This window comes from Mirounga angustirostris, unplaced genomic scaffold (genome assembly GCF_029215605.1).
Source record: "Mirounga angustirostris isolate CCGP_5_RB_7025 unplaced genomic scaffold, mMirAng1.0.hap1 SCAF_3, whole genome shotgun sequence".
Taxonomy (NCBI): domain Eukaryota; kingdom Metazoa; phylum Chordata; class Mammalia; order Carnivora; family Phocidae; genus Mirounga; species Mirounga angustirostris.
The window spans coordinates 96,891,948-96,964,036 of record NW_026991711.1 but is presented as its reverse complement, the minus strand read 5'-3'; positions in this window follow the sequence as shown (position 1 = coordinate 96,964,036).

Sequence of the window (72,089 nt, the reverse complement as noted above, 5' to 3'; positions counted from 1 at the left end):
GATTCAGCACAATGCAGAGCAGCCCATTTTATCAACATAGAGTACAGTTTGTGTCAAAATGTGGTAACCCCTGGGTTTCTCTGCTTACTCATCTTTGATAGACTATCTGGAGATTTGTACTTACTCCTCTCACACCAAGAGAGAAAGGGAGGATTGGGTAAAAGGGAAAATAAGCAGCTGGTTCTGTTATGCCAATACTCCTAAAATAACATGCTCCTGGCCATGTGTATTTCCCACCCTTACCTAAAAACAAGGAAGAATAAAAGGATGCTTTAGGTCACGGAGCAAACCCCACAGGGTTTTGAAGACAAAACCTACAAGCCATTCCTTATATTCCCCGGCAGGGGCTAGGGATTCTCCACCCAGTTTCTTCTCCCATCAGAACTACCCACTATCTTCTCCCTTCCCACCTTTCTGCTTCCACAAAACCCTGTTGCGATGTAGCACCCAAGCTTGCCAGCTTCTGTGCTGACTGAAGACAAGTGCGCAGGTCATTTGGAATGAGAGCAACTAACACTGCGTCGGATGTGCTAGCCTATGCTAAGTGCTTTAAATGGGATAACTCGTTCGTTTCTCAGGGCAGTTCTAGGAAATAGGTATATTTTTGTCTTCTCCAAGTTACAAATGATTCAACTAGAGCAAGAGAGGTTTGAGAACTCTGTTCTATCCAGACTGTAAACAAGGTTGGTGCGGACCTAGAGCCTGCATTCTCTTACATCACTGGACATTTCCTCCAATGCTTCTCTGTTAACGAGGTTTGTGAGCATCACCCCGCCCCCCATAACCCCCCTCCAGTGCCTGCTCTCCATACTGGAAGGTCATCTTTTGTCCTTGACCTTGATTATAAAGTGTTTTCTCTTTTCCCTAGAGACTTACATTTACTCCCATATGTTTGTATGTATGATGGTGGCTGTCAGTTGGTGTGGGGCTAGGGCTGGTGGCTTCTTGAAAGCAAGACTTTGAGGCATTTTTCTGTTCTCTTCCCCTTACCCATCCCTTACCCAGCCCACCAGCTCCCCTTCTTCTCATGATAAGAGTGGCTGAGGTAATCACTACCAGCACCAACAGCAGCCAGGTCAGATCACAACTAGCTGTCAGCCTTCAGTAATATTTTCTCTTGATATCAGCAAAAATGATCTGTGTGCATAAATAATATAAAATTAAAGATTTAACTTCTTTCAGAATATGCATCTTTGGAGAAATGAACAAACTTTTGAGCTTAAAGATTGCCCAAGGCCTTTTGAATAATTTCTTCCACTCATTTAGGAAGGAAGAAACATTATGTTATTACTTCTATTTTTATTCATTTTTGCTTTGGTAGTATGATCAAGGGCCTAAGCTCCCCCTTGATGCCCTAATTTTTTTTTTAAAGATTTTATTTCTTTGACAGAGAGAGAGAGCACAAGCAGGGGGAGTGGCAGGCAGAGGCACAGAAAGAAGCAGGCTCCCCGCAGAGCAAGGGAAGCCCGATGTGGGACTCGATCCCAGGACCCCAGGATCATGACCTGAGCTGAAGGCAGTTGCTTAACCAACTGAACCACCCAGGTGCCCGATGCCCTAATGTTAATAGGACATATAAGCACTCTTCGAAGAGGTAGTGATGCTGCTCACCCCTGAACAATCTTGCAAGTGTGTATCTTCCCTACTTTTCCCTAAAGCCTAGCTGCACACACACACACACACACAGACACACACTTCTCTATATACACACATATATACACACATGTGTATGTGTGTGTATGTGTGTGTGTGTGCAGCGAAGCCAGTGACTAATACTGCCCTTTGATGGAGTCAAATCTCGCTCCAGAACTTACTCTATCATAAATCTTAAGAAATATCTGTTTCCTATATTTTAAAGGAAAGGAGAAAACATTCAAGAGTTAAAAAATAACTTTGGGCATCTGAAATCATGAACAGCAAAGGGGAAAATTAACTCTGGCTATGTTTTTTCACTTAAAAGATGAAATGCATCTAGAAATTCATATAAAATATAGAGTGAAATAAGTCAGAATAATACCAAGTATAGGTTAACTTATGAACAAAATATAAATATCAAATATATCATACCCATAACAAACATAAGTGATCCTGCGGAAATTAAATGAGGAAGTAGATAAAGCTTATCTATGGTATTATACAAGGAACATGACTAGACACTCATTTAAGAAGTTTCCATTATGTACTGGAGGCAGTACTAGAAACTGAGGTTTTAGAAATGAAAGATATGGCACTTTCACTGCAAGGGCTCATAAAGTTATAATGGAGACAGACAAGGATAATAAAAAAATACAATGGTGTATGATGTATGAGACACGGGTGTGTGTGTGTGTGTGTGTGTGTGTGTGTATGTGTATATATACTATACATAACAGTTCCTAAGTTAGTACGAAGGGAGAAGGAAAAAAAAAAAAGACATCCTTATCACCAGAGATAAGAACTTTAAAGCCAAGAAAGCTGGAGAAACAAACCTTGTTACTTTTTTACTAATCTACTACCTCAGCCCAAATTCCCCTTAGAATCCCTTACCAACTAAAGCTCCCAAACATCTGCTTTCTTTATCCTGTCAATTCCTCACAAATTTATTGTCTCTTTGTCTAAAATGTATAAAAACTGCCTGCTTTGGTCATTTGTCTGGGTCTCAATTTCATCACTGGACCTCCATTTGTATATAATAAAACTTAATATTTTTCTCCTGTTAACTCTGTAAATTTAGTTCTTAGTCCAACTAGAAGAACCTTGGACGGTGAGACAAAATCAGACAATTCCAAATTAAGGGACATTACACAAAATACCTGATAACTACTCCTCAAAACTGGCAAGCTCATTAAAAACAATGAAAGTCAGGAATGGTTACCATCTAGAGTAGGCTAAGGACATGACAACTAAATATAATGTGGTGTCCTAGATACGGTCCTGGGACATAAAAAAAGGACATTAAGAAAAAACTAGTGAACTCCAAATAAATGGTGGAGCTTGGTCAATAATAATGTACCAATGTTGGTTCCTTACTTGTGACAACTGTACTAAACCACATCTTACAGGATGTAACAATAGGGAGAATTGGTGAGGGTTATACAGGAACCCTGTATTTGATCTTTGCAACCTTTCTGCAAATCAGAAATTATTCCAAAATTAAAAGTTAAAGAAAATACTACCCCTGGGAAGAAAATGTGAAAGGTAGGAAGATGGAGAAGGTGGAAAACAGAGGTCCCTGTAGGTTCTTGAATGCCGTAAGGGTTTGAAATTATTGAGGATTGTGAAGGATTGGTATAAGGAAGATCCCCATAGTGGGACCTGGCAAGAGCCTCCTGTGGTAATCCAGATGAGAGAACTTTATCCAAATAAATATCAGGGCAGTCAGAAAAGCAGAAGTGACATAATTAGTGGCAAAATGATTACAGGAAGTGAGGAAAAGGATCTCAGAAGGATCCTGTTTCTGTTTGAGCAACTGAGGAGAGAGTGATGCCCTTACTGAGCCACGGGCCACAAAGAAACAAATATGTTTGGGAAGAAAGATTTTAAAGACGCTTTGTCCAAATTGGCCATGAGCAAGCTAGGGGGATGTTTTCAGTTTTGGGGAGGCAACAAGAGCTTTCCTACTTTCTGCCTATGCTCCCTCCATTCCACTGGACCTGGTATTCACGTCCACACACACTCTATCTTCTCTCTGTATTAACATTTTCTCTCAAGTAGATTATCAAGTTGGTAAAGACCTGATAACTTATTATGTCAGGCTCCATTTTAAGAAGTCTGGTAGATCAGGAAATCAGACAAATAAAGCTTTTTCTCTACAGAGTTTCCATTCTAGGAGAATAACAGAGATAATAATACAATAAAGAAAAATTACAGCTTCTGTTGTTGAAAGCACTATCGAGGAATAATTAGGGCTATATCTGAGCTGAAACTTAGTGGATAAGCCTGAGACACCCATTCAAATAAAGGGAGCAAAAGCACCCAAAGTCTGTTTAAAGCAGAGAGACATGAAATAATCTCATTGAGTCCTCACAACAGATATTAAAATCCTCAAAAAAGTAAGTGCTATGTTTACCACCATTTTATAGATTAGGAAACTGGGGGTTAGCCTTTAAATAACTTGCACTCTAGGGCACCTGGGTGGCTCAGTTGGTTAAGCGACTGCCTTCGGCTCAGGTCATGATCCTGGAGTCCCGGGATCGAGTCCCGCATCGGGCTCCCCGCTCAGCGGGGAGTCTGCTTCTCCCTCTGACCCTCCCCCCTCTCATGTACTTTCTCGTTCTCTCAAATAAATAAATAAATCAAAAAAAAAAATAATTAGGAGATACATGAAGCGTCCTCCACAAAAATTTATTCTTTTTTCTACTACAAAAAAATATATAACAAATTGTGTAGTTACTCTCTACCTTCTCAAACATTCCCTTCATAGGAGCTGGTGCTATTTCTTTTAGTTCTAGGCACTCCATTGATTTCTAGTCGTCCTAACCTGGAGTATTGCCATCCCTTTTTTTTTTTTTTTTGTATTTTAATTCATAGTAGTTGGCACTATGATTTAATTAGAGCACCCTGAGTATTAAAAGAATATGATAAATAAAAAAATAGATTTGTTTATATGGCATATAAGTAAGCATTCCCTACTGTTGCTTTACATATACATTTGTTATATAGGAGGGTAATTAGAAGCTGTGATGAGGGGGTGCCTGGGTGGCTCAGTCGGTTAAGCGACTGCCTTCGGCTCAGGTCATGATCCTGGAGTCCCAGGATCGAGTCCCGCATCGGGCTCCCTGCTCGGCAGGGAGTCTGCTTCTCCCTCTGACCCTCCTCCCTCTCATGCTCTCTGTCTCTCATTCTCTTTTTCTCAAATAAATAAATAAAAATCTTTAAAATAAATAAAATAAAAAATAAAGTTCATCCTTACCTTCAATAAAAGAAATGCAAAAAAAGTGAGGTCATTTATTTGCATGTCAAATTGGCAATTAAAAAGAATCCTTGGTGGGGGCGCCTGGGTGGCTCAGTTGGTTAAGCGACTGCCTTCGGCTCAGGTCATGATCCTGGAGTCCCGGGATCGAGTCCCACATCGGGCTCCCTGCTCGGCGGGGAGTCTGCTTCTCCCTCTGACCCTCCTCCCCTCATGCTCTCTGTCTCTGACTCTCTCTCTCTCAAATAAATAAATAAAATCTTTAAAATAAATAAATAAAAAATAAATAACTTGCATTCTACATGCTATGGACTATGCTGTGTGCTCTCCAAATCCGTATTTTGACGCCCGAATCCTAATCATTTCAGAATCTGACTCTATTTGGAGATTGGCCCTTTACAGAGGTGAGTAGGTTAAAATGAGGCTATTGGTGTGGGCCCTAATCCAATTTGACTGTTGTCTTTATAAGACATGTGCAAGCCAAGGAGATGAGCTTCAGAAGAAATCAACCCGGTGGATGGCTTTATCTTAGACTCTCAGGCTCCAGAACTGTGAGTAGAAACTTCTGTGGTTTAAGCCACCCAATCTGTGGTACCGTTATGGCAGCCCTAGAAATTTAACACGTTACTTAAGATGATGGCTCAGGGATTAAAATCAGGTGTATTTAGACCCACTTGCTGTGATTTTAATTACTATTTTATATAGACCTTCCCAGAAGATATTTCTGAATTTTTTTAGGAAGCCCAAAGAGAATGCATGTTCTTTCAAGATTATTTCAAAGGCAGATGCACAACAGACAAGGAGGAAAACACAGTCAGGAAATAAAGCTGTCTTGGTGGACCCTCAGGTACACCTGAATGACTCAATTTCCATAACAAGCTTGACTATTGCAGGTGGGGCACTCAGTTATGGTCAGGAAAAAGCATATTAATTAAATGCTAGGCTCTGGAGTAAAATCCAGGTTTCCCTACTTACTAGTTGTATTATAGTGGGCAATTTGTCTCTAAGTTTCCTTATTCTCTTATCTATAAAATGGGGATAATAGTATCAGCCCATGGGGTGGGGGTGAGATTTATGAAGAGGTGCAATGCAATCAGAATGATACCTAATTTACTATAAGCATTCAATAGATATTAGTTAATATTATTTATAAAGCAACAACCTGTACCTATTGAGAAAGCCAGGGATGGGGGTGATAGTTGCTGCCTTGTTTCTCTTGCTCTGTATTTGCAAAACCTAGTAGGCTATGAAGAAATAGTTGTTGTTGAATAAAATCTACCTACATCTGTGAGAAACCAACTGGAAAGCACATTGTCAAAATGAGACATACAAATCGTAAGAGACTGAGATAGAAGATGAGTTCAGTGGTTTTCCCTATCTTGTCACTACTGTGTCTCTTTTCCCTTTGTTCCGAATGTTCCACAGAGCTACCCTGCTTGTGGTGGCTGGTTTGGCCCTAGGCCAAATGGAGAGAGCAGCATGCACAGAATTATCTAAAAAGGTAGCCCCTCATTGTGTCTGGCAACAAATCTTCTCTTTTGATCTGCCTTCCTCGGGAAATGAGAAAGAAACAAATCAGCGTAGATGCAGTATAAGGCACAGGGAGGCTATCAACTTCTCCATATAATCAGTTCAGGCAAGGATCACCGTTCTTTCCAGCAAGGACAGTCTCTGCAAGTTCAAAAAGCTTTCAGAACAGAGACTGAGCACATATAACTCCTCGGGGGCACATATAACTCCACCTCTTTGGTGGTAGAACTATCTGGAAGGACAAAAAAAAAAATCCTTCAAACCAAGGAGATGCACCAGCTAATTGCTGGAAGCCTGAGAGCAGGCAAGCAGGTGAACCGTTTGAGGTCTGACAAGTGTTTCATAAGGTGAGTTGGCTCCATGTGTAAAGAAAACATGATCACCTTGAGAAAGTGTTACTGCCAGAAATGTTCTTGTTCTCTGATGATTAACATGGTTATTATTTATCCTTTTTGTGATTACCCTTGAATATGTGACATAGCTCCTTTGCCATCAAAAGAAACACTGTTTTTACATTCCAGTGAGAACCTAAGAAGGGTTTAATTACTATCCATGGCATCTGCTTATTTGAGTTGTCTTATGAATAATCATGTAGACCAACACATCCAGATGGCCAGGCTGTCTTCCTTTTTCTGTCTTTCTCTCCCTTTCTCATGATTAAAGTCATTTTATTTTATGTCCAGGAAAGTCACTTATGGAAAGGTGATTGGGGATGTGACTCCAAATGCCCAAGACAATATGGAAAAATAAATCATAGTAACAGGAGAGCACACAACATTCACGCTGATCAGTTAGTGGACATTTGCCTCACTGTAGTAGGGTATTACTGACTAATCAAATAGCCCTTTGCTTCTGGGCAGAATCATCCCTTTACCACAAATGGGAAACTTTGTTTACCCATGCCTTAGAGGTAGGAGAGGTTTGATTTAGAAGACGTAAAATCATATCTGATGAGAAGTAATTTGCAGATGGCTTACTCTGTGAAGACTCAAATAACTGCAAAAATTACAAAACTATCACTAATTCATATTGATATATATGTACCACAAGCTGTTTTCTAAATAACACACAGACCAGGACATGTTACTTGGTACCCTTCTCAAAAGAAAGTGGAGAGGGTTGTTCATGATTGAATATCTCAAATACATTTAGGAAACATTATCTATCATATATCTTTTAGAGATTCACAATAAGACCTAGAAGTTTTATAGTAATTGGTTTAAACCTATTCAGTATAGGTCCCTAAACTCTTTGACCTTGGAACATTTTTGTTTTTGTTGTTGTTGCTTTTACAAAAGTCCTACAAAATGCCAGCTCTGTGGATCTCATTTGGGAAAGATGGCCCTATATATGTAAGCTTACTTCTGTAGACTCCTAAGACATGCTTTTCTTTATAATGGTGCATTTTAAACTCCAGTCATTTAGAACTGTATTTGCCTCCTTTGGATGACCATGCTGCTTTCCAAACCAGTCACAGGGGCAGAGGGCATCCAGCCAAATGCATCTACCAAATAGTCTTAGAGAATTAGCCTCACTTCTAGATAGAGTGATATTTTATGGTGTCCAAAGTAATAAAGTGGTCTATTCTCAATGCAGCACCAATACAGTAGTTACTTCTCACATAGGCTAAAGATTAACAGCGGGACTTGGGTGGATTTATAGGGCAGGTTATTATGCCCTGAAAATAAGAGGGTGTTACTAATTCTCTTTCCCCTGCTTTAATAGACTGACAGCCTCCTGGGCTCCCAGGAGCTTCATGAGACAAATAACTCTCTAAATAAACCACCCAAGAGCAGGGGAACTTGGAGGGGACCCTGCTCTCTGTGACCTATCCCTGCTCAGTGCTGCGAAGGAAAGCAGCAAAAACAGGTTATCAAACAGTGCTTCTAAGAGTATGCAATAAACTTCCAGTATCTACCCCAGAGAAATTTGTGGTTGAGTGGGCAACTGGAAAGTCCACCCTTCAGCCACTGCCCTGTACTCATTAGACTCTCCTGGGACTATCTATAGTCATTGACAATCTGTTTCCATCTCAGGACCAGTCCATAGTGTCTGAATCAACTTGCAGCTCTTAATGTCTTCTTTTGCACCCTTAGGAGATACCCTGAGGGATACAAATCCCAGAGACACAGAAATAACCCTGAATTCTACAGTGCGAAGCTGAAGGGCTGACTTCACCATGTCTCCCTTTGTTGTATCAACTACTGGGGCCCCAGTTCAGATTATTGGGTTTCAAATTTCCATTGGTCTGGTCAGGGGTTTTTGAATCAATCATCAAATAGGAAACTGCCTGCATGGTATACTTTGAAGGATTTTGAAGATGGGCCTCCTGTTTAAATAACTATGGTATGCCCCTGAGCCACCTGAAATATCTGAATTCAATATTAATCCTAAAACATTTAAAGAAGGCTAAAATAGCAATAGATATTTAAAAATAATTTCAATAATATTATCTTATAGTAATTTGTGATCATCTGAATAATGATTTGTAATCCTTGTTACAACCTAGCATTTGATTTTGGGTGTTATAGAAGGTACAGGACATTACGATGATCTAGTTCAAGTTTTCAATCAGATTCTTGAGAGAAACATACATTGTGCTGTTTAAGCCAGCACATCCTCTGGAGATACCTATCACATCCCCTCCATCGCATTCCAATGCCCTGATCACGCAGTAACGTAGAAGTCAGGGCATTTCATTGGACCAGGTGTATGTGGGAGGCAGTGTGAGTTGTGTTTAGGGTCAGGACTCTGAGCACACTGCCTGCATTTAATCTTGGCTCTGCCACTAGCAAGAACTAAGTTGGACCTCTCTGAGTCTCAACTTTCTCATCTGTTAAATGGGTTAAATATTAAAAATTAGGGGTGCCTGGCTAGCTCAGTCGGTAGAGTGTGTAACTCTCTTGAACTTGAGGTTGTAAGTTCGAATCCCACATTGGATGTAGAGATTACTTAAAAAAATAGAATAAAATATTAAAAATTATTGTTAAGAAGAAGAATAACAAAATCTCCTATTTCATATGCTTGGTATGAGGACTTGATAAGTTAATAAGGGTAAAGGGCTTAGAACAGTGTCCAGCATATACCAATTTTTCAATAAATGCTAATTTCTTGGCATTTAGCCCTAATTTAATTTTTAAAGGCCCTACTGAAGTAGCTATCGTGATACCCAATTTATAGAGAAATGGAAACTCAAGCAGGTTGTCACTTCCCCAGGGTCACATAGTCAAATAATAGAGCTAAAATTCAAATCCATTTTCTCGAGCTCTGAAAACCCCTGCTTTTATCCACGACACTGAACTATATCAGTTTAAATCCTACTGCACTTAATGGCTGAAGTACTTCATATTTCTAATTCTACTCCAGGGACCTTAACAACAATTCCATAAATGAATATATGGTTGCACAGGATGCAGAAGCCACGCATACTTAATGATACTGTACTATCAACTAGAGGAGTTACTTAGGAGCCAAGGAGATTGACTATGTATATCCAAGTTGTTTTCATCATGACAAACACATACCTTTTACTCCTTGCTCCCCTCCCTGTGGCCACAGGAGAATGCCTTTTTCATATCCTCTGTTGTAGGGTGCCAGCTTCTGTGTTGTGAAGTCCTTCACTGCATTTGCACTGAGGCTCTTCTTCCCATTTTCCTGTTCCCAGGAGACATTGGGCTCCTTTGATGGTGGCTTTGGTTTAAGAACACTCCGGTTGCCTTGCCTAACTTTGCATAGAACTGCACATTGTCTAGGTTGCTTCTCTTCCACTGCTTCTCTTTCACTTTCCTTTCTTCCACTCAACCTGTTCCTTCCTTCCTTCCTTCCTTCCTTCCTTCCTTCCTTCCTTCCTTCCTTCCTTCCTTCCTTCCTTCCTTCCCTCCCTCCTTCCTTCCTTCCTTCCTTCCCTCCTCCCTCCCTCCCTCCTTCCTTCCCCCACCCCCTCCCTTCCTTCCTTCACTCCTTCCTTCTCTCCTTCAATAAGAATCAATCTGTATCACGATTTGTCAGTTCCCCCAAGCTCTCCCAGTATCCTGCCCATTTTTTTTCCACAAGTATTTTCTCTAATTCATTACCTGTGTATTTAATTCCATCTTGGCTTCTGCTTTCCAGAGGACCTGAATGGGTACATGGATGAGCCCCAGGATAAAATGCAAAATAGTTAGTTGCTATCTTTAATTCTACCTTTCATTCTCTTCTTAGCACATAGATATCCATAGTATTTTTTTAAAGTACATCTGTGCCAAAGGGCAATTATCACATTGTCTATACATTTTCAATGTCAATGATACCATTTACAGTTGAAGAGACTTTTTCCTAAACAAAGGAAGGAAGAAAATGAGGAAGGGAAGAGGGAAGAAAAGATACCATTTATTGAGTGTCTACAATGTGCCAGGTATACTGTTCTGATGGGCCATTTCATTTCAACCTCAAATCTTGTGATTTAGAGTTGTGTATGAATTGGAGAAGTTTAAGTATCATATGAAGAATCTAAGGATCAGAGACATGGATGAACTCAAATTTCAATCCTGTTTTAAGTCTTCTGCTCTTTTTGTACATCATAAAGACTCTGAAAGATAGTATTCTCTACTGCATTTTAGAGATACTTTCCAGATATATCTGAATATAATATTCTGAACATATACACATATGTGTATACCCACAAACATTGAGCTACACACACACACACATACACACACAAGAGAACACAGAGATAGTTGAGGGAAAATAGGATTATAAGCATACCCTTATATGTATATAAATACATGGGTGGGTATAAACATGGATGTATAGGCACATACATAAATTCTGCAAACAGGGGCGCCTGGGTGGCTCAGTTGGTTAAGCGACTGCCTACGGCTCAGGTCATGATCCTGGAGTCCCTGGATCGAGTCCAGCATCGGGCTCCCTGCTCCTCCCTCTGACCCTCCCCCCTCGCAGGTGCTCTCTCTCTCTCTCATTCTCTCTGTCTCAAATAAATAAATAAAATCTTTGAAAAAAAAATTCTGCAAACAGAGTTTTTGTGTGTGTGCCATACAGAGTTTGATTTATTCAAAGAAATTACACATATTACCATTAGGCTCTTTTCTTACATTGAAATAATTTGTTCTTTACTAAATAGAGATTTTAACACATAAGCAGCTAAAGATGTCGAAGAAGACAAAGCATCAGTAACACTCCTTGGAACACTCCTTGGGGTTTTGATCTATATTGGAGCTGCGTTCGGTTCAGCCAGTACTGTTAGATGTGAGATGTAAAAGGACTCAGGTATCTGTGAACAGCATGGGAAACCAAGATCTCTGCCTAGGAAACCAACATCCTCCTATTGAGTCCTAGAGAAACCTATTCCAGTCTCTGTTAATGCAATTAGGCTTATTAGTAAGTAGGTGAGATGATCCGATAATTCTAGAAAGGAAAACCAAAAGATATTTGCATTCATAAATGCCTCAATTGGTGAACTTGTCTATGCACAATTGAAAAGAAGGTAGACTTGGTCTGAATTAACAATAGTTCCCACTTAGTGGACTCAGGTGAGGCATTTATTGTGAAGGTAAATTATTTGTATTCTAATCCAAATGGGATAAAAATCCATTGGAAGATTTCAAAAATAAGAAGTGGCATGATCTCAGTTACATATATTGAAATACCTCACACTGTTATGGGGCTATTCTTTCTTTCCTTTATTTTTATTTTATTTATTTATTTATTTTTATTTTTATGCTGGGCAGAGGGTATTTTGAAGCTGCTGTCAACACCTTTATCTTACTGCAAATTTTTTTTTTAAAGATTTTATTTATTTATTTGAGACAGAGAGAATGAGAGAGAGCATGAGAGGGAGGAGGGTCAGAGGGAGAAGCAGACTCCCTGCCGAGCAGGGAGCCCGATGCGGGACTCGATCCAGGGACTCCAGGATCATGACCTGAGCCGAAGGCAGTCGCCCAACCAACTGAGCCACCCAGGCGCCCACAAAATATTTTTTTGTTACCATTTAATTCCTAATGCCTTTTAGAATGCATTGCCACCAAATTCTGCACACAACCAATCCCTCTCTGTTTTTATATTACTACCTTTATTGTGTGGCTTACAATTGGCAATGAAATTGGGAATGTAGCTCTGGTCATGTGAACAATCTGAAAAAAATGGATTTCGTGTCTTGGCTGTAGGGGAAAGCATTTTCAATCTTTTGAAAAGATTGTGTGTTAATGAAATGTAAATTTTTAAATAGGTAGCATACATGCTTATTATAACAGATTAGCTTGCAGTGCACCAGTCTTCTACCAAGAACAAGGATTAATATTGAATAGAATGCAAAGCACATTTGTTTGAACGCATCATAGAGCTACCAAGACAGCCAGAACTTAAGAGACCAATATCCCAGAAGGAAAGCACAAACATGTGATTCTAACAGTGAGAGTCAGTCTTTCTCTCAAGGCATTTGGAGAAGCAACCTCAGTCTTAAACTCACTTCTCTACAAAGACAAAAATAGGGAAACACTTTCCGAGTCATTTTGTCAGACAAAAAAAAATCTTAATATCAGAACCTCATGAGGTTATAACAAGGGAAAAAATTCAAGGTCAATCTCTCTCATGAACATAGATACAAAGGCACTAAACACAATATTAGAAAATTGCTCTCAGTAATGAATACAAAAATCTAATGTAATCCATATGAAGCTAAATCATATTAAAATGCATGTAACAAATGTATATATCAATAATGCAAGGTTGGTTTAATTGAAAGTTATCAAATTCTCTCCTTCATCTTAAATGAAGCAGGAAAATTATGTGATCATGTCAATAAAAAAGGAAAATCATACCCATGCCATTTATGAAATCAATTCCAGATGAAGTATACATCTAAATGTGATTGATAAAAAAAATAAAGGTTTTGAAAGATAGAATATGATAATATTCTAATGACCATTTGGAAGGTACAAATAAGCAATAACCACGAGAAAATGGTGATAAATTTAGACTACTTAAAATTAAGAATTTTTATTACTTGAAAAACTTCGTCAAGAGAGTAGAAAGGCAAGGTGAGCCAGAGCAGAGGAAGATATAGAAACTACATATCTTTGACAAAGCCCTTGACTCCATAATACATAAGGAAGTCCTATAGGTTCATTAAAAGAGACAACAAGGAAAATCCAAATAGAATAGGAACAACTCTTGAATAGACATGTCACAAAATGGGATACCCAAATAGTTTAAATAAACATATTAAATGTGCAAATGCAAAATAGGAGTAACTTCATTAATCATCAAGACATACAAGTACTATCCACAAGAAGATACCATCATTCAACCATCAAAATGTTAAAGTGACAGAAGATATTAAGGTCTATGCATTATAATAATTACTTTGAAAGGCTATTAATAGTATCTTTAAAGGGGACCTTAGACATAACATATGACTCAACATTTCCATTTGTAAGGAGATACACAGTACAAATGTGTACCTATGGGAATCAAAAGATATATACAAGCATGTTTACAGTAACATATATATGTTTTTTTATCTTTTATCTTTTATCTTTTTATATACATAACACTGATGTTAACTGTTTACAGTAACACTTTTTAATAACCTTAAATTGCTAACAACTCCAACATTCAACAAAATTAAAAGAGGTGAAAAACAATGCTCTGTTCATATACTGGAATATTAAACAGCAACAAGAATGAACCAACTACTGTTTCTCACAACAACATAGATAAATATCAAAAAAACCCAATATTGAATGAAGGAAGTTAGACCCAAATGAACACAGAGCAGAAAAATTAATCTGTGGAAATAGAAGTCAGAAAAGTGTTTATCTTTGAGGGGAAGTTGTGACCGGAAGGAGCCGGGAGGGCGTTTCTGGCATGTTGGGAATTCTGTTCTGGGATGTTGGTTGCCCTTACCTCACTGCATATGTGCATTTCCTTTGTAAAAACCCAGAACGCTGCTCACTAATGATTAGGGCTCCTGTTGCGTGTCTGCTGGGCTTTGGCTGCCCTGTTCTGGCAGGACACGTTCTTTTTATTACAGGACCAAGGCAGAAGGAGGATATGTCAGTCTCATAGTGGAGGGAAAAAGAGCAAGAGTTGTACAATCATGCGATGTATCCTCACGCTACTGCTCAGGGGAGGAATAGGCCATGCCCACTCACTTATCATGCCCCGAGCAAGTCATAAGGCCAAGTCTTATGTCAATGGGGCAGAAAGAACAATCATTGCACTGGGAGGAGGTCTGTACTGAAGGGGAGAAAATATTTTGACAAATACTACAATTTTCCCCCAATGATTTTCTTTTTGGCAGAGTAATTCCACACTTAAATAGCAAACCGTTTCTTTCTTGATGAATTTCAACTGGAACAAAGTTTTAAAAAATGGTTTTTAAGAATTCCCTAAAATTCCCAAAGAAATTATATGAAATTGATTCCAAATAAAACTGTTTGTAAATCTGTGCAGTAAGATTTTTCTTATAGCAAGATTTACAAATGCCCAATTAATGTCTCTCATCTATCTACTAAAGCTGAGTCACTAATCATGCTAAATTGCAACCTTAGAACTATTTTGGAATCTACTTTTATTCTGACCCTAGAGTGTTATTTGTAAAACCACTGTAGAAATTTTTATCTGGGTCATTAAACCATTCTTCTCCCTGATAAAAGTTTCAAATAGTACATACGCACGTGTTTATCGATTTCAATGCAAATGGTTCGGATTAGGTTATTTACAATGGGAATTCTTTAAATCATGGGTAATTTTAAAAAGCAAGTTTCATATTTCTGATAAATGAGTAAGATTAATCTTTCTGTCCAGTGGATATAACCAAGATGACTTTGCATTGTCATGAGATAGTTCTTTGAAATAGTGTATATGTGAAGAATGGTGTTTGTCAGTTGTGGGGGCTGGGAGATGCTAATGTTTATGGAAGACCTACTCTGTGTCAGGCATCCTGTTAAGCTCTTTTTGCACACTATCTCACGTTTCTCACAGTTAGTGGAACTATATTCTTTTTATATAGATAACACTGATGGTGGATCACTTTAATGTCCCCAACAGTCCTCCAAAATAGTTACCTAAATCTTACCCAGACCGAACAGCTATTAACCCAAAATCTACGTGCTCTCTGACAAATCTCTCACTCTTTCTTTCACCCACTCTTTATTAATATTTGGAAACTCCAAAGTATCCTATCGGTGCCAATAAATAATAATAATCCAACCAGACTGCAATAAGCCATGCATACTAATTGCCATTTCAGTTTTAGTTCCTTGTTTTATATATATATATTTCTCTCTGGACAGTAAAAGAAACTTGTAAGTAAACCATTATAGAAGTGGTTCATCACCTGGTGCCCAGTGAGTTACATATAATTTTTTGTAGCATCATATAAGACCTCTTCATTAACCATTGTCAAAGCTTAGAAAATGAAGGTGGTAAAAACAATGCCAGTGTGTGTGTGTGTATGTGTGTGTGTGTTATGTGGGCACAACCTCACAAATGGGTTTAGGATAAAGATCTTGAATGGACCGATAGGAGGACCCATCGATAACCAGGTAGCTTAGTAACACATGCCATATTAAGCAAACCAGCTGCTTGGCGTTACTATTTTAATTTAGAGCAGAGATAGGATACAAAGGCTGATGGGAATTAGAACAGCCCAGAAATTCATTTACTTGCACCTGAATTAGCGTTTCAACTAGAAAAGAATACCCCATGGACACTTGCTTCTGACTTCATGACTTGGGCTGTATTCCTTAATAAATGATGTATTAAAACTCAGCTTTAACATGTTTTCAAGTGATTTCAGGAAGGAGGAGAAAAAGGACAAAGAGGAGGAGGAGGAAAGAGAACTGATAACTGTTATCTGTAGGCAACGGTCCAAGCTGTCATCGGCTCATGACTGATTTGGGTCATTCATTCTGATCTATACCAATGCATATGCCATCATATGTCTATCTCTACACTGACTCATTACACATATCAATGCTCTTCCATTTCATTATTTCAAGGAATAGCACAGCATCTATGGCTATGGTCCCAGTCCTCCCATTCAATCTTAGAACAACATAAAAATTCAAAGGGATCAAAATAGACCTCTTATTAATTTATTTTTCCAATGAGAGGACACAAAACTTAGATGTCTGGATGGCACTTCAGAACATTCTGATGTTACACAGAAGAGTCAACCTTCACTTTTATATGTAAAAGTACTTCATTAGGACAACACGGCTGTTGCTGTGTCAGAAGAGTTCCATTTTCTAAATGAGTCTTTCAACTTGAATTCATGTCAGTATTATTCCTATTGTGGAGCGTTCCTACAATCTCATGGCTATGCCTGGTGCTTCTCAAATGTTTGCATCTCAGAAAGGTACAGGCGATTCTAGCTGAATTAGCACATCACTCTAAATTGTACCATTTCTTGACATATCTGTACCCTGAAACACTCTCCTTTTAAATAATTTTGTGTGGACCAGATATATAGATAAAAACATATAGACATATATTTATTGCTAGAAAGTAAAAGAGGGGCTGTAAAGTATCTTCCAGACTGATAAGGCATTTCAAGATTGAAAAATGAAGCAAGCCACTCTGTACTATTTACAGTTTCATTAAGGATAACTTACGGGGTGATCAGGCAGACCACAGTCCAGGTGCTATGCAGCTATTCTCCACAAAGTCTGAACCTTAACCCACAGCTTTCATAGAGCCAGGGGCATTGCGGTGAGGTCAAAGGGTAGTTACATAAGGTGGTGCTGTGTACCTGAGGGAAGATCGGAACAAGCCTTCCCACATTCTAGTCAGAGCATACATTAACCTGCAAGGGATTTGGAACATGTAGCCCAGAGGGAGGTCATTGTGTGGGCAGGAACAAGATGGAGGGCCAAAGATGGAGTCAGTATCGTCAACAGTCCTACAGTTATATAACGTTTAGGTAAGATGCTTTGATTTTTAACCTGTCAGCACCAATAAAACATGTTTTGTTTCGGAAAAGACAAAAAAATGTCAGGAAATATAAAGCTTCTTTTTGCTTTTGGATCTGTTATTTTAATTAATAGTAACCTGTCACCATTTATTTTCATTTGCTGAAAACCAGTTATAACGATAAGTGCTTTTATATAGATTACAGTATCTCATTTAATCTTCAAAGCTAATCTATTACAGGAAGAGCAATCATATTGCAGTAAGTGAAGTTCAAAAAAATTTAAAAATGACATAAAATGTGGTGGCATGTTATTAATAAGATAGTAGAATGACCAATGTAAGTTTGTGTGGTTAACCTGGTGAAAGTCTGGGGTGGTGATGGGGTTGAGAGAGGTCGTTCCAACTGCAACCTGAGTCTCTATGGGTTCAGCCTGGAGTTTGGCGCCACCTGCAGGTAGTTATTAGTTCCAGCTGTTGAGTATTAGGACCGTCGCCGTCAATCTAGAAATCAATCCCTCAGGGAGCTGGTGCCCATTTTATTAGCCCTATTCAGGGGCATTAGGACCACCCACTGTTCCTTTCCCAACCATCTTAGAATGTAAGAATTTTAACCTATCCCTACTGGAGAAGAGAATTGAAAGAGGACCTGATCTAATCTTCAGCGTGTGGTAGGCATGGTTGCTTGCTTGGGGCACGGTATCACAAAATTGTAATGTGTTTGCATCTTGAGGAGTGAGTAATTTTTAAAAATTCTTTGTGGCTATCAAGAGGTGGCTCTTCAGTGGGAACCCAGGCTGTAGATCATGCTGGTAAGGAAGGAAATTTGTCCAAGCCCACATAGCTATTAATGCCAAAGCCTAGATTAACCAAAATTTCTTTACCTACCACGTCTATACGAAATGATCCAGGAAGCGAAATGAGGAAGAAATAAAGAAATAACGTATATTTAAAAATTAGTAATTCATATGCCATACTTCATTTCGGAAATTCTTGGTGCAGAAAAAGTAACTATCATTTGTAGAGGGCCTACTATGGTTTAGGGCCTGTTATGAAAATTTGCAGAAGTAAAACACCCAAAGTCTGTAATCTAGTATAATACCTCATTTAGGAAATTGAACACATAGTAAACTCTCACCAAATGGACTTCCCTGTTAGCTCAAAAATTTTAAACTATTGTACTCAATAATTTTAAGGAGTTTTATCTCAGCACTGTTCCTCTTACAGCTGAATAATCAGGTCTGTGAGGAATTAAATAACCTTGCCAATTCACAGTGTGTTCCAGAGCAAGGGATGAATGTAAGTTTGTCCAGCTCTGAAGCCCATAAGCTTCCTCGAATATAATCCCACTTCTTCCCCTTATGCTGATAATTCAGAAACTCACTGTAGGATCTTGCCTTTATTGTCTTTATTTAAATCTTTAATATCCCCTTTCAAAAAGCAGGCCAGAAAATAGGTAAGCTGGCAATTTTTGTTCAGCAAAGGTAAAAGAAAAAAAAACACGCTGGTCCAATCACTCACATAAGAACATATCTCCATCCTTTCTGCCAATGAAGTGTTGCTAAGGCAGTCTCATTTTCTTTTCTGTTAGAACAAGCAATTTAGCCACAAGAGGATATACGTCTGCATATTGGGCTTTCAGGGCTGATAATCTCCTGCTTGGTCTAGGAGGAGTGTTCTTCAAGGACCACAGGGACAAATACTACATAGCGAAGCATCAAGAGGATATACCAGAAATACCCCAAAAGAAAAGCAGGAATAAAATGGGATTTGAATGCTTTTTTCTTTTCTTTTCTTTTCTTTTCTTTTCTTTTCTTTTCTTTTCTTGCTTAGTACTTAATATTATTTGGGACAAGTCAAAGATTAAAAACAGCATTAAGGGCGCCTGGGTGACTCAGTCGGTTAAGCGACTGCCTTCGGCTCAGGTCATGATCCTGGAGTCCCTGGATCGAGTCCCGCATCGGGCTCCCTGCTCAGCGGGGAGCCTGCTTCTCCCTCTGACCCTCCCCCTTCTCATGTGCTCTCTCTCTCTCTCAAATAAATAAATAAAATCTTTAAAAAATAAAATAAAATAAAATAAAAACAGCATTAAGCAAATGAAACAGAAATCCTCTATAAACAACCAAACTCTACAGAACGACCTTGTACCTCTACTATGTAACACAGGGAATGCCCTCTGGAAATGTTTACTGGGTGAATAATAAAATAATTAATTAATTTATATGCTGTATATTTTTTAATCAGTTTGAGGGTTATTTACAATGGAATCACATGCATTTATTGTAGGCTTCCTGCAGCTTATTCCGACCCGAACTGTGTGTCACCTTAAAGATAATGCCCCAAAACTCTCTTACCAAGAAGGAAAACAAACACATTTTAAAATCATTCCAAGGCAATTTTATAAAAGAGAGAGAGGGAGAAAGAGTATATATAATAATATAATATAATATATATAAAATAAAATTCTCACATGGCCTCCATAACAAATATCTTCAACTCTGATTTTCATGCATTCATACATGTTCATTCTTGGCTAAAGTCTCTCAACATTTGATAAGCATCCATTTTGTTCTAGACATCATCCTAAACATAGGGAAATACAACTTAGAAGAAACATGGTTCTATGGTTTGCAATTGAGCACAGGTTATTAGGGAAGATAGACAGGAAAACTAACAAGTTTGAGATAGTCAGGTAAGCTCTGTCTAGGATTACGGGTATGATGCTAGAGAAGTCCAGTGAAGAGGTATTTAAATCAAACATAGGTGTGTGTGTGTGTGTGTGTGTGTGTATCTAAGGAAGATTATCGAAGAATTAAATATTGAAGACGAGTAGGAGAGAACCATATGTGTTGATGTTAAAGGTTGAAAGAATTCATTGCAAGCAAAGACAATAGCTTGTTCAAAGGGAGGGAACAGTGTGGTGTTTGGAAAGCCGCAAATAACTTGTTCTGCTCCATCTGCCAAAAGGGTATTCAGATTCACATCTCTAGTTAAGTAAAATCATACAATTCATTAATTTTACAGCTTTTCTCCTGTCTTTGGATTTTTCATAGCTTGGTTCGGTTTTGTTTGTTTCTATTTGAGATGAAAGCTGATTGACCTTTGGAAGAGAGAAAGAAAGGGTATTTATATGCATTGGCAATCGACCTGTCTCAAAGTCAAAGGCGCACAGAGGTTATCTTACAGAGCTTTATAAATTTAGTTAGTGCATTGTTTACTGTAGTAACATTTGTACTTTGCCTGAAGCATTTTTACATCGCCTGACCTTTATATAACACTTAATATTCATATTTGGCTGCTGAACTATCACAGCTCTATAAAGTTTTAAAGCTGCTAATCTGATCATTTCTCTCTATTCTTCTCACCTTCCTCATTTTAGCCACTCCACTGACAGCAAAAGAAGAAACAGATTTAATTTGAATTTTGTACTATTCAGGACTGATGACCCAAGGGAATATTCAGGACATGCCTTCCTTTCAACATGAATATTGTGGGTAAAGAAATTCAAATGAATACAGTAATTCATAGTATAGACTCAGTTCCATCAATCAATAATTATCGCTTACTTTCAACCTTATGCAGGCAATGTACTAGGTGCTGAGGCCAATAAATGCATGTGATTCCATTGTGAATAACCCTCAATCTGATTAAAAATATACAACATATAAATTAATTAATTATTTTATTGATTCACCCAATAAACATTTCCAGAGTGCATTCCCTGTGTTACATAGTAGAGATCCAACAGTGAACAGGACACAGACATTACCTTCAAGGAGCTTGTATGTTTTTGTATGGAGGATGCTGACAAGTTAGAAGAAAATTGCAACACACTGTGACAATCATTAATATAAAAATAAGCACAGGGTCACCAAAAACAATCTTGGAAGCTCAAGAAAGGCCCTCTAAAGAATGTGACGCCTTAGCTGATATCTGAGGAATGAAGTTTCCTAGTGTATGAAGAAAGGAAAGAGGGTTCCAGCCCATTAGTTGTATCCCCTAAAATTAATTTTTTGAAGCTCTAATCTCAGAATATGACTATATTTAGAAATAGGGCATTTAAAGAGATGATTACATCAAAATGGGGTCATTATGGTAGGCCCTAATCCAATTTAAGTAAAGAAAACATGGGGGCACTTGGGTGGCTCAATTGGTTAAGTGTCTGCTTTCCACTCAAGTCGTGATCCCAGGGTTCTGGGATTGAACCCCACATCAGGCTCCTTGCTTGGTGGGGACCCTGCAGTTCCCCCTGCTTGTGCTCTCCCTCTCTCTGACAAATAAATCAATAAAATCTTGAAAGAAAGAAAGAAAGAAAGAAAGAAAGAAAGAAAGAAAGAAAGAAAGAAAGAAAGAAAGAAAGAAGAAAGAGAAAGAAAGAGAAAGAAAGAAAAGAAAGAAAGAGAAAGAAAGAAAAAAGAAAGAAAGAAAGAAAGAAAGAAAGAAAGAAAGAAAGAAAGAAAGAAGAAAGAAAGAAAGAAGAAAGAAAGAAAGAGAAAGAAAGAAAAGAAAGAAAGAAAGAGAAAGAAAGAAAGAAAAAAGAAAGAAAGAAAGAAAGAAGAAAGAAGAAAGAGAAAGAAAGAAAAGAAAGAAAGAAAGAAAGAAAGAAAGAAAGAAAGAAAGAAAGAAAGAAAGAAAGAAAGAAAGAAAGAAAGAAAGAAGAAAGAAAGAAAAGAAAACACAAGGATGCCGTGCTTAGAGCTTAGCTTGATGCAGGGCCCAATAGTAGGGATTAGAGCTACACATGCTCTAAAGTCCTAAGGGGTGTGTGTGTGTGTGTGTGTGTGTGTGTGAAATCATGAGGCCCAATCGACAAAGAACTCTGGTTGAAAGATTGGAGATGGAATCAATCAGACAAAGAGAATGATGGCAAGCAAGGGCTCGCAGTGTCGGCTGTAGCAGAAATAGGAGCATATTGACTCTGGAATCGGTGACATAAATGACCAGGTGCCAGGAAGCAGAGAAGTGACCAAACCTAAAACAAAGAGGTGCCATGAAGTAAAGATGCAAGATGCATTCCCTGGTCTGGATGAGTTCTCAGGGTCATGGTGACGGCCCCGTGCACTAAGGAAGAGCAGGAAGATAAAAAACCAAAACCCAATTACTTGAGCGCCTGGAGCTCTATGAAAGTGTCCAGGAAATGGCAGTGCTTCAGACCCCCCAGTGACCCTTCCCCCGATTCTCCATCCCTTCTTCACAGGAGCATCCCCCAAGGTTCCATTCTTGGTTCTCCTATCTTCACTTTTCAGATTCATTCCCTTGAGATCTTCAAATGTCACACATACACTCATGACTCCCAAATAAATAATTCGAGCCTAGACATTTCTCTGTAACTCCAGACCCACCTATCCAACTGCATATCTGATACTTTCCCATAGATTTCTAATAGGCATCTCCTTAATGTGTGACTTCCACCCCATCCCCCAAATCTTGCTGCAAGCCCAGTCACTCACTACCACTGGTGTCACTTTGTTACTTACAGAAGCTCAAACCAGAAACCTCACATCGTCCTTGAGTTTCACCTGTTGTTCACACCCTAAATCTAAACCATCAGTGAATTCGGGGGACTTTACCTGCAAAACATATCTGGAATCTTCCCATCTCCCAGTAGCTCCACCCCTATGCCCCTAATCTAAACCAATAGCATCCCTTACTGGATTATTGCAACTTGCTCCTCACTGGTCTCCTGTTTTTATCCTTGTCTTCCCTGTGGTTATTCTCATGACAGCAGCCTGAATCATCCTTATGAAAGTTAAATCAAGTTTCTAAACCCTAACACTATTGACACTTTGAACCAGAGGACACTTCATTGTGCATATGTTGGGGAGCAGGGACATTCTGTCTGGTACAGAATATTAATTCAGCAGCATTCCTGGCCTCCACCGTCTAGGTACTAGTAGTGTCTCTCTTCACAGTTGTGACAATAAAAAAAATGTCTCCAGATATTACCAAATGTCCCCTGGTGGGCAAAATTGTCCTTGATTGTAAACTACTGAGATAAATCAAATCGTAAGATTAAAAAAAAATCAGGATAAAAGCCTTAGTCCTCATAAGGGATTATATAGTCCTGCATCCTCTCTGCATCCCCAGCCCTTTACCTTTCTTTGTTCATCTCTCAGATTTTGCTCCAAACCCGCTGGGCCCATTATTGTTCTGTTCCATGGAGTCTAGGCCTGTTCCTGCCATTTGCCAGGTACAGCTCACTCCTCACCTCTTTCAAGTCTTGGCTCAATTGTCACATTATAAATGAGGCTTACCTGATCACCCAATTTGAAATCACAATCTAGTGCTATGGCCTCTATGACACTAACATCTCCTGCTCTCTCCTAATTTTGCTCTTCTGTATCTCTTTCTAACATCTATAACTTACTGATTCAATCATTAGCTATTTACAGAAGACTTGCTTTCTAGTAGACATAGGTCTACGCTCCTGGGATTTAGGAGTAAATAAAACACAGATCCTAGATTCTAGCTGGGGGAAACAGACATTAAACAAATCAAGCAATAAAAGATGTAATATGTCAGATGGTGCTAAATGCTTTTGAAAAACAGAAGGGAGGCAAGGGGGTGACTAGTCCTGGCACGGCATTGCAATTTTAAGTAGGATAGTGAGGGAGGCCTCACTGAGCCTTTGAGATCTGAAAGATAATCAGACTTTATATTTCTTTTCTAAAGTGTTGCCTATCCTTCTCCATAAACTCCATGAGGTCAGTATTTTTTTTTCCTGATTTTGATCCCCAAGACAACGCTACCAACTTGAATAGAGCCTGGCATCCAGTAGGTGCTCAATAGCTATTTCTTGAACTTTTCTTGAATCAAAATGATTTGTGTTATGAAATGTTCACAATTTTGTTTGAATGGTGTGGAGGGAAAGAGGTTCAACCTGGAAACACGTCTTTCATTTCTTGCATGAGTATGTTATGGATGTATCACAAACAGTTGTCCTTGGGATTAGCTATAATGTCTGCATGGAAAGAGAACAGCAACATAAAATAATGTGGTAACCATTTTATAAATGGTGCATGCAGTGTTTTCAAGATAGAGATAAGACACATTTCAGGTGGCCAGAGAAGGGATTTTCTTTTCTTTTTTTTTTTAAGATTTTATTTATTTATTTGACAGAGAGAGAGATAGCAAGAGCAGGAACAGAAGCAGGGGGAGTGGGAGAGGGAGAAGCAGGCTCCCCGCAGAGCAGGGAGCCCGATGTGGGACTCGATCCCAGGACCCTGGGACCATGACCTGAGCCGAAGGCAGACGCTTAACGACTGAGCCACCCAGGCGCCCGGCCAGAGAAGGGATTTAAAGTGTGCATTGAAGGAAAGGTCGGTTTCCATTCCAAAGATAAGGAACATAGTGAACCAGATTTTACCAGAACCCTGCTCTGAAATTGTGCCCGTAGCATTCACCAGCCTCTTGCCTCCTTGGCTTATGACTAATGGGACTAGTGTTACTACTGCCCAGTCCAGGTTACTTGTGCAATTAAAAGGACCATATTAATAATTGTACCAGGACAATGAATACAATTTGAGACTGTTACAGGCAAACCTTATTTATATTATTATAAACCTTACTGCTACCCCTTCTCATCATTGTTTCTTCTTTGGTATGTTCTCCACCATGTATGTGTCCCCATGTTTGTTTCTAGCTCAGTGACAGAGGGATGAGGTCCTGCCTCTGCCCAGTCCTCACTCCCCATCATTCCATTAATGGGGAACAGCAGAGAGATCCTCTGTGTTAATTATTAGCTCAAAAGAATGCCAAGGTGACATAGTTTGGGGTGGCATATTCTGATCCCCCTTTACAAGAACAGATGAAATACTTTCTGAACAAGTAGTGAGAGTCCGATGCAGTAGATCTAGTTCCCACAGGGAGGCAGAGAAGTGAGAGGAAAGAATGTGTGATTTGAGCCAAACTAAGTACTGACACGTGAGCAAAGCTTTGTTAAGACTAAATTAAAATGTGAATCTGTAGGAGCCTCAGCCTGTGACTCCTAGCAGATCAGCACTTACTCCAGCTCCAATGGCAGCAGGAGGAAAGACCCAGTGCCAGGGATTCCAGGGTTAATTCCAAGCAGAACTTTCCAGATACCACAAGTCTACCTTCCCTGCTCTTTCAGAAAAGGGAAAAGGGCTCCCACTGTCTCCCCGATACATTGTTCACTGTTTTATGCCTCAGTTTTTGGTGTTTGGGGGCTTGAAACACCCTTATCAACTTCTCATAACATAAACTTGAAGATGAAGTTGAAAGGTTATTTACTCAGTGGAGGCCTTTTTAGCTTCCTCCTGTGAGTCTTCCCATTCATCAACATCAACACCCAATTAATAGAGCAGTGGTGTGGTCTTGGACCTTGCATACACCTCCATGAAATGCCTCAGCATTTATAGAAATTACCCCTCTTTCTTTCTCTCCCTGTCACCCTCCTATGCCCATCTCCACTCTGAAGGACAATTTCAACTGCACTTTTATGATTTTGATCCAAAGTATTAAAAAAAAAAGGCAATAGTGATTTGTTGACCTACTTTGTCCAACCTTTGCCTTCTGATGTCCGTCCACCTCTCCATCTTCTCCTCCAACATTTACTAAGCACAAAGCTCTGGCACCACTCCACATAACACAGCATGCCAGCTCCATTTCTTCTCCGTGGTTCTTTATGCTAAAAAAGCAAAAACAGAATCCTAGCTAGATGGTGGCAACAATCGAGACCTAGAAAAGGAATGTTTTCCAAAGGGAAGGAAAATTAGGGAGCAGAAACATTTTATTTTCTAACTTTCAAAATAAAGCTCCAAAACTGTGGGAGTTATGAAAATGAGATAAAAAAGTACTTGACTAAAGCCTCCCCAAATGGCTTTTGAGGAGATTCAGTGTATTTGGATAAAAGCTTTTAGGCTTTAACGGCCTTTCAAAGCGTGGGCCTGGTGCAGATGGCGCCATCGGTGTGTGATTAGGTGAGCTGATTTAAAGTACACACAGCCCATTAGAGCACACTGAATACATTCACTGGCTAAAAGAGTCATTTTCTTCAAACAATGTTTGTATTTGTTTCACCTCCATTGTAGGTTTTGCCAGTAAATTGTCCCAGGCCATAACAGAGATTGGTATTGTGTGATTTTTAGTGATCATCACTTGTATGTTGTGAATTTCTTCAAATTATATTTCTTAATGTGTTCATGAAGTTAACATGCACAAATTTTAGTGCGTGCGCAGGCTTTGTAATGGAGTCACCATAACTTTTTTGTAAATAACACAAAATAAAATTCTCTGGATCTTGTTCACCCTTCCCCTTTCCAAAGGAGAAACGACTTTAGTGCTGGTGATGACAATAATGTTACATGGAATAATCCTTCATGAAAAGCACTCAACTATTTATAGGAGCATATTTGGAACATTTTTCAGTGCTAAATCATGACTGAGCCAACAGATTCATGGCTTTAGAATTTACAGAGCTTTGTGTTAAAATTCCTAATACCTCCACTTGCAAATAGTGCCCTTAACTTTTCTATGACTCTCTTTTGCTTGTTAAATTCTACGTAATCTGAGGACTAGGGGGATTATCTATCTGAAGTTCCTCTTTCGCGAAGCAGAGTGCCATGTACAGAGCTTCACCTGAAAAGACTTCATTACTGAAAAACCAGTAAATAATTGTTACACAGGTTGAGAAGTCCTGTACTGATAGGTACACATAATGGAAGGAATGTAGGAAAAGGCATGACTGGGTGGAGGAGAAGGGATGAGTATGGACAGGGAATAAAAAAATAATTTTTGCCAGAATATTTAAGGGGAGAACAGGATCCTCCAAGATACAAAAAAGAAAGAAGAGTTTTCTTCGGTATCCAAATAGCACCAACAGGCCTTGGAGGTGTAAAAGGATTTGGTAAGTTGAGAATTCAAAATTAATGGGTCAACAGGAGGGCAATGAGACATGTGTAGAGAGATATCATATGCTTGGACCAAGTTGTGAGACCTATCTGAATAAGTCAAGAAGTTTGTTGTTTTTTGCAGATAAGAGTCCAGAGAAGAATTCTAATCAGCAGAAGGTTCATAGTATCTGGTTTGTCTTAAATGGTAATGATATCCCACTTTACAACAAATCCCATGGTGGACAAAATGTTTATTCTAATGATAGAATAGGAAGTAAAAGCCAAAATCACTGGAACTTCATTGCTGCAGTCTTTTTTTGCATATCTTCAAATAGATAGTTTTTGTCGTTGTTCTTTCTAATTTATCAATGTTTCCTGAAAGATGCATTCTACTTGTGAATCAGCCATCATGTGTTGGATTCAGGTGAGAAAAGGCAATTAGTAACTAAATTGACACAACAAACAAAACCACCTTGAGATATTATATGCTGGAAACTAATTTAATGTTACATATTAACTATATCTCAATTAAAAAGTGCCAAAAATAATATGGAGATACTTTATTGAGGATAACAAACAACTGTGGTATGGGATGGCAGAGTAAAGCATATAGATATATAAAGCCTGTGATTTAGAGACACGTGATTTAAAATAAAATATACATTCTTCATGGACTTAAGAAAAAATACCTGGTGGTCCTAGGGGCATTTGAGAATTTAACACCTGTGGAGTGGTTCCCACTCTTTTTCTTTCTTTCTTTTTTATATTGTGGCAGTTGGACATCAGATCAAATGCTGCCCAGTAATATCACAAATTTTATATCCAAATAGGAAATCTAGATCAGTCCTTAAAAATTGTCCAGTTGTGCCATATGGGGGTGGGGAGCACAACCCTGTCAAAGTTCCATCTCTTTGCCCCCATTCAGCCACACATAGCCTAGACATACAAATGGTGGAGCCCAGATGTTCGATGGGAATGGGACCGGTGGTCAGTCCTACAGTGCTGAGATTCCATTTGCATGCTTTTTGTACCATGTTTTTATTAGGTACAATATTCACCATCATTCATTAGCCTGAATTTTGTTTCACGTAACCCACATAGACCTTTGATGTTTGTAACTCTCTTGGCTTTCAGTTTTACAGTACTCCCTAAAGTCAATTCTGAAGCGATGTCATGTTGCTAGATGGTGTATTTCTTCCTAGGGATGTTAGTGCAGCTGAGATAGTCTAATGTCTTTGGGCAATGTTAGCTGTTCTCATTCCCTATGTTGTTCAGTGCAGGAGTTCCCATGAGCCCATACTTCTCACCTCAATTTGTTATTGCAATAGTTGTTTAGAGTCATTGCTAAAGATAATATATTGTAAGAACCTGAAAATAATATTTGACAAAAGCTTATACCGCAACATAAGTATTGAAAAGAGTTTGTCCACAGGTTCTAATCAATTTACTCAGAGACTTAAAGAGAAAGAGTAGAGTAAATTCAAAAGAGGAAAGCACTTACAAGCAGACTAATGCATCATTTTGTCTATCATCATCACCGTCCTCACCATCACCAGCATCATTATCATCACTATTAACATATTTCACCATACCAGTACTTAGAGATGTAAACTGAAATAAAAATAAGATATCACTGAGCAAAAGTTTAAAGAATAATACTGCTCAGTGTTCCATGAGTTCAGAAAATATGTACTTCTCCCATGCTGGAGAAAGGGTAAAATTGAAAATCCTATAGAAAAAAAGAAAGTGTATAATAAGAATGGTAAAATGTTCATACCTTTTGAGCCAATGATGTTATTTGTAGGAAATCTCAAAAAACAGTTATATTATAATAAAGATTACACTTAATAAATGCCACTATCAGTTCATGATGAAGTGAAAAAAATAAAAAATAAAACTAGTTCATCAGGATGCAGGGTTTAATGTGCCTAATTGTTACATATATAAAAGATTTGTTACATATATAAAAGATTTGTTACATATATAAAATGATCATTCCAGTATTACTGATATTATGGGGAAAAATGACATAATCCAAGTGTTTAACAATAAAGGATTGGTTAAATTATAGCAAACCCAATCATGAGTATTAACATGATAAAATTCTTGAGATGATGGCATATATAAAAAGATATAGTATTCTACATACATGATAATAATTTTAAAATATATATGTTTTTGTGCAAAAGTTTCTATCTGGAAAGTAATACACCACCATCTTAGCAATGGCTGTCTTTTGGGTAGTAGGATTATGGGTGATTTTTTTTTTCCTTCTTTAATTATTCTATATTGTCGAAATGTTTTACAATGACCATGGATTGCTTCAACTGGAAAAAAAGACAATGAGAAATTGTAAAGGACTCTTTTTTTTTAAAGATTTTATTTATTCATTTGAGACAAAGAGATACAGAGAGAGAGAGAGCATGAGCAGGGAGAGAGGCAGAGGGAGAGGGAGAAGCAGGCTCCCTGCTGAGCCAGGAGCCCGATGTGGGGCTCGATCCCAGGACCCTGGGATCATGACCTGGGCCAAAGGCAGATGCTTAACCATCTGAGCCACCCAGGTGCCCCTGTAAAGGACTCTTAAGGGTATTTGTGTAGTTATCTGAACCATTTACTAGCTGACTATTGTCTAAATACTAATGCCTGGCTTGGTCAACACAAAATAATTGGTTCACTCAAAAGTAATTCTCTAACAAGGCTTACAAGAGTCAGAACTGTACATTTGTTTGTCACATAAACCATGTGGTATGAAAAGGCAAGTATCTACTCATATAGGGACTGTAGAGAGTCTTTGAAGCCTTCTGTAAGTTTTTAGGCTTAAAGAATCTCACTGCTCTGGCATGCTGAAAATACCGAAGAAGCTCATGCTTCATTCCCAGAAAGCTAATGAGTTTGACATGGGGCTGAGGGTGGTATTTTTTTTTAATTTCTCAGATTTTTTTAAAAAGATTTTATTTATTTATTTGAGAGAGAGAAAGAGAGCATGAGCCGGGGGGCGGAGGGGGTAAGGGTAGAGGGAGAGGGAGAAGCAGACTCCCAGCTGAGCAGGGGGCCCAATGTGGGACTTGATCCCAGGACCCTGGGATTATGACCTGAGCCAAAGGCAGATGCTTAACCGACTGAGCCACCCAGGCGCCCTCCTCAGATGATTTTAATGTGCAGCCCCGAGTTGTTAATTTTGGGTAGAGACAAGGCTGCCCGAAGTGCAGTGTTGGCCCTAAACAGTTCCTTACAGTCCATAGCAAGATTCACTCATAAATTAAGAATGAGGTAAGTTCTGAAACTGAGAGTAAACATTTAGAAATGTTTACAGCAATATGACATTGCTGTAACATTCAAGTGAGCGATCAGTGAATACCATTCATTAAACAAGGTATAGACCAGTCTGGGTGCTTTCGAGGTCACTTGATGAATCACGTGACCAGCATATCTGTTATGTGCAAAAGTCACTATCAGTTCATGATGAAGTGAAAAAAATAAAAAATAAAAACTAATCCATCAGGATGCAGGGTTTAATGTGCCTAATTTCCCTGTTACCTTATAAGTTATTGACTATCTCACATAATTTAGCACAAACTATTACCTATAGCAGGCACCCCAAATGTTTCTTGAATTGTAATGAATGATGGTTTAATGTTTCTTCCATATAAGAAATTAATTGAATTTTAACTGGGGCCATTCATGTCATGACGTCTTTACAATGAAATAATTTACTTAGGATACTGGAGGTTTCCAATACTGCAGTTAGACTGGCTTGAGATACATTTTGCAGCAGAATAAGCTGTTTAGTGTCCTTTAGATGATCCTATGTCTCTTCTTTCACCCGGTTGACCTAGTTGTAACAGCCCTTACTGGCCCAGATCTACTGTCTCTCTTGCAGTGAGAAACTGTGTTAATTACATCAGTGGCACCCTTAAGACTACGGCTCACTTATCTCAACCTTGTAGAGATTATACATAGACCTACACTTGGCTCTGCCTAACCAACATTTTCCTCCCTTCTCTCATTTTTGGGGCATTTGAGGTTAGAAGATATTTACCAAGCACTAAAAACTAGATTGTTGAAATGGCACATTTTGCAGAAAAAAAAAATATCTTCTGTTCCAACCTGAGAAGCTTGTTTGGAGCTAAGATAACATTATCATCAAAATCCAAGACTTGGTCTTCATGAACTGATTTTGCAATTTACCCAGGCTAAAATTGCCCTCAATTATCAGCCGAAGTTGGACACAAAAATTGGCTCTATAACTGATGGATATAGGTAAGGATAGTTGTCATTGTCAGCAAAAACAACAAAGATTAGTTTTATGAAATACTTCAAAAAAGCTAAAGAAAGGTACAACTTGTTATAATGAAATTTCCTTGAAATCCTGCTAAGATAAAGGAGTTTCACATGGTTGAATGCTGTTAGCAAAGACAGAGAGGTGGGGAAATACAGATGGTTTAGTTAAGAAATTCTGGATAAATAAGTCTGGCTGAAACAGGGCTTCTAGGCTCCTTAAGGAATGTGTTGTGAGATAACTAAAAAAAAAAAAAAATAGGGTCTTCTGAGAATGTTAAAGAAGAAATTGTTCTGACACTTGTTGAAATGGTAAAGAAGACTTAATATTAAGACAGTTTTAATAGGTGTTAAGACTACTGCAGTCTGGGAGACAGATGGAGTTCAATTCCAAATACAACAAAGACGGGGGGGGATTTTCAGCCAAGGAGGAGAAGGAGGGAGTCAGTGGATAGAAACTTACTAAGAGAAGACATTGAGGGTAGAGACTTCTTGCTAGACCAACTTAATAGGAATCTTGCTGAAGACAGGCCAGGGTGATCACATATCAAAGGTAGGTAGAGGATGAGGAATACAATCACAGTCCCTAGAGTGATCAGATATTTCTAGAGTGATCATATATCAAGGCAAAGTTGCGGGGCTGGGGGGATGCTCACTAAACTGACTTAGCAGGATTTGTTCTAAAAGTGGCAGGCAGGTGAAGACAAGGCTTAAGGCAACACTTAGTCAAAATGAGGGCTCTGAGTAGCTCTCTAAAGTTTGGTCAAGGAGATAGTCTTTCCATGAGCCTCATTAAATATGCAAATATGTATATATATGTTTTACATATTTAAATAACCTCTTTAAAATAAACATGTTTTTTTATAGAAAATGTGGGAAATATAGGACACTTAGGAATGAAACACCCATTATCTCTGCACCCCAAAACATTTTTTACATTCATTGTATTTCCTTCTGGTATTTTAATGTGAATATAGTGTTAAAAGCATAATGATAATAAACCAATACAAACAACAGAAAGAGAACTTTTTTAAAAAGACCAAAAATGTGTGCAGGCATTATTCAAGAGTGAGTTAAAATTCTTAACTCTGTATACAGCACTGAGGACAGGATTCTTACCCTTCCCACCCCCAATAGTATCTTGCAGATGGAATTGTTGATTAGAGGGCAATTGTCTCCTATGAATTTTACCAATGTGTGGCAATTACCCAAGTTCCTGGGCTGAGAAGCAGCCCTGCTGTGAAAATTTATAGTACTCAATAGTCCTCAAAATTTCTCATTTGTTACTCAGGGTGAGGTGGAGAGGTAGCCATGGGGGGTGGGGGGGTGAGGGGATTGAGTACAGAAAGGAGAGCAGGAGGATTTTGCACTCCAATTTGAAGCTTGCAAAACAGAAGGGCATGGTTTAGGTTTTTGGCAAGGATGAGTCATCTTTCTGCTGTGCTTTTTGCCTGGCAGCTATACTGAGCCTCTTTAATTTGGGATCTATTACCACCGCTTCCTTGGCTGTCGTATGAAGATAATGATACCTACTTTCCTAATTCGTGGGGATTTTGCGGGGATAACATCATATCATTGATTTTCAAAGAGCTAGAAAAGTTTAAAGTATTAAACCTATGTGAGCTGTCATTTGTGTGATTTATAGAGAAGGTGGCAAATTTTTTTCAGTAAAGTGTCAGATAGTAAATATTTTAGGCTCTGCAATCACTTTGTGTCTTTCTAGGCTGCTCCACTCTCCATGGTGCTGAGAAAGCAGGCACAGACTGTAAGCAAGCAAATGCACATGGCTGGTCCAATACCACTTTATTTATGAATACTGAAATTTGAGTTTCATTTTCACATTTCTTCTACATGGCATTATTTGCTCACCATGTCTTATTTCCTTTGCCATGTTTTGAGCTGTGAGGGGGCAGGGCCCAGATCTTATGCTCCAGTTCTAGGCAGATGCTGAATAAATATTGAACAGATCAAAAGCACTAGTTCCATTTTGGATGAAAAACCATAGGAAAGAAAGGTATCAGGTAGAGAAGTCTTGCCTCCTTGTTAACATAAGAAATTCATGCTAAGTCATTAGTGAAGGACTTGGGATGCCAAGGTCTACCTCCACCTTTTTTTTTTTTAAACACAGAAACAATCTCTCTTAAGATCACAGTGATAACCAGTATGCGCTGGGGAACCAGAGTGGCCAGGAGAAATGACTTAGGTCTCCAGGAGAGCAAGCAATCAATTTCAAGAAAAATAGTTTTATTACAGGGACAGAGCTGCTAAGGAATTTCAATTTCCTGGTGCTCCAGGAGGCCAGCCACAGGGGCTTGGGGCTGGGCAAGTCCAGGTTGGCCTGCACAATGAAATGTTTCCTGGGATGAAAAGTAGCAAGGCTCCTTGGGGAATGAAGGAGGGCAGCAAATCCCTATTTTAGGGGAGTCTGGAAATAACCTCTTCTCTGAAGAGCTGGGAAATGTGTGACTTACTTGATGGGAAAATGGGAGCAAAAAAAAAAAAAGCAGTATGTGAGGGAGCAGTACTGTTCACTGCTTGGACTTCTGGTCAGTCAGCTACTAGATGGTGTTCCACTGGGCCAATAAACAGCATCTAACCTCTATACCTCATCACCTGTCTTGACAGGAACATAGCAGGCCAAGGGGTAGAACCTCAGGTCAGTGGAAGCCGCTGGAACTTTGACCACCCGAACCTCATTTCTTGGAGGAGGCATTACCCTATATGTGGAGGAAAGAAGATTCATTTCTGGTGACACTGTAAACTCTGACTCTCCCTCCAATCTGACAAGTAGTCTCTCCTTGAGCAAACTTCAGTCAGCTTCCTCTGATCTCTTCCTAATAAGGTTTCATCTTTCACACTTCCATGGTCTATCTTTGCATTGCCCAGTTTTTGTAAGACTCCTCTAGGTTGGTATAGCCAGAAATCTCCACCCTCCATATCATATCACCCTCCTTATCTGATTGGGTTTCTCATCCTCCACCATCCCCAGGTGATGTCTTGATCATCTTTGTCTGTCTTCAGCAAGTATCTGGCTAGGTCAGTTTAGCCGGAATCCCCTCTTACCCCTAATGTTCCTCTTAGTAATTTTCTATCCCCCAGTCCCCCTCCACCCTGCTCCTTGGCTCTGAATTCCCACCTTTCCTTGTTCTGTTCAGAATTGAACCTAATGTCTCTCCCCTACCGCAAATCCCCATGTCTGCCTTACCAATTTAACAAGTGTCATGAGTAATTTTTTCTTTAATGAATCCTCCTACTGAGGATGTTCATGGTTTAGGAACTGCCTTAGGGATGTTCAGGAAACAGTTCACTAATGTTGCAACTCTGTCTGGTGGAGGTGAAAAGGTAAACAGACTGCTCTTTCTCCCATAGAATTCTGGTCTGCCTTTTGAAGGATATTCTTGATATTCTGGTCCTAGCAAATACCAGTCTTTATTGAAGGGTGAAGACACACAGGGAATTAAGCCAAATATCTAAAATTGACCTGTTTGCAAGGTCTACTGCATTTCTTCCTCTTCTCTTCCTCCTCCTCCTTCTCCTCTTTCTCTGCCTCCTTCTTCTCATTGTTATATAACTCTATTACATTTCCATTACTCATTAATGACCTTCTGGTACATTGATCTTAACAATTAATAATAAAATGCTATTCTGGATCCAATTTAATAGAACTGAGGCTATACCTCTCTTCCACTAAAAACAAAACAAAACAAAAAACCAAAAAAAAACAGCCTCAAATCTTACTGCTTCTTTTCCAACTGTCTCGCATGTAGGCAGTTTACTTAAAGGTTTCCGTATCTCCACTACATTGCAATTTTCCTGAATATCAACTGTCTTATCTACATGAAGAGAGGTGTCAGTAGAAAGAATAATCCAAAACAGTGGGTCATTTTAGAACCTTGGTGTTTGGTTTTGGAATGCAGCGTCCTGTCCAGACACCGCCTCAGCTTCCTCCTGATACCGTGGTTTTCAGTCAAATGCACAACCACTGACAGTGTGTAGGGAGAGATTTCGATGGGAAATGAACTCTTATTGAAAAAAAAAAAAAATTCCCCAAAGTGGCTCATTTTCAGACAGAAAATAGAAAAGAAATCACTGGGAAGGATGAGTTTTGTCCCCTAAGTAGCTTATCTTTCAGATCTGAAGCTATAGAATTAACTGCTTAGCAATTTAATGAGCATTCTGACTGCTTTGACTGCAGAGAAACTCATTCACGTGGTATTTTGCTAAAAGAGGTTTTGTTGGAATTGGAAGCTTTTGTATGCTAAAGAAAAATCTATGAGAAAAAAAGTTTTTATGTGCCAATGAATTTGTTGAAAGCTCTGTGGGCTGGACAAAGGAATGCCCTTAGAGGGCAATATTAAATTGAACCCTGGATACTCTGAAGGTTTTCCATGTTTTATTGATACCAGCAAGACAGGGGTTATTGAGGTTGAGATGAGGTTCATATCATATTATCTTCTCCAACAACTCTCCAGAGGACCATGAAAGTCTTTGCCATGACATTTTTTCCCCTACTCTCTGGTATTAGTTCTTGGGAGTAGGGTGGTTGAGACCCTTCCAGAATTTCAAGAAAACATTTGCTGTCGGGGAACATTGCAGAACTGTGCCTGAAATATCTCAGTGAAGTGTTTAAAAAATTATTCTAAAAGGGTTTTGCTCTGGCAGAAATAAAATCTTTTTAGAATCAGTTATAAAAAAAAAAAAACAAAACCCTTCTTTAACCAGGAAATCTTGGTTAAGAACAGATTTAAAATGAAGGTTACTAGAGGGTACATCAAATTTTAAGGGCAGTGAGTTGTATTTAATTATGTAGATCAGCTAGCAGCCAATTAAGAGCAGAAGGTGTTCCATAATGTTCCTGGATTTTGAAAGGGCTAAAGTTCATTTCACAAAGGAAAATGATTCACATTGAAGTCACGGGTGTTTTTATTTCTAACAGGAATCCACGACCCTTACCTTAGCCCACCTCTGCCTCCACTACCAGTTTGTTCTCTTTTGTCTGCTCTTCAAAGGTATGTCACTCATTCTTGCTTCCCTTCTCATCTCATTATATGAACACCTTCTAAACTTAAATGTCCAGACTTTTTTCTAAGTGAAGTCACGGAGGACTTCACAATATAAGTCACACTGAGCCGCGGACATGCATAACGCCATGCCCACCATCATTTCTAGTCAGGGAACCACATGCTTGGTGCCTCACACCCTACGTGCCCACACTTGTGGATATTCACTACCCCAGCCTTCCCAGACTTTTTCCTGAATTCTTTTTCAACTAACAGCACCACAAAGCATCCATCTGTCCTTGCTTGACATCCCAGGTCATCACTGACTGTACTCCATGTATCCAATTATTTCTGTGTATGCTACATCCCCAACACCTGTCAAATCTATGCCTTGTTCCATGTCTACTGACATTTCCTGTACTCAGAGCACTGCCTTCGCTCACTCACACTAGTGTAATAACTTCCTAATAGATACTTCTGCTAACAGAATGGACCTCTCTCTTACAAACTAGCTGCCAAATTATCAATCATTTGACCTCTGTAAAGAAGAAATGAATCACCTCATTTCTAGGCTTCAAAACTGTCTCTGGCTTAGTGCAGCTAAAAGACTGAGTTCAAGGGACTCCTGGGTGGCTCAGTCGTTAAGCGTCTGCCTTCGGCTCAGGTCATGATCCCGGGGTCCTGGGATCGAGCCCCACATAGGGCTCCCTGCTCAGCGGGAAGCCTGCTTCTCCCTCTCCCACTCCCACTGCTTGTGTTCCCTCTCTCGCTGTGTCTCTCTCTGTCAAATAAATAAAATCTTTAAAAAAAAAAAAAAAGACTGAGTTCAAATGTCTCACCCCGGCATGTAGGACTGACCTGTAACTCTAACACTAGTATGCTTTATGTGTAATTGCAGCCCATCTGAGAAGTTTCACTTCAATTTGTGCCTCTGTTTTGTTATTTTTCTCTTGATGTCATGAATATTCATACTGGCCACACTTGATGTAGTATTTTTATATATGAAATTCCCACCGGAATGTAAGCTTCTCAAGGACAGGGAATGTCTTAGTCATCTTTGCATTCCCAGCATATGGCAGAATTGTGTACATAGTATCTATTTATTTAAATGAATGAATGTATGACATTCTGTGTGCATTCTACTATGTTCCACTAGGTTTTCTTGTTATATGACAAGGAATAAACATTCAAACAGTAGAGGCACAACTGTAAAAAATATATATATATTGGTAGTATTTTAACTCCCAGAGAAGAGGTTGAAAGGGAAGAAGAGGAGAGATCATTCTATCATCTATGTAATCAGTACTACGCCTTCTATCTTTTGTATATTATTATCATATTATCTTAGTATTGTTATATTATATCTTTACATATATGCCTTCTATCTTTATATATATTATTATATTACAAATTACAGCTTGTCAGGACAATGTTATTATACCTTTTGTATTCATTTATTTGTTTGTATTTTTGTTTATTTTTAAAGTTTTATTGCTTAATTTTAATTCAAACAAAAAAACAAAAATGGTCCAAAATTTTATCACTCAGATTATTTACATACACATACACACACACCCAGAGATTGTCTGGGTGATTAAATTTTATATATAATGCATATGTGTATATATATATATACACATATATATACACACATATACATATACACACACATATATATAAAGTTTTGTGTATATACAATTTTGTATAAACACAGACATACACAAACACACACATACACAAACACACACACAGTGCAATTACTCAATTCACTAAACTAGCTTATCTCCCTAAGGTAACTGCTGATAACAGTTTCTTTTTTTTTTTTTAAGATTTTATTTATTTATTTGACAAAGAGAGAGAGACTGCAAGGGGGGGTGGGAGGAGCAGAAGAGGGACAAGCAGACTCCATGCTCAGCATGGAGCCTGATGTGGGGCTTGATCCCAAAACACTGAGACCATGACCTGAGCTGAAACCAAGAATTGGACACTCAACTGAGGAACCCAGGAGCCTCATGGTAAGAGTTTCTTTTGATTCTTTCCTGAATTCCTTTCTGAAATTGCATTATGCTTATATAAGCATAAACATATTTATAATATTCCAAATTTTATGTATAAACTATTGATATATATATAATTTATAATTATAACATATAATTATATCTGTATCATATGTATAATTTATACGGTGAAGATGATTATCCTATACTCAACATTTTGCCCAGGGCTTTTGACATTTAATAACAGAACTTTCAAACCTTTATTTTCTATCTCGTTTTTTGAATGGCTACATATTATTTTTTTGTATACTTAAAATGCATTCTATATTTATTCATTCTTAAATTCAAAGAATGGTTCAAAAATGATGTAACTGATCCTCTTGTAATCACCTACAAAACATCATTTGTTTCCAATTTTTTGCTACTATCAAAAAATGCTATAATGAGCATTTTGGTAGAAAGACCTTTGTAAAGGGTTGTCAATACTGCTGTGGGGTCAATTTCTTGTAGTGGGATTACTAAATAAGAAGACCATGCCCTTTAAAATGCAATCTTTGTTGACAAATGGCATTCTAATTATGCACAAATGCACCCTTCCCAATGAGAGTGCCCCCGCCCTCGTCCTCATGACTAATATTTGGGACAGAGATTCTGAAAGAAGTAAATAATGAAGCTGACAGCTAATCTTAGTCTGTTGGATTTTCCAAACTGTGCTTGTTTCCATAGTGTCAGCATTATGATTAAAAGAAAGCCTCACTGATGCCTATATTTTACAGGCATGTCCAGCCTATTCAGCTCTATTGAATCTGTGACCCCATTGGATTTCTACAATAACCAATGAAACTTGAAATCAGTGATTAATCGAATTGCCTAAGGACATGTACCTGCCCTACCCTCCGCTACCATTACCCTACCCTTGACTGTTTCCCTATTCAGGACTCATCCTCTGACAATCCACATGATCCTAAGCACAAAACCTTCTTATCCAGTTTCTGATTTGTAAAATGAGGAGGGGAAAAAAAAGGAGATTGAGTTAGATGATGTCAATGGTAACTTGCAGTTTCATTTTTTGATTCTATTCACTTAGGGCAGGAATGAAGAAGTAGAATCTTATTTTTAAGTACTACCACCAGTGAGTATTATTGGGTTGTGAACTCTGTGTGTGTGTATGTGTGTGTGTGTGCTCATGCATTTGTGCACACTCATGCATGTGTAAAGACATAAAAGGGCAGGGGGAGAAAGGGAAGAGAATCCATGTCTTTAAAAGTCTTAAAAAGGGGGCGCCTGTGTGGCTCAGTCTGTTAAGCATCTTTCTTGGGCTCAGGTCACGATCCCGGGTTCTGGGATCGAGCCCCATGTCAGGGTCCCTGCCCAGCCAGGGGCCTGGTTCTACCTCTCTGTCTGCAGCTTCCCTTGCTTGTGCTCTCTCTTGTGTGTGCTCTCTCTCTCTCAAATACATTAATAAAATCTTTTTAAAAAGTGTTTTAAAAAGAAATGTAACTAGCCAGGTATTCTATTTGGTTGCAATACAAGAAGCTTAGAATTAAGGGACACTTCGTTATCATGAATTTTTATTAACTGCACTCCCCTTGTAGGATTTGGGTTTAATATCCAGCTACAAGTGTGAAGAGCTCTATTACAAACCTAGGGCTTCCTTCAGTGATGTAGAAGCAAACAGGATTCCCTGTTAAATCAACAACTGATTAGACAGAAAACATTTTTTAAAAATCTCAATAGCTAAAAATTAGTAAGAGTTAGAAATTTTGCCCCAGTGTTTTGACTTCTTTAAAGTTTGCTCTCTTTGTGTAGTCCTCATTGGTTTGACTATTGCTGAAATTAGATGTTTTCTTATTTTTCCGTCTTCTTTCATGTTTATAAAAAGAGAGACCATGCTGACTCTGAACCAGAGTCTCCACTGAATCACTACTGCACTGGGTGACCTTCGGATGGGCATTTGAATATTTCAGTTTCTTTAGGTGTAAACTGAGGATGAAGAAAACTATAAATACCACACCTATTGTACCCTCTGTGTAGACAAAAATGCAATGTGAGCAAAACATTTAATCCTAAACACATGGCTATTCACTGCTGTCCACCGTACTATCTAGCTCTTAGAGAGCTGGGAGGGGTTAATAATCAAGCATAAAGGACCTGGTTTTGGAATTGTATCTATTACCTTATGAAGTTCAAAGAAGATAAATAATGCTGTTTTTATTCATTCTTATTTTGCATTTTATTTCCAAGGGTCTAATAATATCCATCTTGATGTTGATTCTTATCTCTACTAAATAAGAGTGAAGTTGAGTGCCCGCGTTCTGTGAATTGTGCTTGGGTACTATGAGATCATTAGCCAAAACATTTTTATATGCTCAGTCTGGCTTCTACATTCTCTCCTTTCATTCTTGTTTCCTTTTCCTTCTTTGAATGGCTACTCTGAAAGCTGAAACTCATTCAGGACTTCATCAAGTTATCCACATCATAAACCATCTTCTTAAACCATCTTCTTCATTCCAACCAGTTAATTTTCAGATATCTGTGCATTCAGTCATGTCATTCTCCTACCAGTTTTTCTTCATTTTCTGCCCATACTCTTAATTGTGACTATCAAAATTCTTCATAATCTCACTCCAAATTCATTTTTACATCATTTTTCAAATTACCTCTTACAGTCAAAACCATCAGTAAATTCCTTGAATTTTTAAAAAAATTTTACCTATTTATTTGACAGAGAGAGAACACAAGCAGGGGGAGCTGCAGGCAGAGGGAGAGGGAGAAGCAGGCTCCCCACTGAGCAGAGAGCCCAACATGGGGCTCGATCCCAGGACCCTGGGATCACGACCTGAGCTGAAGGCGGAGCCTAACCGACTGAGCCACCCAGGCACCCCACCTTGATTTTTTATATAAACAGGAAGAAAATGAAAAATTACTAAAATTTAAACAAATGGACAAACAAAAACTTCATCAGCAAAAATTTAACTTCTTTCAAGCTAAGGTGTATGTCTAATGTTTTTCTTTGGGATGCTCTACACCTTCTTAAAATCTAATATGGGCCAGTAAGGGGTAAGAACTTGCATTTACTCAGTGAGTCCCTTCCAAACATTAGTTTTATCTGACCAAGATGGATTTGTTCTCTTTGCAAAATGGAACAACCACATTATGCCCATTCATTGAAAGGTTGACTTCTAATAGGCTTGGCCAGACGTGGGGGCCTACCTAGCCTAGGTAATAACACACTGTTCATTTCTTCAACTAGTAGTTATCATTTCAAAGGCAATTCATCATTTTAAATAATGAGGTAACTCTTGGTAGAATCACAAAAGCAATTCTTGGCAGCTGGCATTTGTCAGTGAGTAATATATCACCAAAGGGATTGGACGCTTTTGATGGGTGAAGCTAATACATCATCCAGATGAAATGCTATGATGATATATAGAAGATCAGGATGTCCAAGAAAAGGATGGGATCTTTTCCTTTTTCAGATGGAGAAAAAAAGAGAAAGAGCAGGAAAAGCTCTTAAATTTATAAAAGTAACAAAAAACCCCAAGGATCTTTAAATTATAGCTGTGTCATTCGTGAAGTGTAATAAGGGTGGTCAAAGGAAGGAGGCAATTTTTCTTCAAAAAGAATAAAAGAAGTATCTGTCCAATTATAAAGCATTATGAAGTGGATTTCCTTAATAAGCCAGCTGTATGTCAAGCCTAACTTCCTGCAAAGTTACCAAGCGGTATGGGGCCTTATCCTGATGTTATTAAGTAAATAAAACTGCATAGAGATGCAGCTCCTTTTTAGGAGGAGGAGTTCTTTAACCCCGGGTGGATGGATGGGGAGGGGTTGCTCTTATTGGACAAGAGTGTTTCTAACTTAATAGTAGATGAGGTCTCCAGTTGCCATGGCAATGTAAGAGTATAATTTTTCCCTGTATGAAATTTAATAAAGCTAACTTTTACCTGAAGAACAGCATTTCAGGATAACATGCAAATGTTATTTAAGAAAAAAAAAAGAATTTTGTTTGGCTTTTTAAAACTTCAGATTGTAGCAAAATGTGCACTCATGCTTGCATGTACAAGTGTGTGAAATGTCAGCCTTCTGAAAGAAAAAAGTAACTGATTCATCCAGCAAAACCAGTTCATTGGTCAATATATTACAGAGAGATTGCCGTTTGGGACAAAGCAAATTATGGGAAAGCATAGGCAAGTCTGGAGAACTGAAGAGAGCATCTTTTCTATAGGAAAGGAGGAGGTTGAGAGGAGGTGTTGCAAACAAAATTCATTGGAAGAAACAGAGTTCGAAGTGGTGGGGGCTTCTCATTGGCTGCAGGCAAGGACAACGTGCTGTTGCTGGGCTGAGAGAAATCTTCCTTCTTCCTGCTGGACTGTGTATGAGAACCCTCCCTTTATGGCTTCCCAACTTCAATTTTGAGTTGGGTTTTCTTTTTTTTTTTTTTTAAGATTTTATTTATTTATTTGATAGAGAGAGTGAGAGAGAGAAAGAGCACAAGCGGGGGGAGCGGGAGAGGGAGAAGCAGACTCCCTGCTGAGCAGGGAGCCCGATGTGGGACTCGATCCCAGGACTCCAGGATCATGACCTGAGCCAAAGGCAGTTGCTTAACCAACTGAGCCACCCAGGTGCCCTTGAGTCGGGTTTTCTTAACACATCTTCAAACTAAACACACACACAGACACACACACACACAGAGGCAACAACTCTGAACCACTTCAACTTGAAAGGTTCTTGGGTTCTTGAGAGTACCCCCCCTAGGGCCTCCTTCTTTGCTAATAGGTAACTTAGGTGTTAAGTACCCAGTGCAATCATGCTATTCTTGGAAATATGGGCTACAAATATCAATAACCTAAGACAGCAGCTAGCTTTTATGCAGAGGACTGATAAGACCTCAGGTAAAATAAGTCACATTTCCCATGGGTAGTTGGGGGTTTTCAGTGCTCTTCTGTTGTAAATATTATTTCTGATTACTAAAAAGTGTGAAGGTCGTGTTTGGTTGAACCAAAGACAACTCTTTGATGCAACAACAAGCTGGACACCATCTTGAGGGATCCGAATGCCAAAAAGGCCAGGAAACTAGCGTAAGAAACTGACCAAGCCCCAGAGAGAGACTCTGTAATGAAAGAGTGAGCTTCAAAAACAGGCACATTTATTGTGAGTATAGACTATGGCTCTTCAAGAGGTCAAAAGAAATTTAGTGTGAAGAAAAATGTAGAAGATAGTAAGATAATTTGTTTCCCTTTCCTCTGTATTTCATATCTGTCCATTTTCTTGAGGGTGCAGTAACCACCCCAATGAAAATATTTATTGAGCTGTGTCACTTGCCCGACACTTTATTGGTGCTACGAATAAAACATGGGTCTTTCCATCAAGGGGTTTACAGTTGAGTGGAAAGTGGGTACTGGGAGCAGAAAGGATAAAGGTATAAAAAACACAAGGCAGAATGAGATAAGGCAAAGAAAGGAGTTGGTAGTGCATACAGCACAAGTTTCCTAAAGGAGATTATTAGAATCCTGCTACTTGGGGGCACCTGGGTGGCTCAGTTGGTTAAGCGACTGCCTTCGGCTCAGGTCATGATCCTGGAGTCCCGGGATCGAGTCCCGCACCGGGCTCCCTGCTCGGCGGGGAGTCTGCTTCTCCCTCTGACCCTCCTCCCTCTCATTCTCTCTGTCTCAAATAAATAAATAAAATCTTAAAAAAAAAAAAAAAAGAATCCTGCTACTTGGAAGCTGGGTTATTGTCTTATACAGGTCTGTATTACTGGTGCATAGCAAAGTAACATGCATTAGATGACACTAAATGTTTAAATGAGATAGTAAATGAAAAAAGTCAATGAATATATAAAAGGACAAAGTAGAAATGACTTTTGTCTGAATGTTAAATTTTGTGCAATATATAAGTGTCTCATCTTACATCAAAAGTGGTTATTGGATGGGAAGGAAGGTTCTAGAAGACCTCATAGACTCTTGCCATTATGGGTCAAAGTGAATTTGGCCATTTTCCATAGGACATAGGTTTCCTTTATTTATAAACATGGAATTTTCAGTTTTAACTAGGGGAACACAGAAAAGGAAGACTTAGGCCATATGCTTTACACCACATTGTTTGTAAAACATGGCAAAAGAGAAAGATAATGAAACCTTCTAAGGTCTTTAAATTTCACGTTTTGTTATGAGAACATTTACACGATTATTTCTTCATAGAATCTCTGTAAGAGAATAGAGTAAGGCCACCTCTCAGTGAGCCAAATTAGAAGGAAAAGTTGTCACTGGATGTCATCACAGTTAATTATCTTGACTATGGAAGAGGGAGTTACAAGAGAGGCACAGTGACCAGGTGGTATCAATGGATCTTGACCATTGGATATATAGAAGCAGATATATTTATTTATTTCTGCTTAAACTTGAGGAAAGAGATCTCTAGAGTAACAAGACTGAGCAATCAGTGCTTGTAATATCAGATAATATCTGATTAATAAACTGGTTTTCAATAGATAATAAAGGGATTCTGTTGATAGCCATTTTGTATGGTGTCTTATCTTGGAATTCTAAAAAATTCATTCATTGCTTTATAAAAAGAACTTATCAAACACCTTGGAGCCTTAAAAGAGAAAGGGAGGTCCCCTTGATCTTAATGGAAAATTCCTCTACATAGTATGCTATGAAAGCAAAAAAGGAATTGGGGTGGTCGGAAGGAAGAGATTCCAGTCAAAGGGAAGAGTAAGAGCAGAGATATGGAGGCAGGGAATGTGCCTTGCGTTGAGAAAAAGAAATCAGAGTGCTGTCCACTTCATCTAATATCTGATCCTTAAATGTTACTTGATGTAACAAACACCAGGAATCTTACTGAAAATGAAAATTTCTAAGCGCCAGATAAGAGGTTCTTTATAGCGGATCTAGGTAGAGTCCAGGAAATTGCACTTTTAACAAGTATCTCTGGGATTTTTTTTTAACATTTTGAGAACAACAACTTTACTTGACAAGTTTAATGTAGAGTTCCCTCTGAATACCTATTTATGTTAAACACAGAGTGTTTGACAGCAACCACAACCTGCATGTGTGGGTCCCTCCGGTAATGCACACTGTGAAGCATGCTGGAATTGTGCCAGTGGGATGAATGGGAAGAACAGTGCAGTCGGAAGCTTCAGATTCTGCTTAGAGAAGCAACAGGCACATAATTCCAGCCAATTGTTGACATGGTTATGATCAAGTTCCTTATTTTAATGATTGTCTGTGAACCAAACTGACATGTCTATGGGCATGAGATGGTCCGTGGAAGGCTTGTTTTCAACCTCCATCTAGAGTTTAGGTTCAGGTGGATTTGAAGGAAAGGGAAGAGAGGAAGCCACAGAAATTGACTGGCTGCATGAAACTGCAGGACTCAATGTTAGTACCTGGATTTGTAGGCAGTGGGGAGGTGTTAAAGGCTTGTGAGCTGAGGAATGACATATACAGTATAGTTTCTAATGTGACAATTGGATCTCCAATTAAGGGGGCAATTTGTTGTAATGCACTGGGCACTGGGCTTAGTGACAAAACCTCCTGTTTGTGTCCCAGTTGGACTACTTATTTCTTGATTTAAGGAAGGAATGCTAGCTGATTTCTTTGAGCATTGTTTCCCTTTCCTGTAAAACAAGCAAAATAGATTTAGTGAGGATCGAATAACCCATGGCAATGGATTGATGGCTTGTTAGAAAGATATCAAATATAATTTTCTTCAGTTTTAGGTCAAAGGGAAGAGAGAACAGAATCTCAGAAATGCACTGGGAGCCTACTGGAATGGTCCAAAGAAGAAAGGGCGGAATTAACATTTGCATAATCATCAGCCTGATGAAATAATTTGGGAGGTTACAGAGGATGAGCAAACTCCTCCAGGAACCCTCCTGCCCTATTATATAGGGGTGACAGAAAAAAATACCCAGAAGACAAACTAGAACAGCAAATGAGCATTTGCTGTACCATCTGGGAGGTGCTGTAGTGGTTGGGAGTACAAAATCACGAATGCCCACCTTCAGGCTACCATGGATCTCTCCACTATCAAAGCTTCTAAGCTCAGAGGTTCAGAACTCGGTGCATGGATTTGGATAGACCTGGATGAGGATCTTGGCTCTACCAGGTATTAGCTTGGATAGGTTCCTGAAACTCCAAGACTCAGGGTGCCCATCTGTAAAGTAGGAAGAATCATAAAACCTGTTTTTCAGCAGCACTGTGAACATTAACAAAAATGATACACATAAAACATTGAGCAAAATCCCTGTGCTGAAAAGTACTGAAAGAAATAGTCATTGTTATTGATACTGGCGAATTTGTTCTCCCTGTTCTCGCCTGCATGATTTGAAAACAAAATCTGTACATGCTACACACACACACACACACCACTCTCTTACTCACACACATTCACACACACCAGCCATGTGAAGCCAGTTTGGATACTTTGGAGGAATCCAGAAACTGGGGCAGTTTAATTGTAAGTTTCGAGTGCACCACAGCCCTGGAGTTAAATAAAGAATATTAAACATACATTTTAAAACAGATCTTGGTTCTCATAGAAACCTCAAAATAAGCGTAGAGATATGTTTTTAAAAGCATAAACCTATGTGGATAGAGAAAACAAAACAAAAGGCAGCAAGCAGTAAAAAAATACTAAAATCCTGGGAGCCAAGAAGCAGATGGACAAGTAGTAACTGACTCAGCAAACAGAACAACAACAACAACACAAAACAGTGCAAATGATTCCAGCAATAGTGAGGTTGGGAAATTCCATACACAATCAAGGTGAATTTTCCAGACCTCAGAGATAGTAGCCCTAGGACTTCTGAATGTGAGAGAGCAAGAAGGGCCAGAGGGAGGAGGTGTGGTCGAAAGTCCCCACGAGAAGCAATTAGATGCTCAGATTCTCTTTCTCTGTCCAATGCTTCTGTATCATTGCTCTTTTCTCAACTAGACAAAAGACTGAAGGTTTGTCCTCTAGAGAGAATGATCAAGAACCTTTGGACTCCGGGGGGCCTGGGTGGCCCAGTCGGTTAAGTGGCTGACTCTTGATTTCAGTTCGGGTCATGATCTCAGGGTCCTGGGATCAAGCCCAGAGTAGGGCTCTGCACTCAGCAGGGAGTCTGCTTCAGGATTCTCTCTCCTCCTGCCTCTCCTGGAAAGAAAGAAAAGAAAGAAAAGAAAGAGGAAGAAAAGAAAGAGGAAGAAAAGAAAGAGGAAGAAAAGAAAGAAAGAAAGAAAGAAAGAAAGAAAGAAAGAAAGAAAGAAAGAAAGAAAGAAAGAAAGAAAGAAAGAAAGAAAGAAAAGAAAGAAAGAGAGAGAAAGAAAGAAGAAAGAAGAAAAGAAAGAAAGAAAGAAAGAAAGAAAGAAGAAAGAAAGAAAGAAAGAAAGAAAGAAAGAAAGAAAGAAAGAAAGAAAGAAAGAAAGAAAGAAAGATGGAAGGAAGGAAGGAAAGAAGGAAGGGAGGGAGGGAGGGAGGAAGGGAGGAAGGAAGAAAGAAAGAAAGGAAGGAAGGAAGAAAGGAAGAAAGAAAGAAAATTTTGAGAGAAAAGAAAGGGAGAAAGGAAAAAGAAAGAAAGAAAAAAAGAAACTCTGGACTCATGACACCAGGCACTATTGTGGATGGAGTCTCCATTTGGGAAAAAAAGTGGCTAGAAGTAAAGTCTACAAATAAAATGTGGGAGATCCACATTATCCTTCCCTTACTTTGCTTCCATGTTTGTAGATTGGAGATATTTTTTCAGAGGAACTGACCAGTTCAAGGGAAAGTAAGTACAGACATTAACATTTGAGGAATCCCAGGAAATTGGCCAAGCAGATCAGCTCTATCAGAGCTTACTAGGTGAGAAGCCCACTGCTCCTCTCACACCTGCAGAGTTTTCAGTTAGCTCTAGCTTTTCAGTTCCCCCATTCTTAACTATGAGAAGACATCCAAAGATCCACAGATATTGGAAGAAATTCTGTAATGTGAAAAATATGGGATCAAACTAATACAAAAAAAAAATAAGGAATATAGAAATAAAAGAAAATTCAAGGAAAGTTAAAAAAAATACTTCTAAAAACAATTATTTAGGTAAGAGAAGTGTCTACTTCTGTGAAATATGAAAGTAGGGAAGAAAGGGAGAGAGAGAGAGAATGGATGACAAAATTAACTCAACCAGTATCAGCTCAGTTATCTCCAGTTCAGGACCAGAACAATGCCTAAGGTTGTGGGGTAGTTTGCTCTCCATTATTCATCTTCCCCAGAAGATGTCTCCTTTGTCCCTTGCCACCTGGGCCAGAGGGTGAAAGTAGGCAGTTAAAGAATTTGGGAAAAGATGAATGTAATCTCCTTAGGGTCCAAGTCATCTTCACCCAAAGCAATCAAGGAAAGTCATTTATCCACATATGATGACCAGACCAGGAAGCACACATGACCCAGAACAGATACTGTCATGAACCCATCAGAAGAGTTCACCAGTCAGTGGCTCTTCTCCCCATTAGTGGGGATACGCTTTGTGTGGAACTGAGCCAGGCTAGCACCTGCAACTTCATGGCAGGGTCACAGTAGGAGGCATAACTTGTGATGAGAAATATCTAAATTCTGGAGACTTTTCCCAAGTTTCCTTCCATGCCTGTTATCTGCATGCCTTGCTTGGCCTCATTTCTTAGAATCCACAATTGATAATCAATTAATTGACAATTTAATTGTCAATTACTCAACTGGTGTTGAGTAGTATAACTTAATGGAGTATATATCTGGTGTCTGGGAGGCACTGAGAGTAGTGAGATTAGGAGAGGCTAGAATGGCTAGGGGCTCTTCCTCCTGCTACATCAGATACTGGATGGAATATCCAGCAAACCAGACATCTATCAGTTAAAAAAGTCACCATGGGGCGCCTGGGTGGTGTAGTTCGTTAAGCGTCTGACTCCTGGTTTCCGCACAAGTCATGATCTAAGGGTTGTCAGTTTCTCTCTCCCTCTTCTTCCATCCCTCCCCCCCACATGCATGCACGCAAATGTGTGCAATCTCTCTCAAATCAATAAATATTTAAAATATTTAAAAAATTTTTTTAAGTCACAAAAAAATCGGAGACAGGAGACAATCCTTTTCGGGGATTCAAATAGAAATAATCACTGTGCATCTCCACCACAATCTCCAAGATTTCAAATATTCCCATCTTAATAGGCAGGGGGCTTCCTCTTCCCATTGCTATCACACACTCACTCACTTTCCATCTTGCGATGCTCAAAGTACATTCATTTATACCCACATTGTGAGAGTGATGTGGACCAGACCAGTGTCCACCTGGCAGGATACCTGGATGAGAAGCACAATATAGCAGAAAGCAGAGCAAAGATAATGCATATGTTCCTGCCACAGTGGGAGCACAAATCATCAACCAGAAGATGACAGTAATAAAGTATATCTTGGCATAGGGCACTGCCCAGATTTCTAACACCCTGAGGGTGACTGGGTAAGAAGTGAAAGAGAACTGTGTGAAGGGATATCCATGTTTCTCTGCTCTACACTTTCCCACCGCCTGACTCTTTGGTCACTAACGGACAGCTGAGAACAGATGGATCCCTGCAGGTGATGGCCATATTTTGGCATCAAGCCAGTTTACCAGTGAGTGGCCAGATACTGGTTAGGACAATTTGTTTTTGAATCAGCCATTTCAACATTCATTTGTCCTTGTTTTCTGAAGAAAATATAAATGATAAGGCATAGCCATTTAGATGCGTGCTGGGTGACCTAGAATTTTATGGCCAAGGACTAAAGGGGTTCCATTTTTAGATTGGACACTGTCTGGATATACCAATAGGAAACAGAGTTGTCTCAACATCAAGAGTTCTAGAGGGTAAGGGGGCATCCATAATTAACTAACCAATGTTCCCTTCTCAAGGTTGAGGTTATCAGATGATTCTGAAGTCTAGGAAACAGTTGGTTAATTTTACTCTGTGACCACCCTATTAGACTGAATTTCATATTATACTAATCTCAAAAAGATGGTGTACATATTTAGTGTCTCTTTTCTCTGTCTTCTTGATTGTCCATGCCTCCATTAATATTCCTTCTCTAAAAGTACTTTGTTGTCATCATTTTGATTGTGGGGAGTGTCTTCCACAACCTAGTATTTTTTTTTTTTTACAGAGTCGTATGGATCAATTCATTACATTTGATCTATCAATCTAAAAATCATAACAAAGTGTTTTGAGAAGGAAGACATTTGGGGGAGGCCCACCTAATGGTTCTGTTGGCTTACATGGTCTCCCATGGGGACCTCCTTCAGTGGGAGTAGAGTCATATTGGTCTAGTGCTTATATTCCTCTTACTAACACTTTCGGTGTGCTAGCAATATTATACTGTTCCAATAGCAGGAGGAACTTCAGGGAAGTTGTTCACTTGTTTGGTCCTGTTTGGATAAGTGTTTCTAACATTTTTTGAGTAAGACATGTGTTATGGATCCTATGTTACCCACTAGAGCTCTGAAGTTGCAATTTTATTAGGAGTGCTTGTTCAGCCCTCTCCTCAGTGAAGCCATCTTCTCTTGGACATGTCCCTTCAAGACTGTCATAAATAATCATGAGATACTATCTCAGAACTTTAGGGCTTCAGAGGAATAATTACCAGGGCCTGTGATGAGTTGCCATTCCAGTGTTTGAAGATAATAGCCAAAACACCACAAGCAGACTTTTTCCAACCCAAGGATGGGTCCTATATCTCAAGAACCTTGGGTTCACTTTCAGAAGGTCATGGTGGCTACTAGGCCTGATATAGTTTACTTAATGGATTTTCTAGCAAACTAGGATGAATCATTACAGCATACACATCAGGAATATGCTAGAGTTTATTAAGGAAAACACATAAGCAAACATGTGATTCACCATTGCCCATTTCATTCCAAAGTGACACATAGGAATATATCTAGTAAGATCATGTATCAACTCTGAGAGATAGACCTCAGCTCTTGGGCTGAGGAATGTTAAACTACATAATTGGAAAAGCAATACCCTTACTCTGAGATCAAGGCTTGGGATCCAATAGCAATAAAACAAAGAACCTTGATCTTGTCCTGTTACGTCATCATTTGTTGGAGGGACAATACCAGTTAGTTTCCTGGTCTAATCAGGGGGCTGAGGCTAAAGCCTCAAGGATATAGCAAAATAAAATGGCAGAAATGTGCCCCCCTCTGACCCCACTCCTGTTGCTCCATCTCAGAATTCACAGTTGGAGGCACACCAACTCCTTCCCTGTGTGACCAAAGTGTCCAAAATCTCAGGAGTGAAGCTATATGTTGTGTCAAATCAATGGCCTCTAGTCTTGATCTATTGTAGGATTAATTGCCTTAAGCACTCACTGTTAACCAGTTTCCATAAATTTACAAAGGAACCCAAAGCCCAGCCTGCAGGGGATCAGTCAAATTAATTCTTACCTCTCACTGATAGGCCATCTCAATCTCAACATGTCCAAAAAAGAAACCCTAAACTCTCTCCACTAAAGCCCAACTTCTCTATAGTTTTCCTCATCTTGGTTACTCACAATTCTATCCTTCCAGAAAGTTTGCAATCACCTTTGACTTCTGTTTCTCTCACATTTCGCGTCCAATCCAATGGGGACATTGTTGACTCTCCTTTAAAAATATATCCAGAAATCAACTACTGCTCACTGGTCCCATCATTGTCTGAGACACCATCATCTCTTCTCTGGTATGTTAGTTTGTGAGGACGGCCACAACAAAGCACCACAAGATGAGTGGCTTAAGTAACAAAGATTCGTTGTCTCCCAATTCCAGAGGCAATCAGTGTGAGATCAAGGTGTCAGTCAGGGTGGTTGGTTTCTTCTGAGAGCTGTGAGGGAGCATCTGTTCCATGCCTCTCTCCTAGGTTCTGGTAGTTTACAGGCATATTTTGGCTTATAGAGGCACCGCCCTATCTCTCTTCATCTTCACATGGTGTTCTCCCTTAGTGCATGCTTGTGTCCAAACTACCCCTTTTTATAAAGACACAGCCATATTGGATTAGCACCCACCTTCATGACCTCATTTTTCTTTGACTAACTCTGCAAATACCTTGTTTCCAAATAAGGTCACATTCTGTGATACTAGGGGTTACGATTTCAATATATTTTTGAGAGACACAGTTCAACCCCTAACCCCTGGACAACTCCAACAGCCTCTTAACTGGTTTCCCTACTTCCACTCTTCTCCCTATTCTCAACTCTGCAGCCAGAAGGAAGCAGAAATAGAATTCAGTAACACTGCATGCCTCTGAGGAAGGTTCTCCAATGGCTCCCTGTCTTTTTCAGAATAAAAGCCAAGTCCTTATGGTGTTCTCTCATGTCCTATGTGATCTGCTGAGAAAACCACATGGTCCATGGTCCACAGTTCACCTAGTATAAAAGTTGAAAATCTCCACTAACAAAGAAATCACTCATGTTTTTTCCTTCTAAACAAACACTGTCATCAATTTGTAGTTGTTTAACATAGATCAAGAATCATCAAGCCATAGGCTGTAGGCCAAATCTAGCCCCTTACCTGTTCTTATAAATAAACTTTTATTGGGACTTAGCTCTGCTCACTTGTTTATATATTGTCTCTGGCTGCTTTCAGCTATAACGACAGAGCTGAATAGTTAAAACAGATCTGAAGACTCCAAAAGCCTGAAAGAGTGACTAACTGGTCCTTGATGGAAAAAGCTTGTTAAGACCCCTGGCACAGATCATCAATGTTTTAGTGCTCTGGACAAGTTACAACAATCCATTTCTAAATCCTAATTTTACTGAACAAATACCAGTGGCCTCTTTCCAAATTGTACCCTTCAACTTCTCATTTGAAGTGTGTCACCTCATGACTTTCTTCTGCATAGCTGAGCATTGTAAGGTCTCACTTTCCCTACATTATTATCATGTATCCCTTGGCCTTGTCTTCTGATGACCACAGTTCAAACACTGAAGGGATTCTTGAGTATTTTTTAAAAAAATAAGGCCTATACTTCTGAAGTGTTAAGAAATTGAGGTGTGATGATCTCTAATCCTTGGCTGGTGAACTCTTTTTTTTTTTTTTTTCCTTTTTTCAGTGTGGTTCTTATAAAGAACCAAGTCTTCCTTTTAAAGTTGTGTGTGTTAGATATCGCTCGCTCTCTCTCTCTTTTTCCAACAATGGAGTTGCTCTCTGGAACAATACCTCACTGGTATTATCTTCTATTAATCTTTTCCTTCCTCAATTCCCTTTAGGCATAATGTTCCTCTTCCTCCTTGTTGAGCTCACCAGACAATCTCCCATTTCATGACTTTGTCCTTGATACATTTTCCACTCGGATCCCCAAGATATACAAGTGGCTTGCTCCTTACCTCCTTCAAGTATTTATTCAAACATCGACTTCTCTAAAAGACTTCTTTGACCACACTTAAAACTGTAATTCCCACACCTGTCACTCCCAAATCTGTTTTATTTCACCTCATAGAACTTACCACTATATAACATACTATATAACTTGGCTTAATAACTTTTTTACTGCCTTCCTTTCTGGAGTATGAGCTACACAGTGAACTCTATATATAGTATTCTATATAATAGAACACTCAGTAAATATGACTGGCCTATAATAGGCACTCAGTAAATACAACTGGTAAAAATTGGAATACAACCAACTCTGCAAACAGTGCAACTCCAAACCAATAGATTCAGAGTTAGGGTGAGGGTGTGGCAAGAGTTACAAATTTGTTGGTATCAATCATTCATAAAGGGAACGATACTTATTGAGTGCCTATTATATGCCTGGCACTGTTTTATGAAATAGAGAATAAAGACCCTGCTTTATTCTCCTCCACACCCCTCCCTGACTATATAACACATATACATTTATTTGCTTATCATCTAACTCCCCACCATTTCTCCAGGCACGATGTAAAATCTGTTATTTCACCTGTTTTGCTCAATGCTCGATTTTTGGTTCTTGCAAAGTACCTGCACACAGTAGCATGAGTTCAAAAGATAACTGAACTAGTGTGATTTGCTTCTGAGTCCCACCCACGTGTCTTTCTGTTCTCCCCCAGACTATCAACACTACTTCCTTTACAAGCTCCTGCCTTCTGAATCTGAGGCTTTGGATTGTTTAGCATTTTGTTGAGGTGGGAAATCTTCACCCTTTGATATTTGCCATGATAATTTTTTATAGCAGCAAATATCATTTAGAGATAAACTATTAAATCCAGTATTCTTTTCAAACTTGATAAGTGGTTTGTTCAAATGGAAGACAGGAGTGTAATGTAGCAGAACTGATTTTTCTTACATGAATTATAACTGGCTCTCAACATTAGAGAGAAAAGCAACTGAGCACTCTATTAAGTGCTCACTGTGAGTCACTTACATCACATAATTGAATTGTTACCTTGCATAACAACCCTTTGAGCTAAATTCTACAACCACCACTTTACACTTGAGAAACTGAGGCTCCTGGAGAAGAAATCCCTGCTCCAAAATCATACAGCTGGTGGCTGGCAGAGCTGTGTTTGCACCAAGGGACTCCTGGCTCTTGTCCTCTCTATCATTTTGCTCTCCACTTCAAAGTTACAAAAGCATTTTAAACCCCCGCGAATGTGTGTGAATAAAGAGAGGTTTATTATCTCTAATAACAAGAGGCTCTCCATAGCTTTTAGGAAACAAAATTGGAGTGTCAATATCAAAGAACAGTAAGAAAAGAATAATCACAACCCAGAATACATTAACATGAAGTAACATGCAACTACTATGCTACCTAAGGAGTGATCTGCGTATCAGCTGTGAGAAGCTGAGAAAGAGAACAATGGTAGCTCTTGTGTTTTAGGTCTGTGTTTCTCAGACTTCCGTAATGTATAAATCCCTTTAAAAGGGGAAAAAATCACTCTCTGACCTCTGGTGTTTACATGAATCTTCTTTACTGCAATGTTACCTCACTACGCTGAAAGTTTCATGTTTATTGATTTTATACAACTGAACATAATTTAAAATGTTGAAAACCATAAAACTGTAAAAACAAAATTTGGTATCAATACATACTTAATGTAGTTCACTATGCTGCTTGATTGCAGTAAATATCTATTCCCAATATGAATATAGCTCTGATGTACAGAGTGTAGCAGTTCTTAGTCTGGCCTGAGTATAGTACCCAGGGCTATGTGATTACATAATTATCCCTTGACTTTTCTCTTTTGGAAGTATTGCATAACCTTTGCATGGTGGTTGATTTTCATCAGGAAAAGTACAATATTCCCCACCAAGTCCTCTTCTGTTTTTATTGATGTTGTTTGATTTGGTTTTAGTCTGAGACAATTAAAATAATACTAATTGGCAATCATTCTGCCATAAATGTGTTTGAAAATAGACACTGAATAGGCTAGCACTGGGTCAAAAGATGATTGTGTAGGCCATCCTAATTATGCTTGTACTTTTTAAAAAAATTAATATAATAAAAATTCAAGAATTTTAAAATCATTATAGAAAACTAAAATATTCTCAAGAATTTGAGTGCATAACCACCCCTATCAGGCCCTTCCCTGTCCCGAATGTCAAGCCAGTTTACAAAATACCACAATGAGCTATTCCAATTCAGTGTCCTATGGAGTAACTGCCCCATCGTGTAAGAACCTCTGGCTCATTCAGTAGTAGAAGGTGTTAATATGAATACAGCCAGAAGAGATTCTGCTACTTCACATCCAATGTCATTTGAGCAGGAAAACACCCTAAAATGTGAGCACTGACATTCACACATATGCCTCCAATCCATATTTATGTCTTTCAGTTGTCTGCAAAACCACTTCCCAGTAATATTAATGAACATCAATCACAGAGCAAAATGGGACCTTTATGGTTGCAGTGACTAGGACATATTGATTGCTTGGTCATAAAAGAGGCTGAGACGCTAGCTGGCTGTATTCACTGGAGTCACAGGGAAGAAGGGGGTCTCACTGAGGCTTCTCATCACTTTCTTCATAGGCAATGGTGTACTGGGCAAGTGAGTACTGTGAGCAGGGGCTTTAAAAACTAGTTAAGGCACTATTCCTTAAGGATGTTCTCAGTAGTGTTCAGTCAGGGGCTCCAGAAAGGTGGGATATAGAAGGTGGTTTTCTCCACCATCTATAGACAGAGGAAGGAAGGCAGTACAGAAAGCATGAGAAGACAAGAAGAGAAAGGGCAGAAAGGTAGAGAAAAAGACGTTAAGGTGAAACATAAAGTGACTCACGTCCATAAGCCACCAAGACGAAAAGTCTTGTTCCTACATAAATACCATTCATTAAGAGGAGAAGGTTAATTTTGTGATTTAGAGCTCAAGTTGCAAAAATGGAGGGAATTGGATTAAAATCATTGGCTTGGCCAGATGCTAGTCACATGACTTTGGAAAAAGTGCTTAACCTGAAAAATGACAATAAGAATAGTATTCTTACAAGTCTTTATAAAGCAACTATCCATTCCTTGGTTGCTTCTTTTGGAGGAAATATTTGTACACCTGGATAGTGTGTCTACTCACAGAGAATAAAGAGCAGCAATAGGAAATGTAGTTGGGGTGGCAAGAATAGAGGAGGGTATTTCTAAAATGATCTCTCTCTTTCTCTACCTTCCTGAAGGAAGGGGACACAAACTTGGAACCCTTCCTAAGGAAGTTTTCTGAGATTAAGGCCCTATCAGGGATTGGCTAAGGGAGCTGGCTAGCTTGGAAGGTATGCAGGCTGAGGTCCTGTGCAGAAAATAAGACTGAAAGACCAAAAGTGGGGGTGAGATCAACAGCAAGGACATCCTTGATTCTTTTCTATCAGTCACCAGCCACTCTCTCAACTTCTATTCCTATTCTTCAATGCTCCAAACTTCATTTCTGTTTTTATATAATTTGAGAAAAAGGAGGATGGAAATCCAGGATCCAGAAATAAAAGAACGCTCTTTTGAGAAGTTTGTCAGGGATTCTAACGTATTTGGCATCTTTGTTTGGTTCCTCTAGAAGCTGACCTTGATTGATAGAAGGAGTCAAATACAAGTAATTGATATCAAAATTGCAGAAAACCCAAGTAGTGGGTTGTGGAAGTTAAGCAGAGGAAGGAAGGATGATAGTTGGGAAAGGATGCACTATAAGCCTGCTACCACTGTGGATGAGCAGAGCTGAAACACCTCGGGGAACTGTGACAGCTGGTGTAAGACTGTCATCAGACTCACGCCAACCAAGGCACAAGTGAGCTTGGGATACTATGAACAGGAGTCCATCATTAGGTGCAGAAAGCACTCAAGGAAGGGGTGCATAATTCACTGGTGTTTCTGATCTGCTAGTTAAGCAGATAAAATGAGCTTCAAAGGGTGAAGTCAGGTATTAGGGAAGAGAAGCCACCACTGGCAGTGGAATGTTGGGCTGGTGTGCAATGAAATTGTAAGGGGGAAGAAACATAAATAGGCACCCAAAATATCTACCGTATAGTCAGATCCACTTGTATCCCAGGTTAACTTGACTTTGTCCTATAAGTAGTTCTTTAAGGCAATAGCCATTCAAAATTACTTCAAAGAATAAATAAACTTATAAAACCAAAGGAAAGATGGAGAGACAAGTTTTATTCCCCTTTACTGGATAACTGATATTCATTATTTACTTTCTTTACCATCCATTCTAAATTCTCCTCACCCTTAGTCGGCTTGCCATGTGGGGTAACACAGACATATTGATAGATGTTGGTAGACCATGGTTATTGAAAATTCCCGTTTACAGATACTACTAAACATGGAAGCACGTTCCCCCACCCCTGTGATTCTCCTGAACTTCAGAAATATGTGTCCTTATCCCTATTATGTGGCAGCATGATAATCGGGCTTAGTTTCCCTGCCAATATAGTCACTCATTTCTTGGCATCCTGGTCCACTGGTATAAAGATCCTGTCAGCATTCATAATGTTAATTTTAGTGGAAATATTATAATGTCCCCTGGTAGAAGTGCCCCTGCCCCTGATCACTGGGAATCAGAATGTAACTATTAAAGAAAACCTGAAGTTGTAGGACCACGTTAGTTTAATAAAGAACAAAGTCCCACCGGGATCACTAACACGGGGACAGGGTCTCTATTTCCATGCTTCAGTTCACAGATATTGTGGTACACTTTGCAGATACACAATACCATCTCATGGTCATTGATTCAAAATTATGTGTCATTTTGAAAGACAATGACCATTCTCGCACTGCCATTCCCATCTGAGAAGACTAGGTGAACCCTTAAGAGGCTATTTTAATGTTAAATTAAACTGAGTGATGTGATATATGGTTGAGCCAGTGGATTCCATGCCATTTGCCCACTGCCCCCATTCTTTTATAGGAAGTGGACACTGTGGTGCTTAGTAATGATGTACAAGGTTCCCTCACCATACATCAGATCCTCTGGGACAATTAGGATTAGCCTTGGTGAGAGCAAGTTCCTACTGCTAGGCCCATGGATGGCTTCATCTCCATTATCATGCCTCTACTCTGTTCATGGTGCTTTTGTGCAAACTCTGAAATGGCAAAGGACTGAAGCTAATAGCCTTCCACTGGACCTGTCATTCTATTCACCGGGCCATTCACTGCCTCTGTGAAAGTGGGTGCTCTCTGATAGGTATTAACATGAATTAAGATATCCACATATTTTATGTACGCTCCCATGAGTTCATCCACATGCTTCTTCCTCAGATATCTTTGCCTCTAACCTCCCATTGTTACCCATTCCAGGAACCTGGCCAATCAATCACACTATTTGCCTCTTGCCAGTAACCTGCAAATTTTTACCCCATACCACTTCTTCAACATTAATTCAATGGAGTTTCTGCCCAATGGAAGGATTTCCCTCTCCATTCTCTATGTCAGGGACATCCTTGAGTGAGGCTGTAAGGTGACAGAGGTCCATTTCTGATTCACACCAACCTATTGAGCTGAGTAAGCCAAATTATTTTTTCCCCTGAATCTTCAGTTTATCATGGAAATGTTCTATGAGGACACAGGTGTCAGATGAGGGATAAGCACTGGTGTAACAGATAGAGGCACCATGCAAATCTAGACTACTTTTTGCCTTAACTTACTTGTGCCTTCAGATCTATCGAGGCCCTTTGCAGAATATACCTTTGCCATCACACAACAGACATCGGCTGTGCCCAACTGACTTTATGACTTTACGTTTGAGAATTCACAACTCAGGCTGCACAACTCTGGGAGAATAGTCGGTTGATGACTCAAGCTTCAATTCTCTAACAGGAGCTACTTTTAAAATGTTGAATTGTTATCCCTGTCGATAGCATGGCCTTACTTTAAAATGTTACAGTTATGCACAGATTCTCCTATTAAGATGTGGAAAAGACACATATGGCGTCCTTATCTACTGTGGCTCCTTCTAGTACCATGGGATCTGCTAGGTCATATGGCGAAAGGGGCAGAGTTATTTATATTCCAAATGGAACTTGCTGCAAAGTTCTATTTTGCTTTGAGATAGACTTGGGTTTGCACTCCAAGTATCAGTTCTCTTTCATTTGTTTCCACTCTGACAGGGGCCATGAGCCAGCTCAGACTTTGTATATAACTCTTGTATGTAATCTGGCTACTTACTCTCGCTTCTCCAGGCTTTAGTAATTTAGATAGACGTCCAAAGCTTTCTTTGGAAATGGAATGGGAAATCACTGCTCTTTATATTTGCCATGGTGTTGCAAACCCTTCCTCAAGGAGTCCTTCATTTGGTAGGATTTGGATCTGATTGGCTAGGTAACAGAAACTGGACGATAGGTTATGATTTTCCATTGGGTCTTTTGTTCACTCACACTGGATAATTATTATCAAGCAATACTCTTAAATACTGCATCTCTATTTTAATCAGAGTTCTTCAGAGAAACATAATTAGTAGGATGTGTATATATTCAGAACAAAATTTATTTTAAGGAATTGGCTCATTATGGAGGACGGTGAGTTCAAAATCTGCAAGAATCTGGCAGACTGAAGACCCAGGAAAGCCAATGGTGTAGATGAAGATTGAAAGCAGGCTACTGGAGAATTCTTTCTTTCTTTTTTTTTTTTTTTTAAGATTTTATTTATTTGCGAGAGAGACAATGAGAGACAGAGAGCATGAGAGGGAGGAGGGTCAGAGGGAGAAGCAGACTCCCCGCCGAGCAGGAAGCCCGATGCGGGACTCGATCCTGGGACTGCAGGATCATGACCTGAGCCGAAGGCAGTCACTTAACCAACTGAGCCACCCAGGTGCCCCTGGAGAATTCTTTCTTGACTGGGGAGGCTTGTGTTATGTTTTTTTTTTTTTCAGGTCTTCAACTGATTAGATGAGGTCCACCGAGATTTTGGAGGGTAGTCTTCTTTACCCAAAGTTCACTGATTTCAATGTTAATCTCATCCCAAAACACCCTATAGAATGACATATAAAATTAACCATCATACTATCTATGTTATCCCTCGGAACATTATGGTTTATTAACCTTCACTGCAGATTCTTGTGGGCCAGTACTCATAAGATTTCATTCCTGGTTTCCTGCCCATCATAGTAATTATGCCACCTTATCTCTGATGTCACTAGACTTTTTCTACTTCAGAACTGCATCATCGTTTTTGATACATGGGAGCCAATTCCATAGCCTTCTCAGCTACCAGCCCTGGACTGCAAAGGACCAGTCTCCACTGAGCTTCTCAGTGATACTTCTCTCCCCCTCGCTAATACATTTATTATTGTTGTAGTGAAGGGAATATTCTCTGGACCCTGCCAGATCTCATAGTTATGAGATCGCTGGTCTTACACTAAATCCCTGTTGTAATACTCACCTTTTTGAGTCCTTTGCCTTACCATGCTCAATAATCTGCCAGTGAATTTCTGAATACTCCTTCTCATTCCATGGCAGCCCCTCACTGTTTTCTAGCTTTGAGAAGCCATTCCAGCAGCATATAAGATCCAGTTCAAGGTTCCCTTGTCAGAATATTAAATATTAAATAATGAAAGAGGACCTCATATCAACAAATTCTCCTTTATCAAGCTGTATATTTTACTAGTTTTATAAAGTGACCAGAATTTTTATGCTCAAATTGGTAGGCATTCATGACCACTCCACTTCTTAGGAAAAATTAATTGAATTTTAGTTAAAATAAGTAAAATTCTGCACAAATTAAAATTGTATTTATGGTCTCAGAATTTTCCAGTGGGTTTATGTTTTTGCACTTAACTTTTGGTAGACTAGAGATAACTTGGTATTTCCAATTTTTTCAAAGTGCATTGTTTCTTTGCTTATTTCAATGCCCCTCCAAGCTTATTGACACTTAACTAAAATCTACTAGCTGTAGAAAAACAGAAATATATTTCAAAAACAGACGATTTCAAATACAAACTGTTACAGGTTCGCAGACCCTGGTGCTTGCATTTGCAAAATAGTAATGAATTTGAAAGTCACATTCATTATTTTAATAACCCATGAAATAAATATTAAAAAGGGAGCAACGTTGTTTAGGAAAATTCCAAAATATTTTAGGAAATGTTATTTTTTTAATCTGTTGCTAGGGTTTTATTTGTGGTTACATAACTTGCTACTAGAAAGAGGCAGAAAATACAGGTGTAGAGAAGGACATACAATTAAAATGGGAGATGGTGGGTTATCTAAATTACAGGCCATTGGCTTTTACCTCTCTCCTGACTCACTGAAAAGCTTTGTTGAATTTAAAAATACTTAAAAAAATTATTTTTTATTCTTATGTTAATCCCCATACATTACATCATTAGTTTTAGATGTAGTGTTCCATGATTCATTGTTTGTGCATAACACCCAGTTTCCACTTTCTATACATGCATAATACTTCTTCCTTTCATGAAGTCCTTCTTAATTCTTAGATAAAGGTACAGTTTGTATGCTGGAGGGTTTCCACTGTGCCCATATCTGCTGGTGGTACATTTTTCTGTCTGCTTGTAGCAAACCCAAACCCTTTTCTATGGCTTTCCAGTTTGTCTTCCTGCCCTTTATAAGTATGTTTGCATCATTCCTCATTCATGGACTCTAAAATCTTAGATGACCCATCAACTTAACTTACTTAGTATGGTAATTGCTGAGCAGAAAAACTTAATTGCTTTGCAAAACTGTAATGCAAATTATTCAATAGGGGCCTCTCCTAATTGCAGTCTGGTAATTTGTGTTTTACAATATTCACCAATTCATATAATCAGTACTTCAGTGTTACATTATAGATACATATCTAATAGCTATTCTTTAGCATTATGTAATTTAGTCTCATGAATTTTGGGGAGAAGGAAGTGACTATGAAACAGGTAAAAATCTCTCTTGTTAACCCTTTGATAATTTATTACTTTATTTCATTTGATCTAAGAAATCATTGATTTTCAAGGTAACCATTATTTTATTTGTTGCTAAGAGAGAAAAATTATAGCTAAAATTGGCATTCTTTTATATGATGAAGCTCAGTTTCAGACTGCTAATTTTTTTTTTTTTTTGAGAGAAAGAGAGGGTGGGGGTGGGGCAGATGGAGAGAGAGAATCTTAAGCAGGCTCCACTCCCGGCATGGAGTCTGACATGGGGCTCCATCTCACACCCCTGAGATCCTGACCTGAGCCAAAATCAAGAGTCCACCGCTCAAGCAACTGAGCCACACAGGCACCCCAGACAGCTAAAATATTTTTAAATTTTCATTTTAATACACATAAAACATGATAAATAAAATATTTCCTCCATCAAAAAGGTAGGTCAGTGTTCAACTGCATATCTTTATGAAATTCTCTAGAATATATTCTTAATAAATGTTAGATAAACTATAATAGAATGCATTTCAATGTGCATGAAAAAAATTTATCAAGGACCTATTCTAATTAAATAATATTCAAACAACAGAAGAAAGGTTTCAAGTATTTTTCTGCTCTGGTTCTCATCCAGCGAAATCCTAGATCTTCACCCTGGCCAGCATAAACTCAGGAGAGAATCTAAAGGGCTTTCTAAAAATGGTATTTCCAGAGAATTAGGTAATTTTTCTAAGATTGCTTACCAGCTTCGTGTTTACAAAAGAGAATATGTGTTTGTAAGTAGCAGTATCACAAGGTCTGCTCAACTTTCTTCAAGATGTCTTGATGAATAACAAAAAATAAATTACCAGTAGGGTAACTGGTTTTGTCTTGAATTCTATAATCAACCATGACAATCTCTGGACCACAATAAAATCTGTGTTCGAATAGGATTTAATAAGGAATGGCACCAGAGAACAATGTGTACATAATACTATAAACAGAATCTTGATTGAATTTCACACAGCATAGAAGAGTATTGCCTTATCCTAAGTAACTCAAAATAAATATTTAACAAGTATTTCTGCACTAATCAGTTACTGAACACTTAGTTATTTTTCATGCAACCCTTGTTTCTAAGTCTCAGGAAATGTGAATCAAAGAAGGAACAAATGAAAGAGAATTCTAACCATGTCTAAGCTACTCCAAAAATCAATTTAGGAAAAAGACTGTTATAAAGAATGCCAAAGATTCTGTACTATGTAATTACACATTATTAAAAGCAGTAAACTACAATTTTTCTGTTGTTTGAATTCTGAATGTGCATACTTGACTAACACAATACAGCTGCTTTGTTTTTAAATATCTTTACTATAGCATGTATATGATGTAACATAATCATTGCTTGTGGGTTTATCTGAGTGTTTCGTTAAACTATAAGCTGTCCCTGGAAGGAATTATGTCTTATGTAATATTTGATACACTCGAAAGAATGTTAATGAATGTGTGATTTGTCTTAAGAATAATAAAATGGAAGACTGTGAACACACCACTCAATTTAAGACTATGTATATTCCTAAAATGACTAATGCTTGACACTCCTAATCTCCCTGACTCCATATTTCTCCCACCACCACTTTCGTTCCACCTCAGTTTTGTTTTTCATGCTCTTGCCATCTTGTTACAGTGTTATTCCCTCATGGGTGGCTTCTTTTTTTTTTTTATTATTATGTTATGTTAATCACCATACATTACATCATTAGTTTTTGATGTAGTGTTCCATGATTCATTGTCTGCGTATAACACCCAGTGCTCCATGCAGAATGTGCCCTCTTTAATACCCATCACCAGTCTAACCCATCCCCCACCCCCCTCCCCTCCAGAACCCTCAGTTTGTTTCTCACAGTCCATAGTCTCTCATGGTTCCTCTCCCCCTCCGAAATCCGCCCCCTTCATTTTTCCCTTCCTGTTTTCTTCTTCTTCTCCTTCTTCTTCTCCTTCTTCTTCTTCTTCTTCTTCTTCTTCTTCTTCCTCTTCTTCTTCTTCTTCTTCTTCTTCTTCTTCTTCTTCTTCTTCTTCTTCTTCTTCTTCTTTTTTAACATATAATGCATTATTTGTTTCAGAGGTGCAGGTCTGTGATTCAACAGTCTTACACAATTCACAGCACTCACCATAGCACATACCCTCCCCAGTGTCTATCACCCAGCCACCCCATCCCTCCCACCCCCCACCACTCCAACAACCCTCAGTTTGTTTCCTGAGATTAAGATTTCCTCATATCAGTGAGATCATATGATACATGTCTTTCTCTGATTGACTTATTTCACTCAGCATAATACCCTCCAGTTCCATCCACGTCATTGCAAAATGGCAAGATTTCATTCCTTTTGACGGCTGCATAATATTCCATTGTATATATACACCACATCTTCTTTACCCATTCGTCTGTCGATGGACATCTTGGCTCTTTCCACAGTTTGGCTATTGTGGACATTGCTGCTATAAACATCGGGGTGCATGTACCCCTTCAGATCCCTACATTTGTATCTTTGGGATAAATACCCAGTAGTGCAATTGCTGGGCCATCTTGACTATTTTTAAGTGTACAGCTCAGTGGTGTTAAGTACATTCACCTTGTTATGCAGCAGATCTCCAGAACTCTTCATCTTGCAACAGTGAAACTCAGGACCCATTAACTAATAACTCACCATCCCGCATCCCCCAGCCGCTGGCAACAACCCTTCTATTTTCTGTTTCTAGGATTTTGACCACTCAAGGTGCCATAAGTAAGTGGAATCATATAGTATTTCTCTTCTTGTGTCTAGCTCATTTTGCTTAGCACAAATGTCTTCCCCCTTCATCCATGTTGTCACAAATGGCGATCTCTTTCTTTTTTTCTTAAGGCAGAATAATATTCTTTTTTTTAAGTTTTTATTGTTATGTTAATCACCATACATTACATCATTAGTTTTTGATGTAGTGTTCCATGATTCATTGTGCATAACACACAGTGCTCCATGCAGAACGTGTCCTCTTTATTTATTTATTTTTTTTTTTTAAAGATTTTATTTATTTATTTGACAGAGAGAGAGATAGCGAGAGCAGGAACACAAGCAGGGGGAGTGGGAGAGGGAGAAAGCAGGCTTCCCCGAGCGGGAAGCCCGACGTGGGACTCGATCCCAGGACCCTGGGATCATGACCTGAGTCGAAGGCAGACGCTTAATGACTGAGCCACCCAGGCGCCCAAAACGTGCCCTCTTTAATACCCATCACCAGGCTAACCCATCCACCCACCTCTCCCCTCTAGAACCCCCAGTTTGTTTCTCAGAGTCCATAGTCTCTCATGGTTCGTCTCCCCCTCCGATTTCCCCCCTTCATTCTTCCGCTCCTTCTATCTTCTTCTTCTTCTTTTTTTTTTTAAATATAATGTATTATTTGTTTCAGAGGTACAGATCGGGTGAGTTCTAAAGTGATACATCATCTTTTTAGCTTTACAAGTATGTTATTAAGTTATTTTCCTAACTCGATCTGTGCTGTTGCATGTAGCTGTAGCTCATTCATTTCCCCTGTTTTCTAAAATCCCACTGTTTGAATCTCCCCAAATTTACTTATCCCACTCTCCTAAAGACTTGGTTTGTGTCCAGGATTTTGTTTTTGCTAATGTGACAAGACACAATGAACATTCGTTTTCTGTCTTCTGGAAAATCAGTAGGAGTTAGGAGTTTCTCTAGTGAGTGCACGCACACACACAGAATGGAATTGTTGTGTTGTATAATGTTTGTTCAACTTTATGAATTAATGCTTTCTAAAGGTGAATCACACATCCTCCAGAAGTATACAAATTTATCGATTTCCAGATTTTTGCCAGCATTGAGTATAGTCAGGATTCTTGATCTTTTCATTGTTATTTTCTTTTGTGTTTTAAGCAATTTGGAGGTATAAAATGCTCTCTTATTGGGGTATTAAATTGCAGATTTCTGAACCCTAAAGTGATGTGCTCATATTTTCCTAAGTTCATTCACATTTTTTCTCTTTTGTAAAATAATCTCTTCATTTATTTCACTTACATTCAACCTGAATCATTTTCATGCTTATTTTATCAGCACAATTTTTTTTGAAATTCATCCTTTTTATGAGTGTCAGAAGTTCTTTCCTTTTCATTGTTAGTAGCATCCCACTGAATACATGTAAGGCAATTTGTTTATTCATTCACCTGTTGACAGTTTTTGGCTATTATGTATAAAGCTGCTACAAACATTTGTTTAGAGACTGCCTTTGTCTGAATATAGTGTTTTCATTTCTCTTGGATAAATAGCTAGGAATAAATTTTAGGGTTCATTTGGTAAGTATATGTTTAGCATTTTAAGAAGCTGTCAGAAAGTTTTTCAAAGTGGTTATACAATTTTTATTCCCACTGGTAACATATTATATAGCTGTGCCAATCCTTACTAACCCTTGATAGTGTCAGTACTTTTTTTTTTTTTACCTACTTTTTTACCTTTTTTTTTTTTTAAAGATTTTATTTATTTATTTGACAGAGAGAGACACAGTGAGAGAGGGACTACAAGCAGGGGGAATGGGAGAGGGAGAAGCAAGCTTCCCGCAGAGCGGGGAGCCCGATGCAGGGCTCGATCCCAGGACCCTGGGATCATGACCTGAGCCGAAGGCAGATGCTTAACGACTGAGCCACCCAGGCGCCCCTTTTACCTATTTTTTTGTTACCTATTGTGGCTTAATACTGCATGTTAGAGTGAATTATGATGTTGAGTATTTTTCATGTGCTTATAGGTCATCTTTGTATCTTCTAGATGAAGTATTCAAATGCTTTTGCCAATTTGGTGGGGGCATTATTTTTATGTTATTGAATTGTTAATGTTCTTTATATATTATAAATAAAAGCCCCTTTTCAGATATAGCCATCACAGATGCTTTCTCCCACTTTGTGACTTGCATTTACATTTGCTTAGCAATATCTTTTAATATCATAAGACTTTCATTTAATGAAACACTTTTTCTTTTATGGCTCATGCTTTTTTGCATCTTATCTGTGAAGTTTGTCAACCTCAAGTTTGCAAAGATTTTCACCTCTTTTTTCCTCAAGAAATTTCTATAACTTTGCCTTTATATTTGAGTCTATATTCTACATTTTTTTTAAATATTATTATATGGTGTGAGGTAAGGGGGAAGATTCATGTTTGCCAAATTATGTTTTTATTATTCAATACTTTTTGTTGAAGAGACTGTGCATCTTTTCTCCCATTGAAATATTCATTGAGATAAAAATAAATTGATAATGTACATGTGGATCTATTTCTAGATTCTCTTGTTTCATTGACCTATACAAATTTCCCCATAGTAAGTCCTGAAATCAGGTCATAAGATTATTCCAGCTTTGTTATTCTTTAACAAAATCCTTTGGTTGTTCTAGTTCCTCTGCATGTCCATATAACTTAGAGAATCACCATGATAATTTTCATGCTAAAGTCCACTGAGATTTAAAATAATAATAATAATAAAATATACTGAGATTTGATTGGAATTTCACTGAAATTATGTATCAGTTTGGTCATAATAGACACTTTAGCATTATTGTATCTCCTGATTCCTAAAAAACATACATCTCTCCATTAATGTACATATTCTTTAATCTCTCAGGATCAAAATAGTATTTAGTATTATTACTTTTTAAAATTTCCATTTTTCATTATTCATTGCCTGAATTTAGAAATATAATTCATTTTTGCCTATTAACCATATATATTATGACCTTGCTAAACTCATATTTTATTTCTAGTAGTTCTGCGGGGTTTTGGTTTTGTTTGTTTTTTTTCTGTAGATTGACTTGGATTCCCTATGTATATATTCATATATCTGAGAATAAAGACAATATAACTTCTTATTTTCCTATCTTCGTGTTTTATTATCATTTTTCTTTTCTTATTTCACTGGTTAGGACCGCCAGTAGAAATGGTAAAAGTGACCATCATTGTTTTGTTCCTGATCTTAGGAAGAAATACTTCTCTTTTTATTATGAAATGTGAAGTTAGTAGAGAATTGTTGTACATTGTTAGACTTGATTTGTTCATTTTTAAAAAGAATTATTCCATCCATTTTCATAAGGTATATTGGTTTCTAGTTTTTGTTTCTGTTGTAATGTCTCTTTATGGTTTGGGAATCAGAATACTGCTGTCCTCATTGAGTGAGTTGAGAAGTTATGTCATTTTCTTCAATTCCCTGGTAATTTTTTTCTTAAATGTTTGGTAGAATTCACTAGTAGATCCTGTCAGGACTATACTTCTCTTCATGAAAAGTGTTTTTTTTTTAATTAAGATATAATTAGTCACAGATGTGTAACAATGATTCAACATATGCATATATTATAAAATGATCATCATAATTAATTTAGTTAACATCCATTACCATACATTTTTACAGATGTTTTTCTTGTGATGGTAACTTTTAAGATCTCTCTTAACCACTTTCAAATATACAATACAGTAATATTAACTATGATCACCATGCTGCACATTATAGCCTAGAACTTATGTATTTTATAATTGAAGTCTATACCTTCTGACCATCTTCACCCATTTTACCTATACCTCACCTCCTGTCCCTGGCAACCACCAATTTGTTTTTGTATCTATGAATTCATTTTTAGTGTTTTGTTTGGGTATTTTGTTGTTGTTGTTGGTTTCCACATATAAGTGAGATCACACTGTATTTGTCTTTCTCTGTCTAACTTATTTAACTTAGTACAATGCCCGCAAAATCACCCATGTCGCAAATGGTACAATTCCATTCTTTTTTATGTCTGAATAATATTCCATTTTATGTATATACCACATGGTCTTTATCCATCCATCCCTGGTGGACACTTAGGTTGTTTTTGTATCTTGGTTATTTTAAATAATGCTGCAATGAACACGGAGGGGCAGATATCTTTTTGAATTCGTGTTTTCTTCAGACAAATACCCAGGAATGGAATTGCTGTATCTTTTTAAGAAACTCCATACCATTTTCCATCTCTACATGGAAAGGTTTTCAATTACAATCAAACTTCTTTAATAGATAAAGAGTTATATCTTGAATGAGCTAGTTTGTATCTCTCAGGGAATTTGTCCATTTCACTCTAGTATTGCATTTATGAACTTTGAGTTGTACAAAATATTTCCTTATTTTCCTTTAAATATCTGTATGGTCGGTGGTGATATCTCTTTTCTCATGTCTAATATAATTTGCTTGTTTGCTTATTTTTTCTCAATAAGATTGCTAAAGGTTTCTTTGTTGATTTTCCCCAAAGATCAGCTTTTGATTTTGTTGATTTTCTCTAAATTTCTTGTTGGGTAGTTACATTAGAAACAATTTCAATTTTTGTCTTAAAAAAGTCTGTACTTTGTCTTCATTTGCAAATATATATTTTCACTGGATATTGAATACTATGTTGTCAGTATTATTGTTTTAACATTTGAAGATATCACTCTATTGTCTTTGGATCACATAGTTTACAATGAGAGGTATAGTTTTCTCTTTTTAGTTCCTCTATTGCAAAGAATGCAAACTTTCTCTATTGAGGTCTAGATAGTAAATATTTTAGGCTTTGTTGGCCAGATAAGATTTCTATTGCATATTTTTTTGTTTTTGTTTTTAAATCTTAAAAAAATGTTAAAATTATCCATAGTTGAGAACTATACAAAAACAGGCCATGGATTGTATTTGGTTCATGGGCCATAGTTTGCTGACTCCTTCTCTAAGTAATTACAGTAATTTTTTTTTAATGATCATGAAATTTTTCTGTTTAAAACTGTTTTCCAAAAATCTGTGTGTGTATCTTGGTTGTACTTTATGTTGACATACATATGTATTACACTACTTGATATTGTCCCACCAACCACTGAGGCTCTATTTATTTTACTCACTTTCTTCCCACTCCAGGCTTTATTTTGTACACTTCCAATAGGCTTTTCTTTTCTTCTGCAGAATCTTATCTACTTTTAATGCCCTTCAGAGGAATTTTCATTTCATAAATTTCTTCTCATCTCTAAGAATTATATTTTGCCTTTTTTTATTTTTCAGTTTTACTTTATTCATGTGTTTAAATATTTTAGATTAGTAAAAGTATCTCTTTTATTTTTAGCATTTTGACATCTTTATTGATGTATAATTTACATACAATAAAAGTCACTTGTTTTAAATGTACAATTCCATGACTTTTAGCAGGTTTTCGCGGTTTTTCAGCTATCACCACAATCAAGTTTTAGTACATTTCCATCACCCAAAGAGATCACACATTCCCTTTGGAGTCAGCCTCCTATCCCACTCTAGCCCAGGAAACTACTCATCTGTTTTCTGTCCCTATAGATTTGCCTTATCTGAATGTTCCCTGTAAATAGAATCATCTATATGATCTTTTACTTAGCACAGTGGTTTTCAACCAGGAGTAATTTTTCACCCAGGGATATCCTCCAATGTCTACAAATATTTCTAGATGTCACAACTGGGGTAGGTTCTACTGGCATCTAGTAGATAGAAGTCAAGGATGCTACTAAACATCCTGCAATGCAAAGGATAGCCCACACACAACAAAGAATTATCTAGCCCCCAAATTCCATACTACCGAGATTGAAAACCCCTGACATAGCATAATCATTTTGTGATTAATCTTCGTGATGACTTCCATCTGTTGTTCATTCTTTTTAATTGCTGAATAATTTTCTGTTATATGGACATACGATATTTTGTTTATTCATTAACAGTGAATGGATATTTGAATTGTTTCTGTGTTTGGCAGCTTTTGAATATTGCCACCATGGACATTTTTGTACAAGACTTTATATAGACATCTAATTTCTCAAACCTAGGAGCAGAATTCTGTATTATGTAATTATTATTTTTGTGTTATAAGCCATTGATATACCCTTGAATATATATCTATTTAGATCTTGTGTTGATTTTTTAATTGATTTTTATGTCCATTATTATTGGGTTTTTAGAGTTTTTAAATATTTTATGTATAAATTCTTTATCAGATGTATGATTTATGAATATTTTCTTCCAGTTTGTGACTGTATTTTTATTTTCTTAATGATAGTTTTTGAAGTGTAAACATACACATCAAGAGTAGTAAATATATTAATATGACCAAAAAAATCATCAGAAAATATATGAGATAAATATGAAGGAGAGTTCATCTAGGATATTTCACTTAGCATTTTTTTAAATCCTAAATTTGGAAAGATCTAATTTACTCCCTTTTCTGTTTTTAACCAGACATTCAGATAAGGCATTTACAATGGGGCTTATTTTTTTTCTCTGTTTAAGGATCTCTCTGGAGAATGAACTTAAAATCTCCTTTGTTTGGTCTGTTTCTTTTTTGAAGTTATTGCCAGACATCTAAGAGAACTTTCTATTCATAATTG